At 49.3% G+C, this 69,144-nt stretch overlaps 4 protein-coding genes across 6 annotated transcripts; 1 reads left to right on the top strand and 3 right to left on the bottom strand.

The window, feature by feature from the left end:
* Window positions 1-15,404: 15,404 nt before the first annotated feature.
* On the bottom strand, window positions 15,405-19,897 carry FOXL1 (forkhead box L1). Of its 2 annotated transcripts, XM_050311528.1 has the most exons (3): window positions 18,554-19,897; window positions 17,595-17,687; window positions 15,405-17,484 (listed from the first exon to the last, which is right to left on the bottom strand). In XM_050311528.1, exons 2-3 carry the CDS (start codon window positions 17,681-17,683, stop codon window positions 16,674-16,676), a joined length of 900 nt encoding a protein of 299 aa, XP_050167485.1. In that variant the 5' UTR covers window positions 17,684-17,687; window positions 18,554-19,897; the 3' UTR covers window positions 15,405-16,673. The 2 variants fall into 2 exon arrangements, with proteins under 2 accessions (XP_050167485.1, XP_050167486.1); XM_050311529.1 differs by having other exon boundaries at window positions 15,405-17,687; window positions 18,870-19,897.
* Window positions 19,898-22,945: 3,048 nt separating this feature from the next.
* On the bottom strand, window positions 22,946-25,858 carry FOXC2 (forkhead box C2). Its single transcript, XM_050311527.1, is given in 2 exon segments — window positions 22,946-24,138; window positions 24,141-25,858. Coding segments are annotated over 2 exon segments (1,464 nt in total). The 5' UTR covers window positions 25,341-25,858; the 3' UTR covers window positions 22,946-23,874.
* Window positions 25,859-31,224: 5,366 nt separating this feature from the next.
* MTHFSD (methenyltetrahydrofolate synthetase domain containing) lies at window positions 31,225-51,063 on the top strand. Of its 2 annotated transcripts, none has more exons than XM_050311489.1 (8): window positions 31,225-31,268; window positions 31,427-31,533; window positions 32,299-32,412; window positions 33,326-33,439; window positions 35,222-35,312; window positions 36,153-36,265; window positions 36,474-36,599; window positions 44,369-51,063. In XM_050311489.1, the coding sequence occupies exons 1-8, from the start codon at window positions 31,253-31,255 to the stop codon at window positions 44,879-44,881; spliced, it is 1,194 nt and encodes a 397-aa protein (XP_050167446.1). In that variant the 5' UTR covers window positions 31,225-31,252; the 3' UTR covers window positions 44,882-51,063. The 2 variants fall into 2 exon arrangements, with proteins under 2 accessions (XP_050167446.1, XP_050167447.1); XM_050311490.1 differs by lacking the exon at window positions 32,299-32,412 and adding an exon at window positions 32,143-32,256.
* Window positions 51,064-56,054: 4,991 nt separating this feature from the next.
* FOXF1 (forkhead box F1) lies at window positions 56,055-60,137 on the bottom strand. Its single transcript, XM_050311277.1, has 2 exons — window positions 59,078-60,137; window positions 56,055-57,504 (listed from the first exon to the last, which is right to left on the bottom strand). Exons 1-2 carry the CDS (start codon window positions 60,135-60,137, stop codon window positions 57,344-57,346), a joined length of 1,221 nt encoding a protein of 406 aa, XP_050167234.1. The 3' UTR covers window positions 56,055-57,343.
* Between the last annotated feature and the right edge of the window lie 9,007 nt (window positions 60,138-69,144).

Below are 69,144 nucleotides of genomic sequence, written 5' to 3'. Positions count from 1 at the left end.
GCTCATTCTGGGTTTGTCCTGTTAAATTTTGGGTTCAAAGAAGGAATTTTCCGTGGGGTGGGGAAAGGTGAGTTGCTTGTTATCCTCATTTTTCATGGCATTCACTGCTCGTTCTCCTGCACGTGGGCTTTGCAATGGCCAGACCCTGCTCTCTCCATGCAGGTGACGCTGCCACGTGAGTGTCACCTCTGTGCCACACAATTTGCTCTTTAAGTGTGAACAGGTGAAAAGTTCACATCAAAAATAGTTCCATCCTGAGCCTTCAGCCTTCCTGCCATCCACCCAGCTGCCAGATTCCCACTGATACCAGGGAGAGCAGAATCAGCGCTCGCATAATGCCGAGCTTTGTTTTTCCTGGTTTATTATTGCTGTCGGTGACTCCTGTGTTCCTGAGGGTTTATTCACCCTGTCTCCTGGATATCTCTCTCTTTTCATATTCGTTTTTCACTTCTTTGCACTGTTCCTGGTTGGGTGGATGAGATCATAGGCCTGGCAGTGTTGTTTTTGGACAGGCTCTCACCTTATCAGATGGGAGCAGAGTATCCCCTCTATTTGACAGAGCTGTGTAGCCGGTGAATCCTGCATTTTGCAGGAGCTCTACTACCAAAAACTTGGGTTACTAAGTTTATTTGTGTGTTTATTTGTTGACCTGAGCATCTGTTTGGTGAGAAAACACAGGTGATGAGCCCCATCTCCCCAGGGCAGGTCTGGGCAGTGATTTCCTGCCCTGTGCCCCCCGGGAAGCAGCTCCCACACACTGGGTTGGGAGCCTGGGAAGGGGGGAAGGAAAGCAGCCAGTCCCAGTAGTGACTGTTGTGTGATAGCACCTGCAGGGTGATGTTTTCCTGTCACCTTCTTTGCTGTTCCCAAAGGCTGTGAATGAGAGTCAACCAGACAAACAAGCACATATTTTTTTTTTTCCCCCATTTGGTCAGAATTGGAAATGTGAAGAAATCTTTTGCTGACTCCCACAATAACAGTTAACCTGCTGCTGTTCCCATGTAAATGGGAGAAATTTGGAACATATCATATAGCCCCATGATTCCTTAAAAAAAAGATTTTCTAAAGAATGAGAACCAAATTATTTCCCTCTACTTTTGTCTTAAAGAAGATCACAACCCTCCGATTTGGGCAGGATTTCAGCTTCCAGTGCAGTTCTTTGAAGGATGAAAGGATCTATAGCAAGTGATAATCTAATTTATTAGCACCAGGGCTGAGAAAACAGGGAAAAGAGAAAGATAAATTCAGGAGAAAATAGAGGAAAAAAAAAAACAAAACCACAAAAAATATGCCTGAACTTCTCAAATCCTTTCAGTGCTGAGCACTGTGCTCAGTACATTTCTGGCAGCAGGTCCCACCTGGATGGCTAAGCTTCCCTTGGGCTTGCAAGTCCCCTTTTAAAAGCCACAAGCAAACCCTGGTCAGGGATCCACAGCTGGGAGAGACACTCCAGAGGAACAGCCTTCAATCTAACAAAAGACCCAAAATTTGCATATCTTAATGAGTCAAAATGGCAAGATCCAATGGTGACTCGATCCTATGAATTTTATTCCAGTTAGGGAGAGAAGTCTTTATCAGATGAGAAATTTTTGTGGAATTTCTGAAGAGAATATCTTTGAGTTCACCTCACACCCACAAGAAGCAAAGCTGATTTACTGGGAAAGATATCTCTAGGGATGAGCAAGGCAGTGTGCTTAATCAAGTGCCTTCACCCAGCACCTCCAACTGGCATCCCACCAAAAGGACTCAACATTCAAAACATTCCTTTGTTTTTCTTTGTTGTTCTTTTCTTCCTTTCAATTTCTGCACTTCTAAGTCCCAACCAAGATGGGGAGAGCCCAGAGCACCATCAGAGATGACAGTTCACTCTTCACCAGGAACAAGGGGGAGAAGTAAATCAGAACATATTTTCAAACTGGGCAAACCAGTTCCCAGTATTTACCTTCTGTGATGCACCAGTTTCATTTTTCTCAGGCAATGGCTCATTCTCTTTTCAAAATCTTTGCCAACAAGAAAATGAGTTAAATAAAGGAAAAGAGAACAACCCCAGAGCCAGGATCTGGTCAGCAGATGAACTCTCATCCATGGAAGGAAGGTAGAGGGTGAGTTCTGTCAGTCAGAGCCTTTCCACAGTGATGAAGAGGGAAAAAAAAAATAGGGAAAGTTCAAGGTAGGGTTGTCTTAAAGATAACATGAAGTGGTTGATTGTGCTTGGAGACAATTTGACTTGACAATCCGAATTTCTCCTGTGTGAAATCTCCCACTGCCATTTTCTGCACAACCTGCACCTTTGGAAGAAAAGCCTAAAACTTTCTCCTGAAGGTGGATGATTTATTTTCCATGTTGGAGCCTGAGAAAACATAAATCCTATGGCAGAATCAGGGATCTCAAATCTGAGTTGTGCTCCACATGAGGACCAAGGTATATTTGAAGGCAGGATTTAGGACTGTACCACAGCCCTGTGCTGAGCCAGGCAGAGGGTGAGGTTACAGCTACACCAGGAAGTAAATCTACTAAGGCAGGTATTATTGGTATTCCATGAGACAGTAGCCAAAGGAATCCAACTCCTATCTCTGATTTCTCCTCTTTTGTGTATGTTTCTCAAACCCTTAACATCCTGTTCTATTAAGGCAGAGAGGAGGGGAGGTGGGCACCAACCCTCCAGCTGCTGGAGGGACCTCCAGAATCCTCTGTCCCAAGCTTCAAGCCCTCAGAAACAGCACAATAAACAGATTACAGGGATTTACTCCCTTCAGTAATTTAGTGTGTGAGAAGAGAGGCATCACCTCCTCTGCATGTGAGGTCAGGGAGGCAGGAAACCGCCTTGAGTCCACCCCAGAATCCCTCTGTGGAGCGGCTGGAGGGGAAGGGGGATGCAGAAGACCCGAGCTCTCACCCACAGGCTCAGCCAGAGAGAGGAGATCCAGCACAGGGTGCAGAGCAGCAGCGAGAGCTGAGTGCTGCAGGCTCAAAAGCCCAAAGGGACTGAATTCAGAACGGAATTCTCTGCCCTCACTTTCACAGGCACGAGATGATCCCGGATCCAGCCAGCCCCGTCTGCGGACAAGGACGTGCGGGCTCTGTTCTACCCCGTGTCACCATAAGAGGGATCCTTTCGCCTGTCCCTGGAGGCTCGCCTGACATTTCTTTTGAAAAATTAAGAAAACAAAGCCGTGTGAGTTGAGTGAAAGTGCAATTACACAACGCTTTGAAGTGCCTTGCTAATCCTCGCGCTCCCTCGGGACATGAGGCACAGGTTTGGTGGAGTGACAGGCACGTCCCTTCACCCAAGTGTTGACGCTGGCTCACAGCAAAGGCGGTGGAGGAACTGCTGCCTCGGGACAACACCGTGCACTTGGGCAGAAAATGTCCCAAAACCCGTGTCCAGACAGACAATCCTTTGGTTCTGCCATAAGCAAGGAGGAGGTACCTCGGAGCAGCAGGAGAAGCCCCAAGCAGCGCTGAGAACCCCGATGGAGGCAGAAGCAGCCAGTGTTGGTGATATGAAACCAAACAAGACCATGGTAGGAATGTGGTCTCGACACCATTTTCGGATACCTCAGTTCAGCTCCCAGGATGCTCTGCAGAAGAATAAGACAGGTGAGGCTGTGTGGACCTTACCCTGTCTTCTTCTTTACCAGGAGTTGGATTTCAGTGATCCTTGTGGGTCCCTTCCAGCTCAGAATATTCTATGATTCTAAGCCTGACACAGCTCAAAAGGGAGCTGGGATTTTGCCTCCTGCCTTCCACCACGTCCCTCTCAGAGGTCAGGGATGTCCCAGCTGCAGAGAGCAGCAAGCCATGGGGCTCCCAGAGGGACGTGGGAGAGGCGTTCCCACCTGCCTCCAGCACCTTGGCAGAGCTCTTGGCCCCAGTCTATTTACACAGCGTTTAATGCTCTTGATGTCAGTGTGGAGACGTGTTAATAACCCAATTAAACTGTTCACCCAGCTATGTCAAATCCAATCTCTTGAGGAAGGCTTGTGTGTTTTGCTTTGCAATTCTTGTGCCGGGTTGCAGCATGCCAGAGCCATGTCCTCGTGGCTGACACGTAGCCCCAGCTCGTCACCAGCGGAGTCTCCTGCAGGATTAGGCAGTGAAGTGCTGATATAAAGTTGTATGAGCACATGAACACCACCTGCACTCACTGACTGCTTCCTCCCCATCATGGGGATGGAGACACACACAGGGGCGTGAGATCACGTGTGAGACTTGGCAGAAGGTGCTTTGGTGGTGGCTTTTTGAGGTGGAAAACATCAATGTGAGACTTTGGCGAAGTGGGCTGCAAAAGATGGGTGGGTGAATTCCTATGGTAAGGGCATTGGATTGATGGCAGGACAACCCCCTGGGTGGGCACAGTGCAGGGTGTGCGTGGCACCGGCCACACCGGCTGTGACTGGTGCAGGCAGCAGGATGAGGGCTCAGGTCTGCCTGAACTTGCCCGTGCGTGGCTGTCATGACTGTGTCTCTGCTTTCCCATCCACCAAAGGAAGGCAGGAATGTTTCCCTGCCCCTCTCAGTCCGCTTGGGAGGCTCCAGTCGCTCCTGTCTGCCAAGGGATCACCAGTCTGAAGCTCTGTTTTGCAGAGGTGTTTACTAGAAAAGACCAACTATTACTGTCCCTCTATCATTATCCATGACTGTCGCCCTGTGGATGTGAGCAGCCTGTGAAGCCCAGCACATGTGCAGGTGTGCATGTGTCCATATATCCATATACACAACAGACCTGTGTTTGTATCTCACTGTATAAATCACAAATATTTGAATGATATGGGGTTTATTTCCTTGAGATTGATCCAACTTCCTTCTCTTCTGATCAAAATCTGTAAGCTCAGAGTGTTCCCAACATTGTCCACTGAACTGCAAATTTAGTACAAACTCCTCCAGGAGCAAAGAAATTGAAAATTTTATTATTGTGGTCCCACTAGAAGAAAAGATCTCCCCTCCAGAGAGTCCTTAAGCATGTACTTAACTGAAGGCATGTTAATGCCAGCTGGGATCCTTAGAGCTGAAAAACACATCCATAAAGCTGAAGTTCACTTCACCAATTCACTGAAGGGCTGTTCCAAACAGGGACCAACTTAAGCATGTGCTTAAATATTTTCTTGAATCTAAGCCTGTATTAGTGGAAAAGTCATTGTTCCATACTAGATTTTTATATGTCTGTGACTTTAGGGTAGTTTTAGTATTCTCAATAGATTCCTTCTTTGGATGGATTCCTCCCCTCGTCATTAATATCTGGCGTCAACTGTCTTTCTTTCTCATCCATTCCCAGAGACAAGGAAAAATTTTCCCTTCTTTCCATGGATGTATTTATGCTCCCTATGGAAATTCTTCTCTATGATATATGAACTATTTTCAGAGAAGTTTAGCAAAGCCTAAATCACAAAGGGGAAGAAAACCTCCTCGGCTTGAGTTCATAAGGGGAAAAGTTGGGATTGCAGTGACCTGTAGTGTGAATTTTTTCTTGAGTTTAATTGTTATTTCCATTCAAATCCCTTATATCCTTAGCCATAAATAAGACTCCTGAATAATCCTTAATTTCTTTTCCCTATATCTGCCTGCCATAAAATTAGGAGGGAATATTTAGGATCTGTCAAGATGACAAAGTGTCCTTTCTGGTGGCCGAATGAAAGGAAGAATATAACTTTGGGAGAAAGCAACATGCTTTTCTTCAGTGTAGGATTTCCTCCACAGAGACATCATCACAGACTGTCAGAAGCTGGGCAACTCTCCAAAGGTTAGAGACGGGGCCAAAACTTACAATTTCTGCTTTACACAGGGCCATTTCTGTCCCTGAGATTTTAAAGACTGTCTCACCACAGCTGTGAAATTCGGAGCTCACAGACTGCAGCTTGCTCGAGGCAGCCTGGGAGATGTTTCACATCTAGGGCTGTACAGGCTATTTCTAGTAAACCAGTTGGAAATTAGTTGTGAACTGTGAGTGCCAGGAAGGACACAGCCTGATCCTGTAAGTCGACTTGTAATCGCTGCAGCCTCCATGGGAAAGCTCAGCTCCACAGACCCCCTGAGGGACACATGGACCTCTCCCTGCAGTGCCCACACCAAACCACCCTCAAACCCACTTCCTAAAAAAACCCCCCTCTCCTTGCAGAGCCAAGTGTGGTCCCTCAGCTGGGTGTGAACCGGGGGAGCTGAGTCACCTAATTGTTGTTGGGGTGTTTTGCACGGCCTGGGACACTGGACCCTTTGTGTGAGAGCTGTGCAGAGACACAGGAAGGTGTGTGGTCTCCAGTGTTTCACATGTGAAGTTTCCATGGTCCGTAAGGTCACCCTCTGGATCAGAGATCCACTTGGAGCTCAACTCCTCTGCCTGCCACCGTGCCTAAGCCAGGGAGAGCTGATGGAGAGCAGCGAGGCTCTGCTCAGGCCACCCAGGAGACATCCACCTCTTACAGAACTCAAAGGCTCTCCTTAGCAGAGGATGGGGTCAGGGTGCAGCTGCCCTTGACAGAAGGTGGGTGACTTCAGCCCCGCTGCCAAAACAAGCCACTTTCTTAAAAGCAGGAGGAATCACCTCAAGAGTCAACCCTCACTGTGTAGAACTCCACATCCACATCTCTGTGCCACACCCACAGGCCTGAGGAGATCCACATGGAACTGTGTGTAGCCATGACCTTGGATTTCCATCCGAGCGCTTCCCAGTGAATGCAAAGCCATCCAGTGAGATGCTGAGCCTGGGAAAGGTCTGCACAGCCCAGCCTGACCCTCCAGTGCTCACCCTTTGGGCCAAAGCAGATCTACTGGTCTTACCCTCGCTGGGACAAAGCGAGGCAGGATTTATGGGCTCCCAGGTGCTGCTCTAAGCCCTGTGCACACACAAATGAACACACAGGAACCCCCGTTCATTGGCTCACTGATCCTTCCCAACCTTAGGAAATAAGAGGAGATGGATTTTCCCTCAGACATCAGAGTTTGGGAGGCAAACGCACAGCCCTGGCACTGATCCAAGGAAGTGAGCCTGGGATAGGTTTTCTTTCAAGAGTTTCAACCCATTCATGTACTTTCTTAATGATCCAAAGTCTTCAAGGAGTTGCCTTTTAGCTTTAGCTCCCTTTCAATATTTGTCACATGTGTCAAAGTTGATTCTTCATGTTTCCTCTGTAGCTTTAATGTTCTCAAGGAGTAACTTCATTTCTTAGGCATTTCGAAGATATTTTTCCCCTATTGCTTTTTTTTTTTTTTTTTTTTTGTTCATGGAAGAAAAGAAGATCACTTTGAAAGCAAGCAGCAAGAATATACAAGGGTAAGAGCAGAGGAAAGTGTATCTCATTTGGAGACTTAGTGTTCTAACAGGAACAAATCTTAACAAATGACTGGAAAAGGCCATGGAGTCACTAATTCCTCCTTATGGTTGGATAGACAAGCAAGTACCTGCAGGCAGTGACCACTTGTCCAGGCTGCTGAGTTCTTGGAAACTCCAGAGAAATGCCCTACATGAGATGGTCCTGCCAAAGAGTAGGAATGGGAATTAAACCTTCCCATCCTCCAGCTCCTCCAGGAGCTTTTCTCTCAACATACCTACACCTTTGGAAGCTGAAGGAAGGGCCAAAAGGTCTTCAACATTTGCTGAGCCACCAGGGTGGAGTATGACTAGTCCTGTCTTGATTAAAGACTTGACAAAAGCATTTGACAAAGCAAGGTCGAGCGACCAATCCAACAAAGCCCTGTTAGATTCCTGCCCAGGCAAAGCCTGAGGATTGCAAGTTAAACACTCAGCAAAGCTCACCTGAGCCCTGAGACAGAGAGAGACGGAGTCCCCATCCAAAAACTTTCTCCTACTCCTCCTGGCTCTTGGTTCTGAGGAAGTCAGACCAGAAGGAACTTCTGCAGCCAAGAGCCCAGTTCTGTGTCTGGAGAACCAGGAGAGCACCTGGGATTTTTGTATTTTGCATGGGATTTTTTTTCACCAGCTACAGAAATCATATATGGATACAATAAGAATTAGTTCACGAGACTTCAAAGGGCTGAATCACATCTCAGTCTGGTCCTGGGCTGTCTCTGCTCAGCCACAGTCCTTATCAGACAGGTTTGGCTACATGATTGCACTTCACACTCTGAACACAATTATTTTCTTAATCTTTTATAAACTGCAGCTACAAGTTTCTGCCACTTCGTTTTGCTGACCTGCACTTTCCTATTGATGCTCAAGCCATAAGTAAAATATCTCTGAAATAAGCTAAGAAAATAAAACTGGGCAATCAAAGGTTTCAAGAGACCCATCAGGTTGCACAGGAGTGCAGAGCAGCAGGCTGGGTGCCCTGTTTTAAGCTTTAACTTAGGCTGCTACTATTTATTCTCATTAAATCCAGAGTCATCTGGCTTAATTTGGTTTGCCAGAAATTTGCTTTAGGATAATTTAAAGTAGGATCGGAGTCACCAGGCTTTTTTCCCCCACTGTTTTAGGACGGAGGATAATAATAGAGGATTTTTTTTCCATGAAAGCATATGCAATTTCCTCTACAACCATCCAAAATAAATAATCAGGAGATTTCCCCATGTTTACAATGGGGCTTTCTACTGACCTTCCCTGCAAAGCACTGTAGCAGAAATCAGTGAAAAATATTCTGTAAGAAGTGGGTCACAATTGCTGTTATTGTTACTTAGAAATTATGTAGCGTCTAATCTGAAACCAGACACAACAATTAAGGGCTTCTCTTTGCCCTTTTCATAACAAACCAATTATATTCAACAGTAAGGACAGTTAAATTGGAATAAATCTAGTTTGTACACAGAGACATTTCATGTTTATTGATAATCATTGTGTTTAGTTGTTTAGACCAATTCCAAATATAAGCTGTAACAATGTATAAAAACTTTTCTCCTTGGGATGACTGAGTCAACATGACTGACTTGGCTCTCCCTCTCTTTTTGAACAACCATAATTATATCAGTTTAAAAGTGACTACATGAGGCTCAATTTGTAGCAAAGCAAAGACGGACTAAAGTGAGAGTATTACTTTCAGATTTCAGGGGGAAAGAGATTTTTCAGCCCCTAATTTGATGAGTTTTGACGGATTTCTTTATCTTGCACCTCTGTTTGAGGAAGCAAAACTGTGCTGCTTTCAAGTCACATCACTACTGATGATTTGGGAGTCCCTGCTCTCAGTCCTGAGCACAAGGAAACCAGGGATGTCTTACTGGCACTGTAGCAAAACTCAGCCAGGAACAGCTTGTAAGGAAGAGAAAAGGAGCCCTTTGGGTGAGTTTAGAGAGGACACTGTTTAAGCAAAGGCTGCATTTGCCAAGCAAGCTGACAGGTTTCAAAGATGTAACCTGCTGCATGTGGCTTCCACCTGCCCTAATTCCCTAAACCACAGATGTTATCCAGCTCCTCCACATATAACCAAGGGGTGATTTTACCTGCCCCAAAGCTTGTGCCTCAGGTTGTTGGAAGTTTCAGTCCTCTGAAGGTCTTTTGTGTCTCAGCAGATTCTGGAGACAATTTTGATGGCCAGCCTAGACCAGGACTTGAGTTGTCATGTGGCCAGTGTCAATTGAGGTGAGTCATATGCAAAGTGCCCTGTCCAGGTTTGCATGAGTAATGGCAGAGATGGAAAGACATCCCTGAGAAATAGAATCCTCATGTCTGTACTTTAATTTTTTGGAGGTGTGATTTATGCAATGTGTGCCAGGAGCTGGAGGTCCATATTGCCTTCAGTACTCCTATCACTGGGATGGAAATGAGTCTGTCTCAAAAAAAACACTGTTCGAGGATTCTGTTACCATGACATGGCTGATCACACAGTCCCTGTTCCTCCAGGGTCCTCCATGTAGGTCTCACTCATGTGGAGCTGTTATTGGGACAGGGACAAAAAGGAGAGATCACAGAATGGTTTGGGTTGGAAAGATCATCCAGTTCCACCCTGTGCCACGGGCAGGGACACCTTCCACTATCCCAGGTCACTCCAAGCCCTGTCCAGCCTGGCCTTGGACACTTCCAGGGATGAGACAGCCACAGCTTCTGTGGGCAACCTGTGCCAGGGCCTCACCACCCTCACAGAGAAGAATTTCTGATTTGTCTTGAAACAGTCCTGCTACAAAAGTGACCTGATCCGTCCTGAGAGGACTGGTGCTTGTCCAGGGAAGGGCAGCAGTAGATCTCTCATATACTTAAGTTTCTACAGGACTATCATGACCATCAAATCCAATGCAGGACAGCTCAGTGTACAGAGGAAGGTAAAATAAGAAATAAAAGAAAGTGAAGATGATAAAATACAACTTTTTCTATTCCATATATCTGCCTTTAGGGAGGTGGGTGCTATCTGATGACTACTCAGCATTTCTCATCAGGTTCCTGCTGTGCTGATGGGGGGATGTACGAGCAGCTGAGACAAGTGGAAGGACAACACCAGTTTTGCAAGAGGTGAAGAGCTCCTTACGCACTGTGAGATCACAAATCCATCCCATGAAGCCTAATGAGGGGCCTGAGCCAGTACAAATACAACTGTTTAACAGTTTATTTTAACCATCCAATGAGAATGAAACAACTTAAAAGGATTCATGCTGCCAACAATCTTTTCCTTTTTTTTTTTTTTTTTCTTTTTCCTCTTCCCCTCCTTGCATGGCATTTGTTAGAAATCAGGATTTTCCTTAACTAAATGTCTTGTGGTCTCCTTAGCTTTGTTTCTTAACAGGGTTGTCTTTATGTTAGTTTTCTTTGGCTTCCCAATAGAAGAGTAACAGATTTCTTTTGAAGTTTTTATTGATGAATGAGCTCCTATAAATAACTCTCTGTGGCAGCAGCTTGATCTCAGAGTTTACTCTGGAATAATAGTAGCAATGGGAATGGAGGAAATTTATGGCAGCATGACATGAAATAGTTTAATGGGCTTCATACTGTTTAACTTAATCTTTACAGATGTAAAAACAGAAATACAATTATTTTAACAACTATTATTACATATTGCTCTTCTAATGAAAACAGAAACTTAGTAAGCAATTGAAGATAGGTAGGGAAGAATTAAGGAGTCCACTTCCCTGCAGATTTGGGAATTAGTGTGTTGGGCCAGTGTATCTGCAAATCTCCATGTGAGGAGCTGTGGAAGATCCAAGGTGGTTGCTAGAGGATGGGTCTGCAGGTGGGAATTGGTACTTGCATGTAAAGCTGAATCACAGTGCTTTGGATCAGGATATATAGATGTTCTGGGGAAAAAAAAATCAACCCTGTGTTTTCTTCCACACTCCCTTATTCCACCCATCTGCCTGGTGAGGAGCTGATCCCAATCCCACCAAAGTCCATCCTTGGTGATGCTGGGGGATACTTGGTCCCATCCCTTGTATCTTGTAGCCCCATGAGTGGTACAGCTGTAATCCTTCCACCTTAGGAGCAGAAACAGGTATTAAACTCACACCAACCAAAGGATGGAAAGGATGGAGGGGCATGATGAAAACTGACCTGATAAAAGAGAATTTAGCTGTTTATCATCACACATCTGCTCACTTTCCCACCATGGGTTTGCTTGTGTCTCTAAGGCAATGCCACTTGATGCAAAGGTGACCCAAATGTGCCTCTTTAACTCAGGAAGATGAAAAGGAAAATCTGTTTTCTGTGTAAATGCCCAGCCCACAGGCAGGCTGGTATTTAACCCAGCCAGGGAGCCAAACAGAGGATGTTGGGAACACAGTGTGCAAGGGGTGGGTGTAAAATCCAGTATTTTAATTACTGGGAAGAGGCACAGGACCTAATTCAACCCTGAGATTTCCTTTGCAGGGGGTTGGATGTGGCTTGTAGCCAAGGGCAGCTCCATTGCACTTCTTGGTGCTTTGCAAAGAGCTTGAGTAAATATTGAAACATGTTGGTGCTCTGCGTAATTTCTATAACAAAAGCTGACAGCTTTTGTTTCCTCCTTAAGGGAGCATTATTTGAAATGAAACTGCAGTGAAAATTATTAGCATTGTGTGCTTTCAACTGTCTGTTCAGTGGGAAATTTGTGCTATCCATAACATTTTCCAATCCGCAGAAATCGCCCGTGCAAGGAATAACTTGCAAATTCTTACTCCATTTCCAAAAATGTGGGAAAGTTTATTTATTTCTCCATGCATTCCTGATTCGCAATGTGCTCTCTAAAAATGTCGCTAAGATTTAGGCTAACCAAGCTCATGCTAAATTTAGCAACTATATTTTAAATAAACATTCTTTACGCTTTACTGAGCTGGCTTTGAAGCCGCTTAAAACAAATCGTGTTCGCATGAACATGAACAATGTTTTACTTTGGACTAAGTGAACATCTGAATAAGTAATAATGCATTATTATTCAGTATAATCCGAAAATGAGATTTTAGGGATCTAATTCAGTTAATTTAGGCAAGATTCCTGTGAGGAATACCAAACCAGGCCTGTATTTATTTCTGGAAGAGCCTGTTTTGTTCTCGTTGACCACACAAAACTTCCTTCTGGTGTCTTATTAGAACTGAAGCTCCAAGGGTTGGTGAAATCAGCTGTGACTTTGCACGCACTGCATTTGAGGAATCTGGCCCATTTTAAAGCACTTAATGATTTGTCTGGATAAAGCACTAAAAATATACTGTGGGGAGCAATTACGCAATGTCCAGACTGATGGATTGCATAACCTCATAGACCTTTTCCATCTGTAACTTCTCTAATTCTGTGATCTTGTCTTCTTGGTCTTTCACTTAAAATCAAATATGTGATCTGTTTAATATCCCTAACGTTGTCTCCTGGGAGATCTGTTTTCTGGGTGTGGGGCTAAGAATCAAGTAAAGAAGCAGATCCTTCTTCCCCTCTCGTTTGGCGAATTGGCTGCTTCTCTCACCAGGCTTAGGAGCAACCAGTGGGTTTTGGTGTGAAAAGGGATGCTCTCTCCTTTATGTGTCTTCCTTGGTGAAGGATGGAAAGAAAATTAACTATGAAATGGTGTGAGGGGAAGTAAAAGCAGGTACAAAGTCCCTCAGATTTATGTCACCTGGAAATCAGACACAGACAGCCACACACTTTGAGTGATGAGCCCTGAAAGTGGCTCCTGGTCATATGTAAATACTTGATTATATTTTATATAAGCTGTGGGACCAACTTTAGGAGAACACACACTGAGTGCATTAAAAGACTGGGAGCCCCATTTATGAGAAATCAAACTCCGGAATTATTTTAATAAGCCAAATTTTCAGTTCCCCTCCTAGGAAATGGGTGTATGGAGCGAAGGTGCCCTGTGAACCGAACGAGCCTCTTCCACTGTGGGATCTTCCCTGCTCCTGCGAGTTAAAATTGGCTGCAGAGCTCGGAGACGTGGAACCTTGCTGGGCTGGGAGAGGTCACTCCTCTCCAGAGGAACGGAAAGGCACATACATCGCCCACACAAGAAGTGTGCTGTTTATACTGCATCCTGGGCTATTTTCTCCATTTCTCCACAGTATTCCAGACTGCTGTTTACAGCCAGCCCTGAGAGGTTGGGAAAACCAGGAGGGGGAAGATTCCAGGGGTGAGTTAAATACTGGGTGGCAGTTTTGTGCTTGGCAGCTGGTTTGGGGGGGGATTGTGAAACAGGTGTGAAACCACTGGCATCAATTCTTTGCAGCTTGTCAAGTCCTTGATATTCATGTGGCACTTTGGCTGTTTTGAACTACACCACATCAAAATTCACACGATACATAGAGGATTAAAGGATGCTCAGTCACATCCAAAGGGCAGGAACTGGTGGATTGACACTCACACTCATTTCTCTGCACTGAAGCGCTGTTGTTTTTATTTTATGCTTTTATTGTATGTTTTTATTGTATGTTTTTATTTTATGTTTTTATTGTACCATTACTTGTCCTCTCTCTATAAACAGATGACGTGCAAGAGCCGTGTGTGGTTAGTCATCCTGCCTGCTGGCAATAAGACCCTTTTTCATGGTATTCATCCCCTGTTACAGCACTGGCCTGATCCCAATTAATTCCAAATTGCCCCTCATAACTACTCACTCTGTTGTGAGTTCATCTGAGTTAGTGTCACTTTTGTGCAGAGCATGTTAAGTTTACTAATTTTACTCTCTCAAGCGAAACCAAAATCAAGCTCAATGTGGCTTTTAAATAGTGCAGCTGTACTTGGTCCCACTCCACTCCACCAAAACAGAAATAAGATCGAATGTCAAAGCAAAGCTTCACAAAAAAAAAAAAAAAATTCCCATTGCATAGAAAAAGTTGAATCCCTCCCCCCAACCCCCCCCCAAAAAAGTGTTTGTGATAAAAATATACATGGTGTACATATTAAACTGAGACTTACTCCTTTGGATGATTTTTTTGACCACTAAAAACTGCTCTTGCACAGAAAGGGCTCTGAGGTGGAGAGGTTATACATGTGTAAGTAGGAAAGGAATTAAAGCCCTGTTTGCAGGTCAAAAATGTACTTTGGGAAGCTGGAATAGGAGCACAGAGGTGACAAAACGGGGCGGGGGGGTGTCACAGCTGGGATGCCAAGTTAAGAGAAAGGGAAGCAAAGGAGCTCGAAGACACAGGTTAAAACTGGTGTTTAGGAGCATAAATATCCACTTTCTGGGACCCAGGCTGCAGGGAGGCCAGGGATGCAGGATCCTGTAGGAACTGGCTCTGGAGCTTGATGGAGATCCATCAAACAAGTGTCAGACGCAGCAAAAACCTCCCATCTCACAGTCATGCCCAAAACATCACTCAGGGAGTGGAGAGACGACTGGAGGTCTCTGCCGGGCAAGAACTGAGCTGGATCATTTTCCTACCCCTGCAGCTTCCTGTGAGTGATGTCACCTCATGGACTCCAAACAGACTGGTGATGTCAGTCCCCAGCCTTGAACACAAACCTCCTGGCAAGGTGGCCACTGATTTAACCAATACCTGTCTCTAATTACACACAGAAGTGGCACTGCAGGGACAGGATTTCACACAGGGAGCATTAACCCTCTCATCACTTGCCCAGTCTTGTAAATGATGGTGGGGACACATGTGCCTTTGAGCAGTGACACCTTCATTTTACAAGTGCTTTTTTTAAATTATTTTTTTATTTCGGTGCCATAGCTTTAAAGAATTTATTCAATACATGTTCAAGTTGTCAGAGTTGTCAGAACTACTTAAATAAAGTCTATCTTGCAAGTCTGTTTTAAACAAATACCTTCTTCTATTCCCTTTTTTTCCACATTGAGAAGCAGGAGCTCGGCCTATCCATGGATCTGCTTATAAGCATCATTCTTTTGGGAACCTCAGCATCAATTCCCAGGTTTTGGAGATTTTCTGTACTTCCCCACATGAGACCTCTTTGTCTTGTGCTGAAATGAGGCCCCTGAGCTCCTGGTCCAAATGTCAAGGCTGTCTGATGCTGATCTTCTCCTGCAAAAGCTGAATCACAGCTCACCTGAGAAACCCACATTTCCAATATCCAGGTGCTAATTTAAGGACAAGCTTTTCTAGTGAGATTGGGTGGGATGGAGGCAAGAGAAGGAGAAAATCATTTTGGGAAACATTACCTCAGTTTCAAGGGACAGGTAATTTCCAAGGATTCTGTTTTAGTCTCTCCCAACCTTTTATGAGGTCCATCATGTCCTCACCAGGATATTCACTGCATCCAGCAGCAGGCCCCGCTCCTTGATCCTCCAAGGTGGTTTATATCACACCAGCCACACTCCTGAACAAAATACTTTTATTGGATATAGGTTTCGTTTCATAATGAAAATTGAGAATATAGATTTTTTTTTTCCAAAAGGGCATTTATCCACTAATATACAAAAAGCCTCTATTTATGGCAAACAAAAATAAGAAATATTCCTGATTTCTTGTAGTGTGTCTGGATTCTTCCTTCTTTAAGAAAAAATAAAATTTTAGATACATAGCTGATGTCTTTTTTTTTTTCCTGATAGTTGTCCTGGTTGTTAAAAGACGTATTTCAAAATGCCAGGAGTGGCCTCCACAACCCTGCTTCAGTCTTTTTGTGGTCAGAAGCAACTGATCCCAGCAAGATGTGGAAAGTGGATGCATCCCTGTGTTTGTTCATCCATCCCCCTCTCATCAGTGAGCAGAAACTCTATTGAGATACTCGAGAAGCACAAGTGCTGGGCAGGAAACCAGTTACACACAGTGCTGACTCTAAGCAAGCAGGAATCTGCAGGATGAGCCTGGTTTGCTTGGTCTGCCTTTATTTCAGCTCCAGTTACCTGCCTTTAAGCACAGGGAGAACTGGGCCAGCGGGGAATATCAGGAATTATTATGTGCCTGTGGGTATTAATGGCAAAACAAAGCTCAGCCCCCTCCCCCAGGGATGGACAGAGTGGGTTGGGTTTTCAAAAGGAAAATAAAAGAAGAAAACCAGAGACCTGAAGGGCTCGAAAGAAACCAGGTCTGAGGAACCTGAGGGATGCAAAGACTAAAGGTGCAGAGCAAAACCAACGGAGCTTGGGGGCAGCGTGGCCATCCCCACAGTGCCTGTCTCTACCTTCACTACCCACGGGAAAAGAAAGCTGGTTTACCTTCAAAAGTCGGTCTGGCGAGGGGGTGGGAGGCAACCACTAAAGAGAGTCCGCAGCAAGACGCGCCTTGAAAATGCCCTGAAATCCTGAGTCACCTTCTACATCACTTTGGGGTTTTTCTGGTCTGTACCCGCGCAGTGAGGTCTGAGTCCAGTCTCTCACTCCCATCGCGCCCCTCTAGCAGCGCCCGGGGCCGGGGAGGGGGGGTTAATTATGGGGCAACTACTGGAAATTAAATACCGCCTCGGATACGTGGAGAGGGAAGCAGGAGAGAAAGGGGATGCCGATGTGGTAGAGCCTCCCGTGCACCTGGGAGTCGAGCATGAGGGAGGCGTTGAGGGTCGGGCCGAAGCCGCCGCTGGCGACCAGGGAACCGCCGAGGCAGCCGGCGGGGCCCTCCCGGGCCGCCTTGGGGGCTGCCCCGGGGGGCGGCTGCCGCAGCCCCTGCGCCAGGATGCTCTCGATGCTGAAGCTGCGGCCCCTCGGGCCGTTCTTGTGCGGCGGGGCGGCGGCGGGGGCGACCGGGGGCGGACCCCCGGGGGAAGCCGCTGCCCCCCGGCCCGGCCGAGGGACCCCCGCGTCCCCCTTGGCCCGCTTGGGCTCGACGGGGCGGGCGGGCGGCCCCGGCTGCTCGCCACCCTTCGCCTCCGGCGGCCCCGGGGCTTTGGGCTTCCTCTTCCTCCGGCGGTAGTTGCCGTTCTCGAACATGTCCAGGCACCGCGGGTCCAGGGTCCAGTAGCTGCCCTTGCCGGGCCGCCCTTTCTCCCGCGGCACCTTGACGAAGCAGTCGTTGAGGGAGAGGTTGTGACGGATGCTGTTCTGCCAGCCCTGCTTGTTGTCGTGGTAGAAGGGGAAGCGGTCCATGATGAACTGGTAGATGCCGCTGAGCGTCACCTTCTGCTCCGGGGCTTCTTTAATGGCCATGGCGATGAGGGCGATGTAGCTGTAGGGGGGCTTCTGCGGGGGATCCTGCCGGGAGATCGCCCCCCCGGGGGCGAAGCCGAGGGCGGCCGGGAGATAAACCATGGAGGGGCTGCCCAGAGGAGAGAGGTGGCTGCCGTAGATGTGGCTCATCGCCGGCGGGTTCCCAGCTCCGGGTCTTCCCCTTCGGAGCCGAGCGAAGGGACGGGGCAGGGCAGGAACCTGGGACGAGTCCACCGGGGAGCTGTTTGTGCGAGCTCAGCTCTCAGCCCTGCCTGAAGGAGCTCGCTCTGCCTCTGTCCCTGCTTCATAGCTCTTAAAAAAAAAAAAAAAAAAGGGAGGGAAAAAAAAAGTTAAATAATTGTTGTAAGTTTGCTATTATATGTTGACTTAGCACTGGAAAATAAATTGTCTCTGATAAACAGTCGTTTGTGTTCTCAGCCCACCCACATTAATTAAAATTTCATTGCTACAAAACTCCAAGCTCTCTCCACGTGTCTCGCTGGTACCAGCCAATGGTCTCCGGGTTATTCCTTCATTTGTTTATAGAATTAGTCTGTTGATAAGTCTGCCCACCCAAGTCGAATCAAGCTGTGTTTATTTGGAAAAATTTCCGGGCACCCAATATATAAACGCAGTGATCTGATGTTTGAAATATCACGTCCACCCTTTGACGCTGTAAGCACACACAGCAGAGCAGGATGTACACTGCTGGAGCTGGGGAGGAGCGGCCAGGGATCCCCGCAGGAAAACTGGGGCATTAAACAACAAAAAAAAAATTACTAAAAAAAAAATAAAGAAAGGAAGAGAAGAAAACGGGATGGGTGAGAGAAGGAGGCAGCGCTGAGGCAGGGAGGAAGGCAAAAGGGCTCTCTGGAGTTCTGAGGAAAAGGGGGCTCAGGTCTGGCGGGGTCCGCTGCACGTCCCAGTGCAGGGACCCGTCTGTTCATCTTCGGAGGACACCCGGGGACGGCGGAGGGGAGATCCCGTCCAGCCCCAGTCCCAACCAGGCAGGGCTGCGCAGGGGGAAACTGAAGAAAAAGGGGAATTTGGCAGGCGCGGGGAGGAGGGTCAGTATTTGTGAATGCGGGCCTGTTGCTTTATATTATGTACTTTCCTGTTTATAACAAGGAGGGGGATTATAACAACTTTACAAGTGCACACAGCTGGCCAGTGCTTACATTAGGAATTTGTGATGCTCTTTTTCTGTATAAACGTCCAGGTTTGGATCTGTGTTTTCTGTTATTGGATTTTTTTTTTTTAATTTACTGACGTAACAGCTTTAATCCGAGACCCCGAGGGATTCCGATGCAGTTGGAGGTGTCGGCTCTTTCCCCAGTACCCCGCGGCTCGGATCTGCGTGACACCCCGGGACACTCTGCTCCTGGAGCATCATTTCTCCGGGGAAGGGAAGAGAAGGCCTGAGGGGGATCCCTTCCTCCTTCACTGAGAACTATCCCGACAGTGCAGCTCCCACGATCCTGGTGGGTCTTTTACCTGGCAGGAGAAGAGGTAAAAGCCGGGCTCCGAGCTGTCCCCCAGCATAACCCGGCCCCGGCGATGCCTCCACCTTCTCAACCCCGGATTTCCCTGCAAACTCCCCTTCGCCCGTGGGGTTTTTCGTCCACTTCTGCTCCCGTCCTCCTGGACGAAGGAGTTTCATCCTCGGGGTAAAAGCCAGTGCGATGCTGTGGAGCTGCAGATGCGTCCTAATGAGAGCCTGAGAAACACAGCCAGGGTGCGGGGGGAGGCGGCTTCTGGAGCCGGGGGGGATGAGAGGGTCTCTCCTCTCACTGGTTGGCCCCACGCGAGGGAGGGAAAATCACCTCTCTGACACCGCCCTTGGCGGTAACTCCGCATCCCTCCCCCGCGGTGCGCACACCCGCCGGCCCCCGGGAGCTGCAGGACCCGTCCGCAGTGCCATAAACGCAATAACCCCCCAAATAAATAAATTTAAAAAAAGGGAAGTAAAAGAAATGGTTGTAGGTGGGGGAGACTCCTCTCGTCTCCACACTGGGGACCAGCCCTCCCTGGCAGCCTTTCCGCCCCTGTAGCATTCTCGCTGGGGAGGATGTAACGGAGCCTGGCTGCTCTAACCCATCCGGAGCATCCTCAGGGCAGCCGGACGAGGGTCTTCCCCCCTAAAACCTCTTCCTTTCCCCACCTCAGGGAGTCCCCCGCTCGTTGGGACACTCCAAGAACGGATTAGTAAAACAACAAATACTCGCGTGTACGGCAGTAGACAGGCATACGGGCTCCCGCTCTCTCCCTGAGATCCCTCCCCCAGTAAAATTCTTCCTTGTTTTCCCCTCTTCGCGGTGGGAAATCCTTGGAGGCGGGGATGCGGCTTTTCTCTCCGTTCCTTCTTCCCAGCTCGCGTGCTGCCTGTTATCCCTGTTACCCTCTCTTGCCGGTAGCATCCTTGGAGTTCGCTGCGTTATCCACCCGGAATCAGCCCTCCTGCGGGGGGGCCGGGGAAGCGGGAGAGGGGGGTTCTTATTGATGTTGTTGTTGTGGCCGTAGCTCTTTCCCTAAACGGGGAAAAAAAAAAAAAAAAAAAAAAAAAAAAAAAGAGCCGGCGATGGAGGCGCTCCTGAATGGGTTTTCCCTCCTCTCCAGATGACAAGTCCCTTTTAAAGCAGCAGCGAGGAGAGGTGCCGCCCGGGGCCCTCGGGGGGAGCAGGGCACAAATCAGTGCTCCCCACTCCTGCTGCACCCCAGCGTAGGGGGGAGTGGGATGTAAATCAGTGCTCTCAACTCCTGCTGCGTCCCGGCCTGGGCTCCCTTAGGAATGACCTCCCGGTGGGAGCTGCCCGCCCCTCGCCGCCTCGCTGTGCATGGCCCTGTACAGTTGAGAGGTCGCTCGGTATTGCCCCGGTCTCAGGGATATAATTCCTTCTCCCCTCCAAAATGACAGAAAAGCTCGCGGCCTTCCCCAAAAACCTCTTGCCCGGTGCCTTCTCACGAACTCTAGGGAAGGGTGGAGTTGATTGGAAGGGACCAGACAGGTCGTGTCTGGGTTGTGCAGAGGCCTGGGGGGCTTTCCAAGGGGACTGTTTTTTACCTGGGTCCTGCAGCACCAGGGAAACTCTCCCTTGATCAGGGGCCTTTCCAGCGGGGACGAGATAGAAAATCACTGGCCCTTCTCCCAAAACCTGGAGCTGTCTGTGCTTTCGGACAGGTTTGCCAACTTGGAGGTGAATGGTAGCATAAGAAAAAAAAAATTTATATATATGTGTGTATATATATAAAAGTATATATTATATATATATATATATATGAAAACCCATCCATCCTCCTCTTCCCAGAGCCACCGGCCAAGCAGCAGCATCAGCTCGTCCCCCTGGGGCGAGTTTGGCCCCCCTGATCTACGAGGAGAGGACTAAGGAGGGGTTTATACCGGTCCTTCAGCTTCGAGGGACTGCAGAGCCCGACCTGGCCGCGGCTGCTACCGCAGCTACCCTGGGCCTTCCTCCTTCCTCCCCTTCTTCCTTCCTCCCCTTCTGCTCCAGCCGGGCTGAAATCACCTGTCGCGACAGGCTCCTATCGCGTTATTGACCTCCGTATCTCAGCTTTTAAACAGAGTCCCAAATACATCCCTGCATCCCGCACTTGGCTCTCGCCTCTCCTGCGACACCAGCCCACCCGAAAGCGCTCCCAGCGAGATGATAGGGACGACTGCGGGTCGAGAGAGAGGGGCAGGTGGGGTTCGACCCCCCGCCCCAGGATGGGACAGAGCAAAGGGACGATGCTCTCAGCCCCCAGACCCTGAAGAACATCTCCAGAGGGGTGGGAAGTAGAGAGACAGAGCGGGAACGTCCCACCGGGACGAGGTAAGAAAGAAAACAACAACGAGGGGCTGTGAGGCGACAGGAGACCCCCAAACCCGGCTCCAGCTGCGACCCCCCAGGAACTGTCCAGCAGCAGCACGGGGGGAGGTTGCAGAGCCCCGGGGGGTGCCCCGACCCCCAATATCGCACCCCTCGACATCCCAGCCCTGCCCCTCGGCGAGGAAAAGGGTCCCCGTGTGCCCAGCGCCCTTGGCCGGCATGGGAAGCTGTGGGAGCCTCGGAGACCCTGGGATTTCTCAACGCGTGTGGGAAAGCCCACGGCAGCCACCTGACTTCAGCCATCTCCCCCATGGCGTTCCCGTGCGGGAAAAAACCCGGGGGAAGTGGGTCTGAACCAGGGGAGAATTTTTTCCCAATTCGTCCCCCCCCCCCCCCGCCTTTTACCCTGTTTATTTTCTTGTCACTGTTTTACTCTAATAATTTCCCTTATAACTTACTTTTTTCACCCTTTACATTATGCATTTTCTCTTTCTAAAATAGCACTTTGGATTTTATTGCTTTAAAAAAAATAAAGAGAACAAAAAATAAAATAAAATAAAAACCACCCTCTGAGAGCCAGGAAAAACGGCAGGAGTTCTTTTACAAGAATGTTCCTTAAAATACAGATCAAGTGAGGCTCAGACATTTTTTTCTCATTTAAATCGAGAGTTTCAGTGCTTTTTGCCAGCTTTTAAGCGCATGCAAAATTTAACCGGTCAAAACCAATTTATTTCATCGATTTGAACAACCTGGCGCTTGTGTAATCACTCCTGAACTCAGAAAAAGGGCTACGAGGGATATTGGGGGGCTGCGGGAGGTGGGACAGGGGCACGGCTGGGGAATATCCCCTGGAAATACTGGATGGCTGAGAAGGACGTGGCTCCAGTGAGCTGGGCTTGGAAAGTCCCAAAGACTCTCCTAAACTCTCCTTCAGGCTTTGCCGGCATTCCCATCCTTTCAGCCTTGCCAAACCCTGCGCTTCTGCCCTGGGTTACAGCTGCTGGAACAGGTTAAAGGATGGTTTGGGGGAAAGGCACAACATCTGGCAGTGCCCGGCATTGCGAACTAGAACTTAAAGAGATAAAGCGAAGGTTAAAATCAGCCAATTCTTCATACAGGAGAGGATTTAAAAACTGTAAAATGATTCTCAAGGGAACGTTCCACCTTGCTTTTTTAAGTCTCCGCAGCGAGTCCGGGTTTAAATGATCGCTCTCATCACTCGCACGCACTCCCAGCCTCACAGGCTTCCTCTAAAGAAAAATAAATACAGAAATAAAATGGATTTTTTGTTTTGTTTTTTTGTTGTTGTGGAAAGATCCGGCCCCGGGCTCGGAGACACGCCGAGCACCGCGCAAGGCCCGCGCTCGCAGGGACGGGGTGAGGGGAGCAGAAATCCCCTTCCCTGCACCTCCTGTTTTCCCCGTTCTACCCATCGCGGGCCTGGAAAGACTCCCTAAATTTCAAGCTGACAGGGATTCGGGATTGAGGGTGCTCAGACCCGGCTGCCCGCGCAGTGCCTTATTCTTTTCCCCCTCCACCTCAGTTGTACGATTTCCATCTCTCCACGTGAATTAAACCTTTTACTCAAGAAATATTCATCAGAAACCTTTAGGCTCCAGGAAAACGACTTTGTTTTAAAATCAACCAGTGCCACATTTTCTGTATGAAGGAAAGGTGAAGGAAGAATAATAAAAAAAAAAACAAACCTGCAAAAAACAGTATATACACAGAGAAGCGCCAGACTTAGAGCAGAAAAAAACAGCATGGATTTATTTTAAGGTAAGTACAACAATTAGGACCACATAAGACAAACGAACTTTGAAGCAGGTTAAAGCAAATAGTCCCTAGGAATGGTCAAGGTGAAATCTATTATACAAAACATCACACGTCGGAAATAATAATAAAAAAGTATCAGATACTTTGTCTATTTTTTCCTTTAAAAAAAAAAATCCACCAGCAAAAAATAAATTATTTCCTCATCTTGCGAAAAGAACAGCTCTAAAACGAAAGAAACTCTATTGCATAATTGTACACAGAAGAAGAAGAAATCACTTGTCATTAATTTGGAAGTTAGGAATCGTTGGGCGAGACAAAAATAATCCAGTGAACTCAACTTTAAATATTATATTAATGGCTCTGAAAATCAGCCTGATTAGAAATCCACACATTTTTTACAGCACAACAGAGAACTTAAAAAATACCCAGGACATATATTTATATATATATATATTTATATACTTTTTTTCCTTTTAAAACGTATAAATGGTCGTTGTGATATTGGTCCATAACTTATTTTTCTGAGACCCCCTATACTTTAGCATATAAAATTTGCCACTTTTAGATAGACATATATATATGACTCTTTTTTTTTTCCTTTTTTTTTTTTTTTTTTTTTTTTTGGGGAGAGATCCACCGTTTTTCAAGTACAATTCACTTGCCTGGAATCTAAGGAGGCCCAAAACGGGGCTTTTTGGGATCTACAAGCTCTGTGACTCCCAGGTTCGTGGGGAAGCTGTCAGGTTGTCTTTTTTTTTTTTTTTTTTTTACTGCGTTTGGTGTGGTTTTATTTCTCCCGATATTTTTTTTAATAATTATTATTATTAATAATTTTTTTAAAACCTTTTTTTTCCCTTTTTTTTCCCGGATGGCCCTAGGCAGGGGGTCGCGGCTACTCAGTACTTAGTGCAGTCGTAGGAGTAGGGGGCGGCGTGGCGGTATAGGGAGGGCGCGGATCTGTAGGGGATCTGACAGGCGGAGTTGCTGCTCACCTGGTGGTCGCTGAGCGAGGCGCTCTCCATCCCCAGCCGGTGCGACGTGAACATTTCCCGCACGTTGGGAAAAGTCTGCTGCTGAGAGCCAAAAGTGTGCCCGGGCAGGTGGCTCAGCTCAGCCCCGTGGTTGAGGTACCAGGAGGCGGGGGGCTGCCCCCTGCCGCCCCTCCGCCGCCGCCGCCGTGCGGGTGCCCGGTGCCCAGCGCGCCGTCCTGCCCCGACGGCAGGCTCAGGGTGCCGAGGGGCGACGGGGCGCCGGTGGGATGCTCGGCCAGACCCTCCTCCAGCGGCGCGCACATGTGGCCCGGCCTCTCGCCGCTGTACAGGCTCATGGCCCGCATGCTGCAGTGGTAGCTCCCACTAGTGTCCAGGGCCTGGCTGCACGCCGCGCTGTAGCCCGACGGCTGCCCCGCGGGGTAGCCCAGCGGCATCCCGGCGCCCGTCCTGCCCGAGGCGGCACTCACCGGGCTGAGGTCCCCCGCGGGGGAAGTCCGCAGGGTCATGATGCTCTCCACGCTGAAGCCCGGCAGCCCGTTGCCCGCGGGGTGATGCTCGGGCAGCGAGGCCTCGGGCGAGGCGGCGGCGGGGGGCGAGGCGGCGCTGCGGGGGCTGTCCCGCAGGGCCCCACCGCTGGCCGGGCTCAGCGTCTCCACCTTGGTGATCACCGGCAGCTCGGGGGACGCCGTCTCGCTCTTGATCACCACCTTCTTCTCGGAGGCCGGCGCCGAGGCGGAGGAAGAGGAAGAGGAGGAGGAGGCTTCCTTGGGAAGGTCGGCGCCGGGCAGCCCGGGGGGCTTGGGCTGCTCCTTCAGCAGCCGTTCCCGGGCCTCCTCTTTCTCCTTGGAGACATCCTTCTTCTTGAAGCGTCTCCGGCGGCGCAGGAAGCTGCCGTTCTCGAACATGTTGTAGGAGTCGGGGTCCAGGGTCCAGTAGCTGCCCTTGCCCGGCTTCTTGTCGTCGCGGGGCACCTTGACGAAGCACTCGTTGAGGGAGAGGTTGTGGCGGATGCTGTTCTGCCAGCCCTGCTTATTCTCTCGGTAGAAAGGGAAGCGGTCCATGATGAACTGGTAAATCCCATTGAGCGTGATCTTCTTGTCGGGGGCGTTCTGGATGGCCATGGTGATGAGGGCGATGTAGCTGTAAGGTGGCTTCACCAGGTCCTTGGGGGCGGTGGGTTGGTGGGGGTGGTAGGGGCCGTAGGAGCGCCCCATGCCCGCCGCGTACTGCTCGGCGTGGCCCGAGTAGACGCTCATGGGGTTGCCCATGCCGCCGTACGTCCCCGCCGCCCGGTAGTAGTTCTGCTCGCTTAAATACGGCACCACTCCCAAAGCGTTGGGGTCCGAGACGGAGTAGCGAGCCTGCATCATGGAGAGGGGCTTCCCGCGGCCGGGGAGGCTAGGAGGAAGAGGAGGAGGGTGGAAGGGCCTCACCCCCGTCCGGGACCTCTCTGCGGAGAAGGGAGAGAGGGAGAGAGCGGGAGAGAGAGAGAGAGTCCCGGAGCCGAGCTAAATCCCAGCGTGTCCTCTAGCAGCGGCACCGCAGCGGCATCCTCCGGGTCGCCGGGGGCAGGGTGGTCTCTGGCGGCCTCTCCCTCCCTCTGTATGACTGTGATTCTTGTACACACGGCCTACGGCCCGCGGCGGCGGCGGGCACTGCTGCGGGGAGCTGGGCGGGGGGACGGGGGCCCTGTTCTCGCAGGAAAAGGGAATTAAAAAAAAAAAAAAAAAAAAAGGAAAAAATTTAAAAACTTTAAAAAAAAAAAGGAGGAGAAGAAAAAGAAGAAGAAGCAGCCTTTCGGAAAACCCAGTTCTTGTCACAAGAGCGGCCCGAGGCGCTCCGGAGCCCCCGGAGGGGTGCGGGGGGTGCGGGAGCGGCCGAGCTCCGTCCGGGCGCGCTGCGCAGCTTCGAAACTCGCCCCGCGCCGCCGCCGCGCTTTTACTGCCCGCTGGCCCCGCCCCCACCCGCCGCCGCCAGCCAATGGCGACGCGCGCCGCCGCCGCCGCAGCCAATGGGAGCGCGGGATGCGGCGACGCCGGCAGCATCCCCCCCGCTCAACCCCCCCGGGCGCGCTCCCGCCGCGCCGCGCCCGCGCCGACCCCCGGGATGGGCACGGGCACCGGCACGGGCACCGACACACCCCCACCGCCGAGAGCTTAACGCTCTGGCCCCCAAAGGAGAGCCCCGGCAGCGGGCTCTGCCCGCTCCCGCAAAACACCACGGGTTTTTTTTTAAGCATTTTTCGGACGCAGGTTGATGGGCGAGGGAGGCGGGATGGCGAGATGCCGGTATAACGGTGTCCCAGCGCCGGGCGGGTCGTTTGTCTCACTTTTGAAGTATATATTTAAGTGAGCAGTCCCGCGGTTCCTCGGGAAAGGCCGCTGGGTCTCTCGCCGCGGTCCTCGCCCCGCGGCGGGGGCATCGCGCCGAGGTTCGGCCCCGGTGGCCCGCGGGCTGAGAGGTTCCTCTGTCGCGTTCGGGGAGTTTGGGGTATTTAGTTATTATTAAAAAAAAAAAAAAAATCAGAGCAAAAAAATAGTGAGCGAATTTAAGCGGATTTTTTTTTCGTTCCGGGCGTTGAGGCGGATTTTCTTGTGCCTGTGAAATCCGCCCCTCTGCCTTCCTCTCTAATGAGTCCATTAGAGGCAATCAGAGTGGGACAATTAGGGACGCATGGTGACCAAGTGTAAACTCAGGTATTGGGGGAAACGGCTGCGAGTTGTTCTGTTCCACCCGGGAGAAGCGTGGATTTGCCCAGCGAAGGAATGAAGGTGGGAAACCAGCGATTTCCCTGCTCCGCGAAAAAAAAAAATCTATATATATACATATTAAAAAAAAAATAGTGCTTTAAAATCGATTCGAGCCCGAGAAGACCAAGATAAGATTGAAATTAATTAGCTGTCACTTCGGCTGGGCTCCTTCCCGCCGCCTCCCCCGAGTTCGGCTCTTCCCGCTCTGATTCCTAAGCGGTGATTTTTTGGTTTCTTACACTGTAATTCTGCCTTTCCCTCCTTACAATTTGTGTGGTTTCCTAAGGCTTTAAACAAAGATATTTTTTTCCCCTAAAGTCAGGCTGGGATTTTTGCTGGCTGCTGGGACGAAGGGTCCCTTTCCCGCTCCCAGCCGGGGCGGTGGGGACGAGACCGCAGCCGGCTCCGGCCGTGGGAACTCGGTGGTGCTGTTAATTACCGGCGATTTTCTTAATAAGAAAGGAAACGATTTTATGCGAGAACTGGGGGGAGAAAAAATATTAAAATTACGAGGGAGCTCATGTACAAGAAAGTATGGTTAAAAATGATCTGCGATGGAAAAATTGATTGCAAAGCTTCGCCGGGCTCTTCAAAATAGTTATTTAATTTTGATGGAAATAATTTTAAATGTTCTGAGAGATTTCATCCACCGAGAAAACGTCGGGGGATTTTTTTTTTTTTTTTATGAAAACAAATAGTGAATTCAGCGATGTCTGTGGATACTTTTCATGTAAAATGTACGACCATAAGAGAAAACTTTTTTTTTCCCTTTTCTGGAATAATTTGAGAACGAGTTCACACTTCTATGTTCGGTTTTCAAATAAATCTCATTTCTCGTAAAAACCAGGGCTGTGTCTCAGCGTACACAAGCACATGGGATTCCTTTAAAGATATAACTTTTTAAAATGCAGGAATTTTTAAATGCGAAGTCTGAGCAAAGCTACCCCTGCGGCGTCCCAGTGCTGTCCCTTCCTAGAAGCCTGGAACGCGCTCGAGAAACAACCTTGACTGGATCTTACCTCTCTTTGGCTGAAAACTTTACCGAGATGAATTTCTACAGAACCCCCAGAAGCAGCAAAAGGTCTTTGCTTGCTGCAGCTGGGGACTGAGCAGAGACTGAACCAACGGGCTCGGAAAAGCCCGAAATTCGAATGGCTCGAAGGAAAAAAAAAAAAAATCGGCATTATGAAAAACAAGCTGGAGAGCGCAGGGAGAGGAGCCCCTTCAAGGAAGAGAGCGGGAGGCGCTTGGAAACGCGCTGCCCCCCCCGCCCCCCGGGCACGGTGAGGTTTGCCCGGTTCGCCCCGACAGCCACGGGTGGGAGCGGCCGGTTTTGCTTCTGCAGCCTTTACTGGGCTTTGGGAGCAGCATCCGAGGCTTTCCAGGCTCGGGGCGCTCCCCGCGCCGGCCGCTCCCGGGGCCGCTCCCGGGGCCGCTCCCGGGGCCGCTCCCGGGGCCGCTCCCGGGGCCGCTCCGCGCTCACCTGCCCGGCCCGGGCTCCGCGCGGCGTGTGCTGCCCCCCAGGGGACACCGCGGGGATTGCACCGCGCCGGGACCCCCCGAGTGTGCGGGGACAGCGAGGGGACAGCGAGGGGACAGTGAGGGGACAGCGCGGGCAGCGGGAGAGGGGACAGGAGAGCGGGAGAGAGAGAGGGGAAAGCGAGAGAGGGTCATAGAAAGAGAGGGTGAGAGAGGGAGCGGGCAAAGGGGAGAGAGCACGAAGTGCCGGGAGGAAGAATGGATACGGGAATGAGAGAGAAAACGTGGGCGGCAGAAGGAGAGGGGAGAAACAGGGAGAGGAAAAGTAGGGAAGAAGGGGAAAACAGAGGAGGAAAGAGAGAGAAAGGAAAGAGAGAAAGAAGGGAAAGAGAGAGAAGGAAAAGAAAGAAAAGGAAGAAAAGAAAAAGAGAAAGAAAGGAAGAAAGGAAGAAAGAAAGGAAGAAGAAAGAGGAAGAAGAGAAGAGAGAAGAGAAAGAAGAAAGAGAGAAGAAGAAAGAGAGAAAGAGAGAAAGAGAGAGAAAGAAAGAAGAGAAAGAGAAGAGAAGAAAGAGAAGAAGAAGAGAAAGAAAGAAGAGAAGAGAAAGAGAAGAGAAAGAGAAGAGAAAAGAAAAGAAAAGAAAAGAAAAGAAAAGAAAAGAAAAGAAAAGAAAAGAAAAGAAAAAAGCTTTCTAGCTGTCTCTTGGCAGTGCAAACAGTGGCACCAGTCCAGCAAAGACCCATCAAAATACATGGATTTCTCCTAGTTTTGCATCTGTGGCTAGCCCAGGACTGGGCTCCAGCACTGATGGCTACAGGGGCTGACCCAAATCCCACACCTATTTCCCAGCAGGATACATTGCTGGGCTCAAACATGTTCACTCGGCCCAGCCCCTCCTGCCCTAATGTGCCTCCTTTGCTGGGTTATTTCATAGCACAAAAATTCAGTCATAGACTGTTTATTCACACATGGAAATCCATTTCACAGTGGTCCAAAAAACCAGTTTCTAGCACCCAGCTAATGCACTGTACGATGAAAACCTCATTAAAAGCTCTTGCCTTTCAAATTTGAAGCCTATTTTTACCTTTCAGTCTTGAAACCCCAGTAGAGCATTAGCACTGGTTTGATTCTTTGGGTGCATTTTGGTTGTTTTCTGTGGCTGCCCTTGTGTGTTCAGCCTGCGCTTCAGAGAAATGATTCCTGCAGCACAGGGAGGTTCTTTCTGCATTATTCACAGGGTTTGGGTTAATCTGTCCCTCCCTTTTTTCTAGGTGTTTTCCCAGCTTGTGGGTGTTTCAAGCGAGAGCTGCGTTTTGTCTTTTGTGCCAAAATCCAGGATTCCTTTTCAACTTCTTTCACTGGACTATTTTATTCAGTTTGATAAAATGGATATTAGAACTGATTCAGGCATGTCCAACAGAGTAATTTAATTCATAAGGATGCTGGTAGCCCTGTCTGCTTCCCAATGAAAAGAGAGATTTTCCAGTGGCATCTGTAGGAGCTGCATGAGGCTGCTGGAGCTAAAGCTAAAGGCTGCAGTGTCTGTGACAGAAGAGACCCTGCAAAAGTGATTTGGAGCAAATTTCAGACCTGTGGAAGCCAAACAGAGAATTAAACCATCGGGAAAGATACCACCCATCAGCAAACTCCTCATTTGCTTGAGGCAGAGTACCCTGATTTCTAGAAAGCCAGCTCAGGCCCTTGTATTTGGAAGCACATTCACGTAAGGAACAGCTTTACTGAGCATGGTTGGAGGGAGCTGTAGGTGGTCTGCAAGGATCTCAGCCCCTCTTGATTGTTAATGTACTAATTAATAGCACTGTTGCTACCACCCTCACTTTCCCTTCCTCAGAGGAGAGGAGGAAGAGTGTGGAGTGGGGACAAGCCCCATGGGCTGCAGCCTGGTGATTTTGTGTGGCAGTGGACAGGCAGACAGCAGTGGCTCTTCCAGCCCAGGAGCACAAATCACTCCTGAGTTAACAGGGAGGCTGTAAATTGCTCACCAAGGGCCTGATCCCGAACTCCCCGCAGAGATATCGGAGTCACGGGGAGTTTTCCGTGAGTAGGAAGTGGAGGAATGAGCTTCAAACATTCAGGCCCAGCTCCACATGGGTGGTCTGTTATGCCTGGATGGATTCCCACCAGCTCCAGCCGCACTCCGAGGTAGTGGAAAGGCTCTTCCCAAATGCACCCCGGTGCAGAACCAGCGCTCGGAGCACTCTGAGCGCTTACGAGGGACCCCAGTGAAAAGGCGAAGCCTGGGGCCCACCAAAATTATATTAATCCTACTTCAGAAAACACGGTTGGATGGGGAAAAGCTCCTGAACCACTTTATGGGGGTGGGGGAGGAATCAGTTCAGTAATCTTTGGGAGAAAAGGGTTTCCCTGTGCAGCATCCCAATTTGTTCTGGATTCTGGGTTGGCAGAGCAGCCGTGGGTGGGTTCTGAGGGGGGTGTGGAGCAGCAGCACCCGAGCCAGGCAGATCAGAAACCGAATTCTGAAGGCATTTATTTCCACCATTCCCCCACACACTTTAAAATAAACCTCCGTTCCATTGTTCCCATGACCCCTCCATCCCGCTCCGCTGAGGAATGTCAGAGATTCTCCACGTTCTACCCCTCCTTGGGGGTAATTATGGGATACGCTAATTCTACAAATAATAAATCGTGCCAACAAATCATTCATAATCCCATTAAACGCTAGCAAGAAGTGCACTGTCTGAAAGGCGGCAGGCCGGGACACCCTCGTAGGGGCTGGATATTAATTTATCCACAACCGGCCGATTTTAAATGAAAAAATAGTTAATTTTGGGGGGGTGGGGGGGTGTATTTTACAAAAAGTGGTGTGGGGAAAGCCCGTGAGATTCGTATAAATTGGGCGGCCCGTTAATGCCGCAGCACAGCCCCTTTTAATGTTTAATTCTGGAGGGAAACCGAGCCCTCAGAGACGCTCAACCCTCCCCATTTCGCCGCCGAGGCGTTTTGGCCCCTCCGAGCCGCTGTAGGAGAAAGGGGGCGTGGCCCGGGCGGAGGCTCCGCCCTCTCGGCGCCCGCCATGGAGGGGCGCGCGGGTGAGCCGGGGGCGCGCGCGGGGAGGGGCGGGGTCGAGCGGGCGTGACGTCACCACTGAGGCAGGTGACGTCAGTGCTGGGTGGGGGTGCTGGTGACGTCACTGCTGAGGGGTGAGGGAGGGGGGCCCCCCTTCACCTCCCCTCCCCTCCCCCCACAGGTGCCTCCTCCAAGTGGGACATCCGGGAGAAGGTTTGGGATCACCTGGAGAGCACCGGGCTGGCCGAGTTCCCGCGGCCCGTCCACCGCCGCATCCCCAACTTCAAGGTACCGCCCTGTCCCGGTGCCCCGAGCCCCGGCCAGCCCGGCCCGGGACACTCCCAGGGATACAGAGCCAGCCGTTCCGTTCTGTGGGGTGTGGTTCGCCCGTTCGAGGGGCCGAAGCGGGTGGGGGAAGGCTGAGGCTTCATCGCACCCTGAGTCAGGGGATATCGGAGCTGGAGCTCCTCAGCTGACTGGCGAATCTTCCGAGTTTTCGCTATCATCACTGCCAAGGGAGAGCCCTGTCCAGGAATTCTTCATTTTAAAGAAGTCTTTATGGCTTGTGTTTAAAGGAGTCTATTTCATTAAAGAAGGAAGTTGATCTCTGCCTTTCTTTGCTGAAAGAATCATCGTGATGTTGATGCTTGTCTTTCTTCAGGTGTGAATGAAGGGGAATTTACAAGGCTGTACTTGGATCCCCTCTTTTTCTGTGAGATAGCCAAGCACTCAGCAATCTGCTTGTGTGAGAGTTTCCCATGGAAGCATCACAAAATGAACAGTGTGCCCCCCATATTTAAAATCTGGGGAAATCAGCCTCTCCAGGGGATGCAGGGTTGTAAATTGGCATCTGTGCTGTGAGCTCCTGGGTGATGCACTGGTATCCTCTGCAAACAGGGTGCCTCCCACGCTGCCACGAGGCTTCTGGCTTTGCAGGAGTTCAGAGCTGCCAGGACTGTAAAGATAAACCCCGATGCCCCCCAGAGGAATGCCCGCTTCCTCACGCTAGAAGTAAGTGAAGGTGTTCTCCTCTTCCTTCCTTTCCTGCCCCAGGGCTGTCTCCAGGCCTGCTCCTCTATCCAAGAGCTGGATGTGTTCATCAGAGCACGGGAGGTTAAGGTGGATCCTGACAAACCTTTGGAAGGGGTTCGGCTGGCGGCCCTGCAGGTAATGGCACCTCTGCACCCCTGAGGAGGGGACTGCAGAGCTTGGCAGCATCCCACCATTAATACCTGCCATTTCTCTGGCAGGTTGATCATGTAAGAAAGAATGTTTCTGCCTTTCTGGCAAATATCCGAGGTGCAGGTAGGGTTTGGGGAAAGTAATGTTTCTGCAGAGCAGTAGGTGTTTCACTATCATTGTGTTCTTACTCCCCAAAACACAATTTGAGGAAACCTTGCCTCTATCACAAGGTAAATGTGGGACAAGCTTATCTCACACCTGTGCCTGTTTAGGAGCTGATCTGTGTCACTTATTTGTGGACATGCACTTTAGATCAATGAGGATTCACAGAATCACAGCATGGATTGGGTTGGAAGGGACTTTAAAGCTCATGCAGTTCCACCTCCTGCCATGGGCAGGGACACCTTCCACTATCCCTGGTTGCTCCAAGCCCTGTCCAGCCTGGCCTTGGACACTTCCAGGGATGGGGCAGCCACAGCTTCTCTGGGCAACCTGTGCCAGGGCCTCACCACAATCACAGGGAACAATTCCTTCTCAATATCCCATCTAACCCTGCCCTCTGGTAGTGGGAAGCCATTCCTCCTCATAAAGACATTATAAGATAACCTTATAAAAATATTTAAAGATACACTTTTAAAGGGGGAATCTCTAAAGGTGTGTTCTTAAATATCTTTAAAGGTTGAAGGTATGTCTTACCTTTTATTTCTTAAATAAACCCTTGTCTGGAATTTTCCTGTACTGGAGGGGATGAATCTGCAAGCACTATACAATCAACAACACTAATCACTCTCTAGCAAATTAGATTACTGGCCACATAATTTTTACTGTGTGTACAGTAAAATTATTTCTTTAGAGTAAAACAAGCCTTTTAATGTGGCAACTTCTGTCTGTTCCACAGGCAAGGAAGACTTTGTTGGTTCCCACACCACGCCTGAGAACTGGGCTGTTCAATAGGATTGTTCCACCTCCAGGTGCAACTAAGGAAATCCTGAGAATATGTGCCACGTCTCAGGTAGGAAGGAAAGATGAGGGAGGCCTCAATTAACTCATGGATGACTGTGCTGTTATGACAGACCAGCTAGAATTTGAAAATGCTGCTTCAAGTATAATTCTGCCAGGATGTTATTTCTGGGTCTGTGTACACAACTGCCATTAATAATTTTTAAATCATGAGGAAATTTAGTCTTCTTGCTATGTTTGTTAGCAGAGTGGTATTGGTATTTTCTCAGTGCTTTTTGGAACATTATGAGCAACTTTTATAGCTGAGATACATCTTTATATTTCTAACATGTTATACTCCTAAGAAATCCTTTATTTCTAATAAATCATGCCCCTGTATTCTACAGTTTTGAGCTAATGAAACCTGTTTAGTGGTTACACTTTTTGCATAATCTTGATAGAATATTAGATGTTATTAAGTAGGAAAGATAAGTTCTTTAAGAATATTAGGTCTAAAGAAGCAGTAATTCTGGCATTTGCCTCAGTGGAGGCACAAAAACTCGGTAAGGTTTTTGTCCTGCAGTGTGGTCTGTTGCTGCCCTCTCGTGTTACAATCCCATATTGTACAGCTGAAGGCTTTTGGCAGAGAAACCTTGTTATTTTATATTCCTCTTGAGTTGCTATGAAAACCTAACTTGTACAAAAAGAACAGGCCAGTTTATCGATTTATTTCCTCCTTTATCTCCCGCTCAAGGCACTAAAATTCTACAGTAATCCCGTATACAACGAGGTTGTAAATGGGTAGTAATTAGTAGTGACTTTCTTTGTTGCAAGTTCTGTTGGGGTCATTAACTAATTAAGCTTTTCAGGGTTGAAGAGCACTTTTGAAAGAGACCTTTCTCTTGGCCTGTTTCTGTGATCTGTGATTTTACCACCATGTGTCTGGTTTTTCCCCCACCCAGGCCCACTAATGAATAAATACTGCTGGCAGTTTGTATTTACAAAGCACTGTGCAAACAGTCCTTACCACACTGCTGTGAAGTGGATAATGAACATTAATACTGATAGTCAGCCACAAATTACGGATTTTTTGGTTTTGTGCCCTACACAGAAAATGTCTTTTTATTGTGAGGATTGATTTAGCACAAACTTACATTGATGTGAGGAGGACTTAAGCTGTACACATATCTTGAGTGAAGTGAATCACTTTAAAAGTTCTAAACCTGTGATATTTGAAAGCCCAAGTAAAGATAATTTTTAATTTCTGCAGCTCTGGACACAATTTTGTTAGGTTGTGTTTTTTTGGAGAGTAGATTGAAGAAGGGTGGGTTGGGATGAGTGGGGAAAGAAGGAAAGAAAAAAAAATCATTGTGTGAGTTTGTGTGACTTCAGACTTCTTTATGCTGTACCTGCCTGTGTCTAAATTAACTTTGTGATTTGTGTGTGAGACTTAATTCAAGAATTTGTAGTACTCTGGTATGAGTTTACATAATTATGATTCTAAGTTAGTAGTGCTAAGGTAGGAAGTGTCAGTTACCCTAATTTTTAGGAATAGATTTCCAATAAAGGGTTTCAAAATATGAGGCTTTGATCCTAAATAAGTAACCTTGCTTTAAAAAAGTGCCCACCTCCCTCAGCTCTCCTTGTAGTGTGCCAAAATTCTTGTTACTGTAGTAGGGAATCTATTCTAGGATTCCCTAGAGGATAACGTTCCAGACATGTACCGCTTGGCTATACATGGAAGAGACACTTTGAAATAGGGAGTTAGTTGGATTTATCAAAATATCCTGGATTTCTGCCTCAGTGGCTGGAAGACTCTGCACTGAGTGAACCTAAAATGTGTTTTTTCTTGCAGGGTGTAAAAGACTACAGTGTGCCCGTGGGGCTGGATGGGAGAGCACGAGTGGACTTGGTTGTTGTAGGATCAGTGGCTGTCTCCGAAAAAGGTAAGGAAAAGCCTCGTCAGCTCTTCAGGAGGAGGGTCCTAAGTCACAATTCACAGTGTCAGTAGGATACACCACGTGTTCCTTTTGGCAGAGATGAATATATCCCTGGAACTGAGTTATGGTCTTGAGTTCTGTCTGTTCTGTGTGACAAATCCCTGATCCCAATCCAACCAGGAAGCAGCAGTGCCTCCAGCACTTAGTGGGCAGGCAGCAGTGTGGTTTAGGGCATGTGGGCCTGTGCTTTGGCCTTCAGGAGAACTATTAAGGCAAGCAATTATTTTTGTTTTGAAAGAATCAAAGCAGGCTCCCTGTACAGAAGATCTGCTCTGCTCACACAGGGTGTGACAGGACAGACCTGCTGAGTCAGTACCTCTTTGGGGATCAGATTTTGCATTTTCTACTATTTTGAAGACCTGCTGATGGTGGAAATTTTTCCACTGACTTTATGCATTGCTTAAAACAACATGTTTTTCTGTGTGTGACCCATCCTCCTCTTTACCCACCTTCACCTATGTTGGACAGGAATAGAAGGTTCTGAGTACAATGGGTAAATAACCTGCTGGGTTAAGTGGACTAAGTTTGATTTACTCTGAATGGAGGGCTCCTGGGATCCTTTAGGAGTTCATTGAAACTGATGTTTTATTTCATTTCAGTGCTGATTTCAAGGAAAGTTGCATTCTGTGAAAGATGCTGATCTGAGTTTTTCCTGACTTACAACTCTGTGCTTGGTTTATCTGTTGCAGACTGCATAGTTTAATTACATGATTTTAACAGTTAATCAAATTTCCATTCTGCTGGGTTTGATTTTTTTTCCCCACTGTTTACTTTTATGTATTATAGGCTGGAGAATTGGAAAAGGGGAAGGTTATGCAGATATGGAATATGCAATGATGGTGTCAATGGGTGCAGTGCAGGAGGATACACCTGTAGTTACCATTGTCCATGATTGTCAGGTAAGTTAAAATATCCCCTCTCAAATAATGAACCAGAATTATGTGATACTGACTGGTCTGTCTGAAGAAGAGACATGGAATGATGTTGGTTTGGCATCTTTATTTCCACTGTCTGACGTATTTTCATGTGTTGCAAGACATCAGGAATGGTGCACAATTTTAGTGAATTTGGTTTTAACCACTCAGCAGATTTCTTGTTCCTTTGTAGGTGGTTGACATAGAAGAAGAGCTTCTCGGTGATCATGATTTAACTGTGGATTATATCCTCACCCCAACAAGAATTATCAAGACTAATTGCAAGCGATCCAAACCTCAAGGAATAATATGGCATAAGGCAAGTTCCCTCTGCTAACAGTGGTGCCAGCATTCTGTTGGTAAACCCCACATTTCTGAATATAAACACATTTGTTGTGTTAGAAATACTTGGGAAAGGAGCAGGTGTGTTTTTCAGGTGAAACAAAACAGCAGCATCCACGTTCAGGGGGTTTTAAGTGGGAATGGAGAGGAGGAGAATGTATCACTGCAGCTGGGGTTGCTGTACCAAATGAATTGCCCAAAAAAGTGGTGGATGCCCCATCCCTGGAAGTGTTCAAGGCCAGTTTGGATGGGATTCTGAGCCACCTGGTCTAGTGGAAGGTGTCCCTGCCCATGGCAGGGGGATTGGAACTAGTGGGTAGAGTATGTGCTGCTCTGCTTATGAAAGCAAAACATGACCTGGTGGTTGTACATTCCTGTTTATGTAGTGGATTAACTTTCCAAGGATAAATTTGTGGCTGGAGCTTGTTTTCAGGTAGAGGAACAGTGACTTTATACTGTTTAAAACCAGGAATCTTTATATTTATTGATCATTATTGTATTATGGGTTTGCCCTTTCTCTTCCCACCCAGATCGTCAGAAACTTCCTCAGCCTCACAAATAGTTTCAGAACAGCATTTACTGAATTGTTTTACTGGAAGTTAATGCTGGGAAAACTTTTCCTTTGTCACTGGATTTTCATTTTTAAAAACATCCAGTTAGGAAGCAGACACAGACCTGCATGATTGAGTAACAGTAGGAATACTGAAATGAGAAATATTGTACCCATGTCTTGCAGAAACTGCTTAGGAATTACTAAGGGAATACTTGTAGGGAAAGCAGGAGTTGTTTGTTAAACGGTTGCCAACCAGCAAAAGGAGTTAAATTTCTTTAGGTAATGTATCTACAACAAACAATTCAAGCCAGCACTATTTTTATGCCCATGGTGGGAGAGCATTTTACCCTGCCTGTGGTTGAGGATTTGAGGTTATAAATAAATAAATAACAGCTCTGTCTGTACTAGTGCATTTTTTCCATTGAATTATTTTTGAATTGTAATTTTTTTTTAGGATATTATTGAATATAATTGTGTTGAAGGCCTACCCTTTGTGCTCCATCCATCTTGCCAACATACTTTTGATCACATTTTGTCTGTCTTAGTGTCAGACTTCTCAGTAAGTGGCCTTGCTGACACTTTTTCCTTTTTTTCTGATTCCCCTTAGCTTCAACTGAATTTTCTCCAGTTTCACTGAGAATGGACCACTATTGATGCTTTATTTGAATACTTGAATGTTGATTTAACATCTAAAGCTGGTTTTGGTTGTTCTTTGGAGTGTTGTGTTGCTTAGATAGGAATATTGGAAAATACCAGGCAGTTTTGGGAGAAGAAAACAGTGTAGTGCCTATATGAAGATGAAAGAAGTGGCCATTATTCTTTCACAGGGAGATGAATGACATTTATTTTGCTTGTGCTTGTGGTGGTAACTCTGTGTTCAGCTCTTGCAGGGAGTGTTGTGGAGGTGGGAGGTCTGGTTAATCAGCAGGGTGTTAAAAAGGCAGGATTTGATATGGGCTATTTAAATGTTTGTCCTTTGCCTTGTCCTGGCTACTTCTACATCCTTTTCTCTCCATCCTTTTCTCCTTCAAATCCCAGCTTTGCTGGTGCATTCCTGTTCCTCAGAGCAAAACTAAATGAACCAAGAGGTAGTGAGTAAATAAAAGCCCCACTTCTCAGTAGGGTGTTTTGTCAACAGAAAGTAGCTTAACTTTATTGTTGAGATGTGTGATGTGTAAAATACACTGTAAAAAGGTTTATCCTTGGGGAACACGGCTGGATCAGGCCAAGACAATGATTAAGAGCTTAAATTACAGGTGTTTGCAAACATGGCATTAGAGCTAAGTGTTGTTGTGAAGGATGTGCTGTCCTGAAGCTGGCAGGATAAACAGCCACTAACACACACACTGTGTTTTCAGCTCCAGAGGGGTGAGGAGGTACCTACTCAGCAAACAAATCCATGTCTCCAGGCTGGATTTCTGTGCTTAAGGAGGTACTGGAGCGTTCTCGTTTGTTACGTGCTGTTTAAAGATTTCCAATAAAGCATGAGACCCACCATATAATTAATACCAAATAATCATTATCAGTATCAGTGCTAAACACTCTGGAAACACTTGTAAATGCAAGTACTGGGAGGTTTCTGTGGGTAAGTTTTCTGCCTCTGAGTTGTGAGAAATCAATATGAGTTATTGGAGGGCAGCAAGAGCTGCTGAGAGCTGAGCACTCTGGAAAACTTTATTTGGATCCAGTGGAGAATTATTTGGCTTCATCTGTCTTGAAAATCTAACCCATTGTTTCTGGGAACTCTAAATTCATGAAATGACTTACTTTCTCATTTAATATTTTCTATGGGTAGCTGTGATCTTTATCTGGGACACTGTGTATTATATTTTGTCACAATTACCAAGTTATTTGTGCTGTGCTTATTTTAAATTGCAACTATACAGACCAATTAAAATATTTGGGGTCATGAAGAGGGAAATGAGAGTAGTTGGTGGAAAAATCACTATATTCTAGCAAGCATTTCCTTCTGGTTTTTAAATCATTCTTTTGCTGAGAATTTTAGAGCAGTAGGAAAAGATTTTTTTCCTGAAACGAAATGAACTGGGGGGAATCCCTGGGTCCAGTGCTGTGGCAGAGATGGAAACTATCTGACAACAAACAGCTTTTGAGTTGGGTCTGTGATAGAACGTTTGGAAAGTAAAGCTCAAAAAGTTCCCCCATCCAAGCTGGCAAACCTTTAGCAGGAACACAGTGTTGCCATCAGAGCAGAATTGCTGTTAGTTTAGCCAAGGCTTTGTTTTGCTGTGTGTTTTGGAGGGGTAGTGTGAGCAGGGCACACTTCCACGCGTGGTTAAACATCTCAACACCTTTGCAGATCTGACCCTTGCTGCAGAGTCCGTGGAATCCACTTTTCGCTGATGGATTCCAAATGTGGGTTGCATAAGTCTCTCCTGAGGGACATTAGCAGACTTCATGGGCTGCCAGCTCCCAGAAATATGCCCTGGGATTGTGTGCACATATTTGGACATTTTGTGCAAATGAATGATAAAATGTTCAACTGTGCTGGCCTGTCCTGGCTGTCCTGGCATTGTCTGTGCTTTAAATCCCTGTGAGCTCAGTGCTCCTTGAAACAGGCAGCGGGCTAAGGACACAGCGTGAGAACTGGGGTCTGTCAGTCTCCATCTTAGAATAATGGAATGGTTTGTCTTGGAAGGGACCTTATAGTTCATCTCACAGGCAGGGACACCTTCCACTGTCCCCGGTTGCTCCAAGCCCCGTCCAACCTGGCCTTGGACACTTCCAGGGGTGGGGCAGCCACAGCTTCTCTTGGCAACCTGTGCCAGGGCCTCACCACCCCCACAGGGAACAATTTCTTCAGTATATCTAAACTAAATTTCCCTTCTTTCAGTGTGAAGCCATGTTCCTTGTCCTGTCACCACAGCTACTGGTAAAGAGTCCCTCTCCAGCTTCCCCTTCAGATACTGGAAGGGACTATGAGGTCTCCACACAACTTTCTCTTCTCCAGGCTAAACAGCCCCAACTTTCTCAGCCTGTGTTCATACAGGAGGTGCTGCAGTCCCCTTGTCAACTTTGTGGCCTCCTCTGGACTTGCTCCAACAGCTCCATGTCCTCCTTATGTTGGGGACTCCAGAACTGTTCCCAGGATTCCAGGGTGGGTCTCACGAGAGCCACATGTTCCTGTATCAGTGGTATGTGCACATGGGGAGCTGTGGGGAGCAGAATTAAATACCAGGCCCAGCACACTCTCCAATCCAGAGCTGTCCTTCCCTCATCTGCAGTGCACCAGGACTGCACCTCTGCTCCTGCCAGGGAAATCAAAGTGGTGTTTGGCTTGGCCTGCGCTGTATCAGGGGTCAGCATTACTCACTCTGACAGAGGACAAACACATCCTTCATTTTCCCCAGCAAAATATTGAAAGTGGCTCCATTCACTGTTCTGGGAGAACACAGGGTGAAGGGAGCCCTGATGTTCCAACAGGGATGTTGCAGAAGTCCAGCTGCCACTCCATTGCTTTGGGATCAGACCAGGTGTCGTAAGAGTGAAGAGTCTGGGTTAAGTGCTGGGAGATTTGTGTTGGCACTCAGCATCCAAGACTCTTTTCCTCAGGTTTCTGTCACAAAGGGGCCACATTTCCCTCCTCTTCTCCTTTCCCATAGCCCAGTAATTGTGTGCCAGAAGAATTCATCCACCCTGCTGTCCTCTCTCCCCGAGGCTCTCCCAGCTATGGCAGGGAATAGGCAGTGGTGTTAAATGATTAATTGCTTTTGGTGGAGTTATTTTTAATCTGAATCACTTCAGTTAGTGAGTTTACAGCACAGACCCACAGGCACTTCTGTTGGCCAACCCCAGAGGGCTGAAGTGTGGAACTGGCCTGGGAATCGGTGGTCAAGGCATAATAGGAAACTTCTTCGGCTGGTGTTGCTGCCAAAGCCAATCACTGAGCTAAATCCCAACACTCAATACAAAGTTTACAAACATCAATAAATGGTTTGGCCTTGACTTTATAGGGATGGGAGGAGCAAGGGAAGAAGTTTTAACTGCTGGCTTTGCCCAGGTCCATGTAGTTGGGGTGGAACCTTTATCCCTTCCATCCTGGTTTAGCCTAAAGCAGTAAGCAAGGATAAGGATAGACAAGGATAGGGAGGACTGACCCGCCGGCACAGGACCAAGAAACGTGCAGCTTGTTTGAAAGAGAGGAGGAATATCTTTGGCCTCTCTCCTCATGGAAATAAATCATTGCAATCCTCCACAGCTTACAGGACAAAAGGAACTTTTTGCATGATCATAATTAGCAACACATTGTACTACCACAGAGTTCTTTTGTTTGCTCTTTTGCAACAGAGCAGAGCAAGCTTTTTCCTCTCCTCTGCCACCCGCTGCTCCCTTTGCCCTTTTGCTTCTCACCCCCATCACCCCAAAAAAAGTAGTGAATTTGTTTGCTGAATTGAAACTCGGAATTCCCAAACTGGCATAAGAGTAGGGGAAAATAGGGAAGCTGAAATATTCTCCTAGACCCCAGGGACAACAACATTAATCCTCTGTATCTCTTGTGGCAGAAAGATGTCAATTGACAGTATCAAAACTTGTCTAATGTAGGGGTTTTTATGAATTTTTCCTAATACAAGAAAATCCAAGTGCCAAATCAACTGCCTTTGTTGCTTTGGCACTGTAAAGGCTTTTTAGTGTTATGTTTGCACAGGTCTGAATTGAAGGGAGTGAAAGAATCACTTCAGGGTGGTGTTTGATCAAAACGTTGGCTTTTAAAGAGAACAGTTCGTAGTCCTTATAAAAATCACAGAATCACTGAGGTTGGAAAAGACCTCTGAGATCACTGAGGTCCAACCTGTGACTGATCCCCACCTTGTCACCCACCCCAGAGCGCTGAGTGCCATGTCCAGTCATTCCTTGGGCACCTCCAGGGATGGGGACTCCACCACCTCCCTGAGCAGCCCCTTCTGATGTCTAATCACCCGTTTTGTTAAGAAATTCCTCCTAAAACATATCTGCTGTTGTAACTGCATCTTCCTGAATTTCCCAGAAGCCTGAACAGTAGCTCCAAGAGCTCCAGTCAGATGCCAAAAGCTCCTTGTCTCTTTAGTGAGGGGAGATGCCACACTGAAGTCTCTTAGAGAGTGTGCTGGCCCCTGATTATCTAAATCCACTCCTTGAAAGACTGGGAATTCCAGAGATCATCCTCTCAGTGCCCGTCTCTGATTGCCTTAATCTACAAAGTGCTGAGGGTTTGCCCATTGACCTTTCTAACCAAACACTCAGTCCCTGCCTTGGCAACCAAGTTTAATTTCAGGATGAAAGGAACTCGGTACACTCGGTGAGAGGCTGTGCTTTGGGCCCCGGAGTTGCATGAGATTAGAAAAATGTTTTTCCTGTTTGGTTTAATTAGCATAGAGCTTACATTTCACATAGAGATTTGACAGAGGACAACAAATGTTCCTAATTGGTGGCCAGTAAAAGCAAAGTAAGATGGCTTCAGCCCTTGGTTTGATGTTGTGTTGCCCAGGGAAGGGGAGTTTGCTCTCAAACAGCAGTCAGAATTCTTGGCTGAGAAAAACACATCAGTCCAAGAATCCACAGAGCAATAACTCTGCAAAATCTGAGAATGGCAGGTACATTTTAGAGTGTGGAGGCGCCCCGAGCCCCAGAGGAAGCCCTGACCTCCACTGCCTGCCAGGTCAGGCCAGATTTGTTGTTCTCAGTCACAAAACTTGCTCGTTGATCCCAAAGACCTTGACCCCAGGTCTGCAGTGTGGCAGAAGGGAGGTGGCTCTGTCCACAGTGGTTAGGCCTAATCTGCTGTGTGATATTATATCAACAGAACTAGGACAGGCTTTTTGTAAGTTATATTTTTATTTGGTTTCAGCCTGAAATGAAACCTGCTTGTTTGCTTCTCAGAAGAGGAGCCCTGGGAACACTGAGGATACTTCTGTTGACTGACTTTCCTGTTACCTAATCCTGATGTTGCCCCCACCCTGTCTTGGGTTTTCCTCCAGTCACTTCAGGGCTGGGCTGCTCCCCCCAGAGAGCTGTGCATTTTAGACTTGATGTTGTGCAGATCCAAACCCACTGGGACTGTAACTGTAGAACCAGGAATTCAGGGGCTCTGGGATGAGTGAGATCTGAGCTGGGATATGGTGGTGCTGGTCCAATCCAGCCTGCTGAGAGGTGGTTCATCAGCTTGAGTGCAATATCCTGCTTGCTCACACATTGTGGGCTACTGGCTTGGGTCTCTGCTAGCTCAGGCATCACCTCCCCAGGCTCTGTTTTGCTCCCTGAATTTCAGAATTGGATCTTGTGTTGATGGATGTTCAACTTGTCCAGCAGCCAAGTAGGAATTATTCCTCCTTCCAACTGCACTCCGCAAGCCAAGAGCTCGACCACATTAGCTGGGGAACCACTGTGTTTCCTGCCAGTCTCTGAGAGCAGCCTGGGGCATCTCATGCCTCAGATGGATGGGGTTCAGCTGTTGAGGGGAAGAGCCCTTCCAGAAAAGCTGCCTGTGAGCTGGGGCTGGCTGGATGGAGGGCTCACAGTTGGAAGTGCAGTGTCCGGGCACTTCCATTCCATGCTCCAGCCCAGCGGGGGGATGTGGGGTCTGCTGAGGAGCTGCGGGGGGTGCGTGGGGTTGGATGACAAGGGGGAGGCTGTGGGGATGTGCCACATCCAGAGAACGTGCCTCCAGCTGGGCCCACATCCACGGGAGCCCCGCTCCAAGGCACGCTCCCGCTGCAGGCTTCCACCATTGTGTGACCCAGCCCACGGGATATCCTGTTTGGGGGGAAAGAGCACGAGGAGGTCTGTGGAATGGAAGTGTCTGATGGATTGTGAGCCTGGAGGATCCTGCCAGAGCAGGAGCACAGGCCCTCAGTCAAAGCAAATACAGAGGGATAACAAGGAGAATGCAAATCTGAAAGCTCTGATAAATAAATGTCAAATTGGAGTAGTTCTCAGTTTGGGTCTGATTTGCCTGCTGGATGTACATTGTGCTGCTTGCTTAAAGAGAAACTAATGTTTATTTTTGTCCTGCAGTGTGTATTTAGGGAGCAACTCCACAATCAGGCCAGCAATTAGGAGCATTTGGAATGCTCTGGCACTCTGCATGGTAGCTGTATAATAAGGTTCCTCTCTTTTTATGGCACAAATGGGTCCTGATGGTCATCTTCTTTTTCTGGAAGGCGATAAATCCTATAATTATATGTCTTCCTCCTTTTTAGGTCAGCTATGAGATGCTGGGGAAAATCCCCATCCTAAAGACTCTTCGATACAGGGAGAAGCAGATGGGCAAGGATGTTGCTCTCCAAGATGAACATCCACACTTGGCAAACACCACCAGAGCAGCAGCATTAAACAAGGAGATGGCTGAAAATACACAACCACAGGCTGCTACAGGCTCAGCTCAAATGGGACAACACCATGTTGAAAGTGATCCTTTAAATCCCAGATTAGAGGGATCTGGCACCATTACTACTGTGTATGTGGGGAACATACCTCCCAGCCTGAGAGTGAGCGAGCTGAAATGTGCTCTGAGGGAATTCCATGTGACTCCTTTCAGATTGAATTGGCAGGGAGCACAGCACAGGGCTTTTCTTGATTACAAGGATCAAGTAACTGCAGAGAGAGCTGTATCCTCCTTGAAAGGCCTGAGCCTCGGGGGGAACGCTCTGCGAGTGGAGCTGGCCAAGAACCAGAAGAACAAAGGACAAGGAGAAGTCAATAGTCAGAAATGAGAATTAATAGAGGAGGAGGAAAAAAAAAAAAAAAGGCATGTTTTCATTGTTTTCTGAGAGAAACCAACCTAAGTTTTCAAGGTTATCCTCTGGCCTCTGCAGGCCAGACAACACAGTGCAGAGCCAGCTTTGTGAACAAATGAGGCCTCACTCCTGCACTTGGACGTGCAAAGGGGGGTTTGTCCAGACAGGTGACACAGGAGCCACTTCTCCAAACAGCTCCCCACAAAGTACCCCCACACTTTCTGTGTCTTTGTTTTTCACAGGCTGGTTTGTTCTGTGGTGTGTGCATTTGTTAGGCCTGGATGACAGACCTGCCCTGTGGTGGCTCTGTACAAGCCACATGCAGCAAGGCAGTTGCATTTGTCTCCAGTCATCTAAAGGTTGGACCTGGAAATTTATACTTTAAAAGCCAGCAGCAGGAAATCTGTCCTGAGGGTTACAGTTATGTTCATTAAAAAAAAGGGGGTTGCCTTGTGGGAGTTTTAAGTTTGTTTTTTATAAAAATTGCCAGGGGAGAGATTGTCCTTTTTGTGCTTTTGAAGAATGGCTGTGGAAACACTGGCTCAGCCATGGAGTTCTGATTAGAGCTGTTGAACATCAGGTAGGAGAGGTTGTAGCTCTTTCCTCAGCTTTTTTGTCAACTTGGTGAACCTTACATTTCTTATTTCCATGTGACAGAGCAAAGCAAAGACCAGTTTTCTGTGCTTTTCCTCAGAACTCTTCAGGTGTGTTTTTGATGGATCAGATAATTATAAAACAGCTGCTTTTCCTGATTGCTCTCTCTTCTAACGTGATGTGATTCTCTTGCCTCTGTGAAATTACATTAGTTATTGCAGTGGCAGTGAAAAGCAGACAGACCATGGTCAAAAGTTGTCAGTGTGGAATTGTTTGGAAAACTGCTGGAGATAAAAGCAAAGCCTGTTCCTCTGTGCCTTGGTCACCAGCAGCATGGTCTTCCTGCCCCCACAACATCAGTGACAAGGGTTACTGGCAACTCCTCCTGGTCAAAGTGCTCCCAGGACAGTAAGATTTGCAAACACGTGGACACTGCCTTCCAGTGTAAGAGAAAATGATGATTTATTTAGTGTGGTTTTTATTACTTTTTTTTTTCCTTTGGTTTCCTATTCCTGAAAAACAAGTTGAATTTTGGCCGAACCATCCTCTCTAAACAGAAGCACTTTTGCCAGTGATGCTGGGCACATAGTCAAAGTAAGCATCCAAATGGATATTTTTTTTAAAGTATGAGTTGGAAACTTTTTTTTTTTTTTTAAGCCAGACAGCACTGTTAAGTGTATTTTAAGCACATTATTATGCCTCAAGGGTCAGACATTTCATACAGTATCAAATAAAAAGTTCTCATCATTATCATGTGCCTGTGTATGGAGGGGCTCAAGGAGAGCACTGGAGCTGCAGAGCTGGTCCAGCTCTGGGATCCCAGCACAATAAGGACATGGAGCTGTTGGAGCAAGTCCAGAGGAGGCACCAAGATGATCAGAGGGATGGAGCATCTCTGCTGTGAGGAAAGGCTGAGGTAACTGGGATAGTTCAACCTGGAAAAGAGAAGCTTTGGGATGACCTAATTGTGACCTTCTACATGGAGGATAACTCCTGCTCCAGAGGGACAGGGACTATTTACACAGGCCTGGAGTGACAGGGCAAGGGGGGATGGCTTCAAACTGACAGAGAGTAGGTTCACATTAGATATTAGAGAGAAATTCTTCCCTGTGAGGGTGGTGAGGCCCTGGCACAGGTTGCCCAGAGAAGCTGTGGCTCCCCCATCCCTGGAAGTGTCCAAGGCCAGGTTGAATGGAGCTCTGAGCAACCTGGTCTACTGGAAGGTGTTCCTGCCCATGGCAGGGGATTGGAACTGGACGATCTTTAAGGTCCCTTCCAACCCAAACCATTCTATGAACTTCTTTTAAGGTCAACAAAAGAAAGGTTTCCAGAAAAAAATAAATCATTCAGTGCTCTAAAATGCTCCTTCTCCAGCTCAAAATGATTTCCAGTATCAGTCTGAATTGAAACATCAGCCCTGTAGAGCCCTCTGTGTCTCATTTCATGTGCACGTCAAGGGTGAGAGTCAGGTTGTGTTACTACTAAAACACACCCACCCCATCATGAGCTTTGAAAGCAGAGGAAGGAAAAGCAAAAAGCTAATTACACATCACTGCCTGCCCCTTTCAAATTATGGCAAATTAAGTAATGGGATCATTTGATCTTCCTTTTCACTCTGTGAGGCTTCTTGCTTTGGTGAAGATGTGCAGGTGACCTTAGCAGTTAAAAGCCAGTTACTCTGCCAATGCAAACTTAAAACATCTCAAACTTCCCCTGTTGCATTACAGATAGAACCAGCCTGTTCTGGTCAAATTTGTGGGAATTACATCCTCTCCCTTATTTCTCTTCTTAACATCTGTAGTTTCAGTGCAGATATGTTTATGTGCTTTGTAAATGTGTTAGGTTTGCTTGCTTTTCTGTCAGCACTGGGTACAATCAGGGCAGGTTTTGTTTGGACAAACAAGTCTGGATGTTTTTCTGTTTGCAGTTGTGGTTCTGGGTGAGCCCCACAGGTGAGCAGTGCTGGGTCGGTATCCAGAGGAACAGACCTGGTTCTTTTCCAGCCTGTCACTTTTGTCTGTCCTGTATTTCGAGGCCACATCTCACAGGACTTACCTAATACCCTGTTACTTTCCCAATTGACAGTTAAACCCCAAACCACACTATAGAGGAGATAGTAACTAGACAGGTATGCAACAGTTTGGACATCAGGAAGAATTTCTTCCTGGAAAGGGCTATCAGGTATTGGAAGGGGCTGCCCAGGGTGGAGTCCCCATCCCTGGAGGTGTCCAAGGAAGGCCTGGACGTGGCACTCAGTGCTCTGGGCTGGGTGACAAGCTGGGGAATCGGGTCACAGGTTGGACTCGAGGGCATGGGAGGTCTTTTCCAACCTTTATGATTCTATGAACTCTATTTAGGCTCAGAGAAGAAAAATAATTACTATAAGCTTAAGCTCATGCTCCATCATTAGCATTTTGAATGGAGTGGAATAATGATGCTGTTTTCCTTTTAGTTTTGATCCAAGTTATTGGTAAATGTCAAGATCTTTCAGGCTTTACCATCCTAAAGTCATTAAGTCACACTCTGAAGTCAGTGCAGTTTCTGCCTGGGACAGCCAGGGAAGCAGGGGCAAGGATGAGGCTCTTCCTGCTGTTTGGGAAGTTGCTCATCTTCAGCTAAAAGACATTTCAGTGCAGGACACCAAATTGCTATTTAATTAAATAGCATAAGAATGCCCAAGGCACAGGCCTACACAGCCTTCTGGTGTCTTCAGCTGTGTGATGTGGATTTCTTCTTGTGGGCTGACCCAAGTTCCTCCTTGAGAAAACAGCAGATCCTGTAGAAAAAGTGAATGGGGCAGTCTGCATCTCTTAGATCTATTGTTCCAAGCTCTCTGCATGCTCAGGAAGGCATCAGTTAGGGGAAAGTCAGAAGGGACTCATGTTTAAGTCCACAAAACTCTGAAATGCAATAGATTTTATTGAGTCCTTTGGACTCTGATCTCATAATAAAACTCGAACTGAAGCCTGCTTGTGTTTTACTTTGGCCCAGGCCAAGACTGTGCAAGATACCAACAATCAAACCATAAAGTCCATGCCCTGAGGAATTTACTGTCTGAATTAACAGACTTTTAAGATGAGAATATTAAGTCATAATTCTTCATTCTGTGCCTGCTCTAGCTGTGGCCCTGCTGTAGGTTGAGGTTGGCTGTGCCTACACAGATATAAAATGTGCTTCATTCAGGTGGACACTGGTCCAGTTTTACTGCTTAAGACTCACGATAAAAACATCAACAGTGGCAAAGTAATGCCTGGATGCTGCAGAAAAGCCTGAAATGCTGGTGATAGATGTCTAGTCTGCTTCTAATAGGGAGTGAAGTGATCCCTAACACAGCCTTGATTGAGCAGCAGCACAGCCTGTGTCTCACTGCTGTGTGATGAGAAGAAAAGTTCAGCAGTACAATGGGAAATACTTTCCTGAGCCAACTTTGTTCAGAAGCAATTAAAAATGAGTTCTCTCTATTCTCTGATGTCCTCGCCTGTCATGTGGTTCAGCACATTCTTTCCAGCTCCTTTCATGACACAAACAAGTTGGGACGTTGCTGCTGCTGCTGCAGCCCCTCGTTTGGAGGGTTCAGTGGGGGAAGATGCTGAGCAGTTCCAGGGGCTGGTCCTGGTGTGAGTGAGCCCAGCTCAGCTCTCCTGGAGCTGGGAGGGCGTCGTGGGATCCAGCAGCGACCACCCGAGGTGTCACATCACGGACGTGACCTTCCCAGGGCGATTCCGCCCTTCTTCTCGGAGAGGATGAGGAAGGAAAACAGTATGGGATGAATGGAGCCTCTACCAGCTCCACCAGGCTGGAGGACACGGTCACTTTGGAGGGGATTTTCTTTTGTTGGATGATGCTAGTCACAGCGTGGTGTGTGGCACAGAGCAGTGAGGCAACATTGTGATCTGCTAACAATAAAAGCGAGGTGGCTCGTTGCCACTCAGCGCTGCAAACTGTACAGGCAGGAGGGTTTTCCTTCACGCAGCTCTGTCCATGCATTTCCTGGAAGAGGGACAAGGCCACACAGCTTCAATCCACAAAGACAACAGCGAGTAAACAAGCTGTGTTGCTGTGTAGTCTTTTCTGAGCGACAAGAGTCAGAGACTGTTTGTGTCCATGAAGAAAAAAGGGGAAAAAAAAATTCACTATCAGGGTGAGAAGGGAGCAGAGCCTTTCCTGAGTCACATCCAGATCCCCATCAGCCCTCCAGCATCTCCGCATCAGTCCCTGATCCTCTCCAGGGCTTTAAGAACAGAGGCTTTATCCCATTATCTGAGAAGACCAATAAAACATGTCAGAAAAGGGATGGTTAAACACTGTCTTCAAGTCATGCCTTTTTTTAATGTGTTTTTTTATTTCATCATCTTCTACTGCTCCAAAGGGAGAAACAAATGGGTTTTAGGGGAATGTCTCCATTAAAAAAATCTAGCACTGGGGCTGTGTTTTTCTCCACAGGGGTGAGGAGAGGGAGGAAAAGCATGTGCAGGGATTTCTCTCATTCCGGTTCCTCAAGAGGAACAGCCCCTCGCAGCACTTCTGGCTCTGGAGGAAACATCTGTGGCTGTGGCCAAGTTCCTCGGGCAAACACCCCTCAGTCAGGGGCAGGCTGTTGTGTACCAAATGCTTTTATTTCCTAGTTGCCATCTATTAAAGATTATCTCCCTGCAAGAAAAGTGCCCCATTTCCCATGTTTCCATGTGTAATGTCCGTGATGTCTGCTGTAAACATCGTGAAGCGTTTCCCTGCCCCTCCACTGACATAGGTAGAAAAGGCACTGCTTTTCATCTTTCAAAGCACTGCAGAAATGTTTAGGGTCGTGTATCCTGCCATTGTTCTGGGCTGGGCATCCCACTGAAGTCCCTGGGAGAAATGAGTTCAGGATATGGATCTATCTAGTCAATCTTTGCTGTGGCCCCAGTAACATCCACGTTTTACAGATGGGAAGGCGAGGACGGCGGAGATGGCTCCTGATAGACTGGATGCGACTGGTGATTCCCACCACTTTGGAAAACAATAAGAAAACAGACCAGAAACTCATCAGGAGCTCTCAAAAGAAAAAAAAAAAAAAAAAAAAAAAAAGAAATATACAACGAACCAAATCCCATAGCGTGGTAGTTCTTTGGATAGGATGTCCCAGTGGAGACCTTTGGTGTCGTGGTTACTCTGCCTTCACACACCAGTCAGAGCCTCTGGGGAGCTTTTAATCCTGCAGGTCCCCTTGTTCCAGAGCTTTCCAGTCAAGGAGCCCAGCACCTAACACCCAACAAGGCCTCTCTCCAGGTCAGGGACAAGCCACAGCTCTTGCTCTGTGAGACAAGGCACAAAACAGAAATGGAGATACTTTTCCCAAAACGTGCCACCTTCAGAGGTCTCACAAGTTCCACAAGTGTGTTACGGTCCACCCATCCCACTCAGGAACACGTGGAGCTAAACCAGGGGGGATTTTCTTTGAGGAATAAAGCAAACATACAGGACTGTTAGATGGGATCAAAAAAAGGGCAGGGAAAGAAGGTAAACATTCATGAACTGAGGCAAAAACTGCCACATTTTTAAGCATTAGCGTATCCATTGCTGCCACTCCTTAGTATTTTTGAGGGCATAATTGTTCAGACAAGAGCAATACTTATATTTTTCCAGAGGGATATGGTGTTTTCAGAGTGTTTCCAGGCACCTGCACTGCTCAGACTCCAAAGTGTGGTGTTTCCATCTCTGGAGGAGGTGATTGCTGGTCCACAGTGGCTTTTCTTTACCGCCACGGAGGAACACAATTGCTGCAGCAAGTTCTGCTCCAAGTGAACTCCTGGTACTCTTAAGTCCCTGCAAAACTTTCCAGGCCATGTCATCCTGCTTTCCCAGGTGTGTTTGCTTATTTTTTCAGTAATTAGCCTGAAGCTGAGCCGAGCCACAGAACTGCACTTTCTGTGCCATTCCAGGGTTTTTAACTCCTGCTGCTTTAAATAAAGAAACATCTGTGCTCAGGCTCATGTTCACACCAGCATAAGAACTACTGAAGTCAAGTGGCACTGCCACTGTCCCCACACCTCTTTCCATTATTAAACTGAGGTGGTTTGACCTCCGGAATTGTCATTTGCTCTCTGATGCTTGTGCCAGTGGCCTGCAGGACTCTTGGGGTGTCTCAGAGGACCTGTGAGAAGGTTCTGAGAAAAGGAAATCCACTTTGACAGAGTGATTCACCTCAGTGAAATTTTCCAAAGCATCTGTGCATCTCCCTTGCAAAAATTTAGCTCACTTTAAGATTGGAGTTGAAATAATTATCAGAAGTTTGACAGATCAGAGCAACCTGTGATTATAGAATCATGGAATGGGTGGGGTTGGAAGGGATGTTATAGCTCATCTCATTTTGCCCCTTGCTATGGGCAGGGACACCTTCCACTATCCCAGGTTGCTCCAAGCCCCATCCAAGCTGGTCTTGAACAATTCCAGGGATGGGGCATCCACAGCTTCTCTGGGCAGTCTGTGATAATGGGAATTGGTCTCAAAGAGCTTTTTGTAAGCCTGTGCAAACAGATCTCCAACCAAGAAGCTCAGTAACAATAAGGTTTATTCCTTCTGTTGCCTTCCTTTGTTAACAAAATCATAGGATCATTTAGATTGGAAGAGACCTCTAAGGTCATCGAGTCCAACCACTAATATTAATATTCTGATTTTAATGTCTTACTGGGCAAGATGAATTCTGACAGGGAAAGTTGCTTAAGAAAACAACAGAGCCACATGCCTTTCCTCACTTCTTGAGCCAATCTGATAATTGTTTCTATGAATAGCATCAGCTCACAACCACAGAGCTGCTGGCACTTGGGGGCATCTCCTGCTCCTCATGGGGGGTTCTTCAGCCAGCCCTATGCCCACCTGCATCAGGTGTTTTGTCCCTGAGGATGACTCTCCATGGCAAAGATTTTTTGGCAGAGATGTGAAATGCAAAGCCCACAGGAACGTCCTAGCGATGCCTTTTCCTGCACAGCATCAGGCAGCAGTTTACACTTGTAAATATGCTTAGAAAGGGAACAAATGTTCAGGTGTGCTCACCCAAAGGCATTTCAGGGACACAGAAATCAAATTCCCCTTGGCAAAAGTGACAGGAACTGTTGTTCAGGTCCCCTGAGCACATAGGTCCCAAACTTTTTGGTTTTGAGAGAGAAATCAGGCTTATTATTATTATTATTATTATTATTACTTATTATGGATCTGAGCCTTTAACCTGTTAAGAACTTGGTACCAAACTCATCACCTGGTATTCCAAATATTCATTTAAGATTCCAGGTGTTTGTTCCCACCAGTTAAGTCTCCAAGGTACCCAGTTTTCTGCAGATCTGGATAACAAACCCCATCCAAGAGTATCATGTGCCAGGTGTCTGTATCCATGGGATACTCCATTCTATCCCATGCCAGGTATCCCAACCTGTCCCACCTGAGTGTGGAACAGATCTGATCGACAAATAGACCATAAAGGAGTTCCACCCAGTGTGTTCAACAGCCAGCACATCTGAAGATGGGGTAAAGGGATGTTCCCCTTCAGAGCTCCAGATGCCAGAAGGGAAAATTAAAACCGAATTAAATAAACTTTAAAAAGAGATTAAAAAAAAATAAAAATACAAAGAAAACCACTTTAAAATACATTAATTAAAGAAAGAAAACAAACTTTTAACACCCACCCCATGGAGAAAAGGTCCAAAACCGCCCTAACTGGTCGGGTTTTAATCCCAGATTTTGGGGAAACCCGCGGCCGGGCGGGAGCGGGGACGAGGTGCGGGCGGTGCCGGTTTGTTGCCGCCAGATGGTGCTGCCACCAAGGGAACTGCGCCGCCCCCCCCCGGCCCGGGTACCCCGGGATCCCTCCAAAACCCACCCCGGGATCCCTCCAAAACCCACCCCGGGACCCCTCCAATCCCCCCTCCCCGGATCTCTCCAATCCCCCCTCCCAGGATCCCTCCACCCTCCTCGGGATCCCTCCAAAACCCCCTAAATCCCTCCAACCTCTGGGATCCCTCCAATACCCAGGGATATCTTCGAATTCCCCATTCCTCGGAAGACCCCTCGATGTCATTCCTGCCCCCATGCTGCCTCCCAAAAAGGGCCTCAGATCGTGCCCATGGGCCCTCCCAAAATTGTGCGCCCCTCCAACAGCAGACCCAGCCTCACATCTCCTCTTCAAGGGGCTCTGCAGGGCATGTCCCTGCCTTGGCATCCCTGCAGCATCTCACAGTTCCTCAAGTTCTGCCCTCACAAGGTCCCGAGTGCTTTAGGGACATAAACACCCCTGGGGGCACATGGGCAGGTGACAGAGGTAAACGTGGAGTTCCAGCTCCATGGTGGCCTTGCAAGGATGGGGAGAAGCATCCTGGAAGGAGCAGAGGGAAGTGCCTCACCACCAGGATCCCTGCCATGGCAGGGCACGGCCCAGGGCACAGCACGCCTGGGAACCCCCGTGTACTCTGATCCAGGGGGACATTTGGGATCAAACCCAGCTAGAGACACCAGGCCCTGCTTCTTGTCATGCTCCGAAATGTCATCGCTGTAGAAAACTCTCAGGCCTGCACAGGGCACCCATGGTGAGAAACTTCCTACAGTAGAAATGCCAAAACCCCAAAACCTTGTTGTGTCACCTGCAGACTGGGACGTGGGTGACAAGGAGCAGATCGCTGAGCTGAGCCACAGCAGCGGAGCACAGCCAGATCTGGGCTGTTACGTGAGCAAAAACCACATTTCTGAGCAAGCCAGTGGCTCATCTCCTCTTACAGGGCTCCCCCAGCCTCTCTGAGCAAGTTTATCCCTCCTCACCTCCTCCCAAAGCCCAACTGCTCCTGGGGCTTGTACAAAGGCACCCCTTGTGATAGTGGCTCGGGGTTTGCCACCCTGTGGGACAATATACGCTGGGAAAAATCAAGCTGGTCTTGTGCAGATGAAGGGCTGGGGGCAGGAGCCTGTGGGGTTTCAGGCTCTGCTCCCTGATGTGGGTGTCTGAGATGGAGAGCTGTCTGTTTAGACTGCGCTCACTGGCTTGAGGAATATGTGGCGTCCACGGTATGTGGTGGTTCTGTTTTTCCAGGTTTGGAAAACGACGGGAGGGAGAAAAATGAATCATGTCAACCTTTGTTGGGGACCAGATATCAAACCCCTTTGAGCTGGGCCTGAGGCTTGCAAGGTGCCTCTCTGCCCCCTCCAGCCTGGCATCAGCTCAATGTGCCAAAGAGTGAGTCCAATATTAATCCGAAGGATGAAAATTAAGCTTAGGAGTGACAGTGAGATTTCAGGGAAAGAAGAACCACTTGGCAGAGACTGAACTCCTTACCCTGGACTTTTATCTCAGCCACACCTAGTGCAGATATTTGCTTCAGGGGCAAAAAACCCTCTGTTTTTGGCTTGTATGTAAAAAGGATGGTAACATCGTGCTCACCTCCAACAGGGATGGGCAGCGATGGAGGGAAGGATCAACTCAGAAAGGTAGAAAAACAGAGAAAACCAAGGAATACTGCACGTAGATTGCCAGTATCTTAAAGAGATCTAAAAATAGATTAAAAACAAAACAAAAAAACCAAACAAACAACAACAACAACAAACCCCCAACACCTCGAAACCCCACAACCCTCCTCAAAAAAACCCACAAAACAACAACAAAAAATCCCACTGTGAGAAAGGCCTCCACTGACTCTAATAAAGCTATTCCCGCCTGCCTTAATTAAAATAATATTTCAAATTTGTTGGTTGTTCTTTCCAGCAAAAAAATCTTTGCCTTTAATTAAGCTGATTACACGGAGATGGTCTAATTAGTGTGCAGTTACTAAATGTCCCTGTATAAAGACAGAAATATGGAACCAAGTAATCAGATTAATTCGCCTGCATCTATTTTTTATATGCATTGCTATCCGTAGTATGAGCGTTGATAGAGACATATTGGCCCACAAATTAAAGCACTAAAATTCCTGGATATGGTAGTATCCACAATTAGACCAAATACTCCCAAATTTCACAGGAAAATACCTATTTTTCAGATGCGGATTTTATTGCTGTCCAGAGGAGGACAGAGATGGTGCAGGAGTTAATCTGCCTTGATTTTTATTCTTTTTATTCCTGTTCATTAATTTTTCATCATTTTTAATAGTTTTCTTAAACTTTATTAACTTTTATTTCTTTTTCACTCGGGGAAAACCCCGCAGGAACTTTTAGTGCTCTCCCAGCCGCGGACGCAATCGTAGCCCTCGGAGATTCCGCAGGGATGCGCGGCTTGGAAAATGCCCGTGTCCCTCCCGGGATGGAGGAGGAGAGACAAGGAGCCGCGGGCTCCAGCCCTGCAGCCACACGCCTTGTCTCCGAGTGAGAGGCAAAGAGCTGTCAAACACCGCCTTTCGCTTTCTTCTTGGGTGGGTGGGTGGGGGGTTATGAAGTAATAATAAGAAGAATTATAAGATAAAAATAAAAATCACCTCCGGTTTTCCTCCTTCCTCGTTTCAATATCCTCATTTGAAATATTTCCGCGCAGGGAAATGAGTAACCGGGACTCCGCGGAAGCCGCAAAATGCCACAAAAAAAAGGTCCTTTTTGAGTCTGCACCGAGATGGGGAATTATCGCCCGAAGGTTTGCGGGGCCGGGTCGGGCGCTGCGCGGCCCTTCCGCGCTCCGCGGAGGCCACGGACTCCTCAGATATAATTACGCCTGTTACAACGCATGCTGGTTTATTTGCTGCTCATACAATCGTGAAGCCCATGTACAAATAACATACATGTTTTATTTCGGTTTTGTTTTTTTTTTTTTTCCTTTGGGAACAAAACGTACACAAAAGGGCAGGGCGAAAAAAAAAAACAACACAAAAAACAAACCCACATAATTACAATTTTATACAGTGCAGAAAGAATTAAAATAGGTGTCACCGAACTGTACAACGTCAGGGCAAAAAAAAAAAAATAGAGAGGGAGAGGCAGGGGAATAATCCTTCATTATATATATATTTCTATAAAAACATATGGAGGATTGTCTTTACACAGAGACCACGATCAGTTTAAAATTTACAAAGGCTAACTAAAAAACAAAAATCTATATGGCAAATATTGCCAACAGAGATTCCCCGATTTAATACTGATCAACTGAGACTATTCGTGTCTCGATTATTAGCAACAACAACAAAAAAAATGTCGAATAAATAACAGGATGAGCATGGCTGTCTCTTTCCAAAGTGCCTTATTCTCTCTGCATAGGGTCTGATCCTGCAGTCTTTATGCAGGCAAAAAACCACAAAATTAACAGCTTAAAAAAAAAAAAAAAATCCCTCTGAGAGATTTTTGCCCGCTGGGTGTTTGCCGGGAAGAAAAAAAAAAAAAAAAAAAAAGTATTTTTCCGGGCTCGAAGCGAGACGGGACCAAGGGGGTTTGGGGTCGGGGTCCTTTCCAGCGCCCCCAGCCAGATCCGGTTCTGTTCCTCCCAATCGAGCCGGTGGCATCTCTCAACACCAATTCCAAAACTGAATTCGTAATTTAATTTTTTTTTTTTTTAAAGAAGCATCAAACCTCATTTGTCAAACCCTTCACCCAAACTCGCAGTCTGGGGTTTCGGGGGTGATGGGGGGGCTGCTTTTGCTTTCTTCTCAACCCATCCCCAAGCAGAAGAAGGCAGAGACGGTCTGTGATCGCAGACCCGGCTGGGCCGGGTCCCGCCGATGCTCAGCTGCGGGTCAGGCTCAGCCCCAGGGCCGCACTCCCCGCTGCTTCCCGGGGCTCCAGTCTATTCCTCCTGCCCAAAGCCAGTCTGCAAAGACCCCCCCTACTTCCACCGAGAGGGTCCTGGGGGGGTGCTCAGCGCCCGGGTCAGGCCTTGCCGGCCCCAGGAGGTGTTTTTTCCGCCCCATATCACATAACGCACGGCTTGATGTCCTGGTATGTCACTTGTTGGTGGTAATAGGAGCCGCTGCCCGCCGAATGCATGGAAGAGGAGGCCATGGCGTTGAAAGAGAAGACGAATTCCTTTCTGTCGCACATGCTCGGAGACTGGGAGTGATACCGCGGGATGCCTGCGGGACGGGGGGAAAGATGGTCAGCAGCCGCCGTTTGGGGTTCAAAGAAAAAAACAACCAACAACCCAACCCCACCGCACCCCCGGTCTGAGAGCGGCCTGGGGTTATTTTCGCATGCACGGGCACTGCTGGGGCTCCGCGGGCGCGGGCAGGTGCGCAGGGAGGACCCCCGAGGCCCCGCGACGGTGCTTCCCTGCCCGGCCCAAGGGCGCTGGGAGGAGAAGGGATTTCGGCTGAGTTTAGGGGTTTTTTCGACATTTATTTTTTTCTTTTCGCCCCAGCTGCTTTTCCCATCGCCTCCGCCCTCGCGGAATATCCGCCAGGTGCGGAGCGGGGAAGCCCGTCCGTTCCCGGGGCCGGCGGCGCTGACCGGCAGGGAGGCCGGGGGTGAGAGGCCACCGGGAGCGGGGCTGTTCCTGCCGCTCCTTCCGCCACCTCGGCACGGAAAAGCGCCCCTGGAATTCGGGGTGCGCTGGGGATGGGGTGCTCTGCCCGGACCGCTCGCCATGGCCTGTTTGGGTGTTAATCGGAGTGTTTCGGTTAAGGCCGCGGATGGGCCCTGTGGCTCCTCGGGGCGGATTCCAGCTCCGTTTTCCAACGGCCTTGGGCGCACTGAGCACCGGGAACACACACGGGAGCGGAGGCTGCCCTTGGCGGGCGCTGCCCCGGCACGGCCCGGCCTGGCCCGGCTGATGCTTTTCCTGCGCTTCTCTTGGTGTTTTTGACCCACTAATGCTCCGCTTCACTCCCATTTCTGTCAACTACATCCTACTCCCCCAAAAGACCCGGGGTGATATGCAGAGACCCCCAAACCTGCCCTATCACCCGGCCATGGCTCCTGGGGCTCCCCCGTGTCCGAGAGTCTGTCCCCCTCTTCCCCAATGCCGAGGTGAATTTGGGCCGCAGAGCGAAACCCAGCGCTGGCCTTGCCCTTCCCAAGGCCTCTTCCAGGCCAAAACACCATCTCACTTCCAAGATCCAGTGAAAATTCACCCCCGACAGCTCCATCCCGGGGTCGGGGATAGGGCTACAGGGCGCGGGGGACTCAGGGGGTCCGTGCCGCCGGCTTTGGTGTGTGTGGAGGGAGGCGATGGACCCGGAAAACACGGCCCTGAGATGTGTGGAAAACACAGTTCATGGCGGGGGACGGGAAGGGATAGGACGGGGCGGCAGGGCGTGGGTGGCGGACCGCCCGACAGGGAAATCCCTCCTTTTCTCTCTCCGGAGTCCTTTAAGTCCTGATGGAGGTGTAAGACCCCTCGGGCGCATACCTGGCCTCGCCTTCCCAGAGCTCCCGCCTGCCAGAGGCCACCGGCCTTAGGCCCGGAGGCAAAGCAGCCGTCCGGGGGAGCGGAGCCCCGGCTCAGCGGTTCCCGGCCCCGCAGCGGCGGAGAGATCCGACGGCTCCCCAGGAAGGGAGGCGAGGAGCGAGGGCACAGCGGCTCTCCCTCGGGAAGAGCATTAAAACTGCCCACGAAGCAGTATCCCCGCTCGGAGCAGCCCGGCCGGGATCCACGCGTGGCCGGCAGCCCCCGGTCCCGGGTCTGTCGCACGCGTGTCCGCGCCTTACCTTGGAGGTCGGCGGTGTTGTGGCTGTTCTGGTGCAGGTAGGGCTGGTCGAGGGAGTGCGTGGAGAGGCTGGAGGAGAGCGGGTTGGCCGTGGGGTTGCAGGGCGAGAGAGGCTGCTGCTTGATGTAGGACGCGCCGGTGTTGAGGGCCGCCGAGGCGGTGGGTGCCCATGCCGAAGCCGAGCTGGAGTAAACCGAGTGGGGCTCCATCACGCCGCCGGCGGGGAGCAGCGGGGAGGCGGGCACGGAGCTGTCGTGGTGCGGGTATTCCCCTGCCGAGGAGCCGGTGCAGCCGCCCATGTAGGTGTGCCCACCGTTGGCGGGCAGGTGGGGCACGGAGTGTCCCGCCAGGCCCATTCCCTCCACGTTGCTGGACAAATGCCCGTTCATCATTCCCAAGCCCCCTTCGAGGGAGAGGCTGTTGGGGGGGCAGGAGAGCCCGCTGGCCGGGCTCTGGAAGCCGTAGCTGTCGGGGAGGTGGTTGAAGCTGAGCCCGTTCATCATGCTGTACATGGGCTTCAGCGCCTGGCATTTCCTCCGGAACCCGCGGGGCCGGCGGCGGAACGAGCCCTCCTCGAACATGAACTCGCTGGCCGGGTCGATGGTCCAGTAGTGGCCCTTGCCGGGGCGTCCCAACCCCTTGGGCAGCTTGATGAAGCACTCGTTGAGCGAGAGGTTGTGGCGCACCGAGTTTTTCCAGCCCTGGTAGGAGCCTCGGAAGAAAGGGAAGCGGCTCTGCAAGAACTGGTAGATCTCGCTGAGGGTCAGGCGCTTGGAGGGAGAGCTCTGGATAGCCATGACGATGAGGGCAATGTAGGAATAAGGCGGTTTCTCCGGCCGCCGGATCCCCGCGTTGGTCTTCTTCGCCTTAGGGCCGGCGCTGCCCGGGGCCCCGCCGCTGCCCGGGGCGCTGCCGGCGCCCCCGCCGGTCCCCGCCGAGGCGGTGTCCATGGCCGAGCTCTGCGGCTGCTTCTCAGCCACCGAGGACATGGGGCCGTAGCTGCTCTGCACCGGAGGAGGAGGGGGCTGAGAGGACAGAGCCTGCTGCGCTTCTGCAGTCATCTACGGCCAGGTCCGCGGCGGCCAGCCCCAGTCCCGGCCCTCCTTCGCCGCCCCCCCAGCGCCCCCCCAAAAGGCCACGCTGCTGGGGGCTCGCCGCCACTCACCCACCACCCTCCCTCCGGCCTCCTCCCGGCCCCCCGGCGGGGTTTTCTTTCCACCGGGAGACTTCACCCCTCCGCGGATAAACAAATGGAAGCGACGACACCCCCCACCCCCCCTTTTCCCTCCTCCTCCCACTTTATCCCTAAATCCGAGCGCGGCTGCAGAAGGCGAGCGAGAGGCGGAGGGTCGGGGGGTGGCCGCAGGGAGGCGGGATGGGTGGAAGTGATCTGAGCTCGGCTGCTGCGAGCGAGGAGCCGGCGGTCGCCGCCTCCGCCTGCCCCGCTCCCCTCGGCGGGCCGGGCTCCCGGGGCCGCCGCCGTCCCCCCTCCGGCTCTAGCTGGGCTGGCGCTGCCGGTGCTGCGGGGAGCTGCTTCCCATCGCCGTGGCTGTCGAGTCTGCCTCCGGCCCCGCTGCTCGCCTTCTACTTTATCTCTTTGCAGCGGCGTCTGCCGCTCCTTGACAGACGTAAGCGCGGAGCGGAGATCCCCGCCCCGGCCCGCTCCCCCCCGCCCTCCCGGGCGGCCCCTCCGCCGACTCGTCCCGGCCCCCTCCGCTCCCGCTCCCCGCTGGTGGGCAGCTTTTAAAGAGCCCTTTCCACGCCGCCCTACCCCACGCGGGGGGGCCTGCGCGACGGCCCCCTGCCCGGCGCGGGGGCACTGCGTGTATGTGTGTGTGTGTTTTATGCCACGAGTGACCGCGACTCTGCGTGGGGCTCCCCCACCCCCTCCCTACCCGCCTTCCCACTGCTGAAAATCACGGGAATGGCCCCAGGCGGGCCGTGGAAGGGGCCGGGACCCGTGGAGGTTCCGCGCGTGGCGTGGGGCAGCGGAGGCGCTGCCCGGCCGCCGGCTCCGCGCTGCGCGGAGCTTCACCCACTTCAAACCCCCTCTTCGTGCGCTCTTTTAAGCTCGGCGGGCCCGGGCAGGATGTTTATACTGCGCAATGTAAACACGGGCTCTGGGGTGCTTTAATAAAAAGAAATCGGCGAAAACTCCCGCTGCCTCGAGAAATGCCCTTTTTTGCCTCCTCCGCCGCTTCGGGGCCGGGAACGGGCTTCGGACCCCTCGCCTGCTCCGAGGCTGCTTTAGGGACGAGGGTGGGTTGTTTCGTTTTGAGTTTCTTTGGGTTTTTTTCGGGGGGTATATATAAATCTGTGCTGGAGTTCCACAGTTGAGTGCCCGGAGCCTGATGCTCAGCTCCGGCGATGCCACGGGCGCACACAGCGGGCGGGGGGAGGGAGAATAGAAAGGCAGAGGGGTAGAGATCCCCTTTTCTCCCTCCCCTCCCCCCCAAAAAAGCCACCTTTCTGAGCATCGTGCCATCGGGAGAGCTGTCACTCGAGGTAAGTCGCTTCAAATCTTTGTCACCTTCTTGCGGACCGCGCGTGGAAACCTGCGCTGCGGGGGTGTGGGATTGTGGGTGGGCACGGGGGAAGGAGCCTGAGCTTTCAGGGCTGCTGGTGTGCTGGCTGCTGCGGAGAGCTCCTTTCCGAGACTGGGGGAAGGAAGAGAGAAAGGAAAGGGAAAAAAAAAAATGCACCCCACCCCAACCCCCTTACAGGCCTCGCCGCAGTGCTGTGGGTGCATCCTGCTGCACCCACAGCAGAGGGAGAGGGGACATTCCCCTCCCCAAGCCCCCCTTCTACCAGATTCGCTTTTCAAGTTTTTAATGATAATTTAATGCCTTTTAAAGGAAAGATAGATACCGATCGGGTTTCCAAACTCCCTCCGCGTTATTGGCGAGCAGTTGTGAGCAGTCTCCGGGGCGCCTGTCACATCTGTCGTACAACCAAGAGGGATTTCACATCAGGGTTGGGGTTTTTTGTTGGCTTTTTTTCCTTCCTCTTTCCCTCCTTTGCCCCCTCTCCGGAAAAAAAAAAAAAAAAAAAAAGAAAAAAAAAAAAAGCGCCCTTCTGCAGAAAGCACCGTCCCTCCCGTTCCCCGTGCAATGGGATTGGAACAGGCACGAGAGAGACCTGGGCAAAGCCCAGGCCCGGGGCAGGTAGCCAGGGAGGGGGTGGGAGAAGGTTGGGACAGTTATTTCTGGAGCTTTTCCCTTGAGGAGGAGGAGGAGAAGGACAAGCAGCTCCGACTGTCCGGGAAGGTGGCGGCCGCTGCTCCTCCCGCCCGGGGCCGCGGGCGCGGAGCGGAACGCGGAGCACAGCGGCTGCTCGGGAAAGGGGACAACAACCATAAAAACCCGCTTTTTTGGGAAGCCATCACCTTCCCCGGTGCTTTCAGCCCTGAGGCGGCTAGTGTAGAATAGCCCCGCTGCTTCTCGCTGCATTTCTTTTTATTTTTGCCGTGGGAGAGCATCGCTGACCCTGAGCTTCGCTCCGCATCGAATGTCTTCCCCCGAGTCGCGATAGGGGTTTTTTTCTTTGTTTCATACGATCCTGAGACTGAATCTCCCCGATTTGCCCCCAAAACACCCGGGGATGGAGCTCGAAACACAACACAAAGAGCTCGTGGAAATCCCACGTTCAAACCCGTCCCCAGCGGCAGCGTTTCCACTAAGAAATAAAATATTTCGGAGTTAAAAAAAGCCCCAAAACTCTCGGTGTAAATCAAACTATTTGAGTTCAAAGAAAATCAGTTCCTTCTCGAGTGCTTTTTCCCTCTCTCGCAGTATCTTTCAGGAATGTGAAGATTTTGTTTCCGATGTATTTATTAGAGGGAACCAACGTTAAAAACGGGAATATATAGCTCCGGGTTCTATAGGCCTCGTCGTGGGAATAGCAGAAAGGTTAGAGGGTTTTAACCCGATCCCACGAGTTGGGGAAAGGAGAATTTTAGGGGAGAAAAGCCGGGTCAAGGCTAGTGTGCGAGGAGGAGGACGCTGTGCGGACGACCGAGATTCGCTTTTGGTGTCGTTTGCTGGTGGTTTGGGTGGGTGAAACGTGTCCTCCTCCAGCCCTCGATTGGGAGAGATGACAGGAAAGGAGAAAAAGAAGAAATTACAAAAATTAACCATCATCTGGCGCAATTAGCCTTGCTAATCCCGTTCAGAGCCCGTTTTACCGGCCCCGCGAACACCCACGGCCCCGCTTGCGCTTCCCAACCGTCTCCTTCCCAAACCCGCTCCCCTTCCTTCCCCCTCCCCGAAACTCGGGCCGTGTTTTGTGTAAAAATAGACAAATCCGAGCTTTCTTCCTTTTCCTGCGCCGAAGGTATTTTTACTAGCTAATTGCTTAAGTGAAGTCAACTTTGCAAGCAGGCCGGGTGTAATCCGAGTATGGAAATGTATATAGGTGGTATTGTTAGAGGCGGGCTGGGTGCTGCTCCGAGAGGGGCCGGGGTGTTCCTGCGAGCGCGGACCACCCAGGGCGAGGGGAGTGACCGCCTCATGTCCCCCTCCCCGCTGCCCTGCTTTGCATTAACACCACCCGCAAGACCCCCCCCTCCCCTCCTTCTTCCCCAGCACCAGCCTGTTTCCCTCGGCTGGTTGGGGATTTTTTTCGGTCTCGTCCATGCCCGTGGCCGCCAGCCCCAAATCCGCGGCGAATCGATCCCTAAATGTTTATTTAAAGGGGAGGGGGTGCGTTCAAGCGAGGGGCTCGAGGCTGGGGAGAGGGGCGCTCGAGGGAAGGTGGAAGCACCTTGGGAGAGGTGGTTTTTAGGGAGGCACACGCACCCCCAACCATTTTTTTGCAGGTCCATCACACACGCTTTGCCCCACGCGTGTGCGTGTGCCCGGTCGTGGATAGCCCCTTTCGCAGTGGCACCCACAGCCCAGCCTCTGTCTCTCGCATCCCTGGAGGCAGAGCCCGGCCTTCAGGATCGAGCGGGACCTGGAGGAGATTTTGGGAAAGCAGAAGCCGAATTTGGGAGCGGGTGCGTAGCTGAGCTGCCGAAGCGCCTCAGGCGGCTGCGGGGAGGTGCGGGCTGACACAACCGCGCCTCAGGCAGGAGTTCAGGCTTTGGTCAGAAAGAGAGAGAAAAAAAAAAAGGAAAATCTTAATCCCCCATTTTTGAGTCCCATTCCCCCCCTCTGCCCGTCCCGAGATTCCCCCCTTTAAGCCCAGATTTTCCATGACGTCCTTCGATGAAATATTGCAGCACAGGAATTTACAGCCTTCTTCAGCGCAGGATTTTTTTTTTTCTTTGGAGTTTTCTGGCAGGACCCAGTCCCCGCAATACAAATCGGTTCCAGCGATAATAAGCTCAGAGCGCTACCACTTAGACACAATCGCTTCCCACAGAGATCTTCCAAATATCTCCGGGTATTTATATCCCTGCTCAGGGACGGATAGCTAGAATACTTTCCCGGGGGGGATGCTTTGGACTGGCTGGGATTCAGACCCGAGGACCTGGGTACCGAGAGAAACAGCGGGGCTGAGCCTGAGAAGAGCTGGGACCCGGCGAGTGATGCTCCCGGCCATCCTTCAGCGAACAAGTTCTCCCGAATTGTAAATCCAGGTGTAAATCCAGGTGTAAATCCAATCTGGCATTGCTGAGACATCCATACTTTCTTGGACAAGTTTTCTTCCCTGGGGACCCACTGCCGGTGATGCTTCCAAAGCAAACAGACCCTTAGGAAAGGATAACCCCTCTCTCAGCAACTTGGCACAGGAGTGGCACCCAAACAAAACGAGTAGCCAATTCCAGCTTTTCTAACCCCAAATTCCGTCGGGTTAGACACAACGGGGTCGGAGAACCATTTCGATCCGACTGAGCTTTTTGGGGTCGGGAACCACCTCCAACCCCCGGCGGCCGCCGGTGTGAAAAGCCGGGCCGAGGCGGGTCAGGAGGTTCCCACCAAACGGGGAGAACGAGAGGCTTCCCCGGGGCTCAGTTGTTTTCTTCCCAACTTTAAACCAAAACCCCGTCGAAATCGCATCAATGCACCGGTGATAGTGGAGGGGAATTTTTAGCGTCGAGCAGACGAGGGCCATCAGCCCCCGGTTTCAGGGTATCACACAAAATCCATCTACACGGAGAGGTGGGAGAAGTTAAAACCGAATATCCCACATACAGGAGGAATAGGTTATTCTCTTCCGAATCTACTAAAAACCTGGAGGACCGCATATACGGGATAAATAATAGGCAAGGTGGCGGCAACGTCTGCTCCTAAATATCGAGGGGAGATGCAGAAGACAAACCTGCAGGGTTTTGGGAAGGATCCTGCCTCCCTGTTCCAGGGGACAGCACCCCGGAGTGCGATGGGTACCCTGGGGCTGGGGGTGCGGGCAACGGGCGCCCTGAGAGGAAAACCCCCGGGGGAGATTTGGGGGACCCACGCGGTCTCCGTGACCGTGTAGAGCCCCGGGGTGCGGACTCGGGGGGTGCTCCTTGGAGGAAGAAAGGACCTTGCGCGGCATCATCCCACCCGGGAACACCGAGGCAGGAGCATCAGCCGACTCCGGGGGAAGAGGGTGGTGTCAGCACCCGGGAGCTCCCCAGGGAAACTATCCCTGGGATCCTCAACATCCACATCAGCCACTACCCCTTCTGCCTTGTCACCTGCCGAGCAGGGACAGGGGGCTGAGGAGGCAGAGCCTTCCACTCAGGACACTGCGGTCCGTCCTGGGGAGGGATGGGGCAAGAAAAGCGGCTGCCAGGGAAGGATGCTGAGGGCGGAGGTGCTCAGAGACCGTGACCTGCCGGGAGGTACCGCCCTGCCCGGTGGAGCAAAGTCCTCAGCGGGTCTCGGTGAGAATGTCCCTGGTGCAGAAGAAGGGCTTTGACCCTCTTATCTCTGCCCACGGAGCTCCCACGCTGCCCCGGGACCGAGCAGGTTCCTCTGCTTGCAAAAACTCTTCCGGGAAGGAACCTCGGAGTATCCCTCTGGGGGAAGAAAAATCCCACCACCCGTGGGCCGTTTCCCCACGGAGAGGGTTGGGCTGCAGAACGGCCTTGAATCCTCCATTGTTTTAACCTTTCCATATTAAATCCTGCATATAAACTCCATGTCCCCCTTTCTCAACCCAAAGAGAGGGTTCGGGACACATGTTCACAAACAACAAGAGAAATCCCCGCTCTAAACAACTGCAGTTGATCTCTCCTTGATCCCCGCTTAGCAAAGACCTGGGGATGGTTTTCCTTGGAAGTTTTCCCGACAAAAACTGTTTTCCATCGCTAAAACTCCCAGCTAATGATGGAGTGCACCAGCGGGCTCTGGAGCCACACTGCGAAGTGCTGCAGATTCGTGACCCCCTTTACTTTGCAGTTGCCAGAGCAGAGAGTTAAAATACACCCAAAATTGGTTAAACAATTTTCCCTCCTCCTTATAACAGGTCCTCAGTTTTCACAACCGCTCCCCAGTTAAACATTAAAAGTGATTTGGGGCGGGGGGTGGGGGAGGCTTTAAAGAATATTTTGCAGAGAACAAAATTCTTGTTTGGCATTCCCGGGAAACATACACAGTGGATACTTGAAATGCCCGACCCAAGGTGGGAAGACTTTCCACAGCATGGGTTGTTCTGACTCGAAGTTAAACAATTTCTGCCGCAAAGAGTGTTTGTTTGTTTGTTTTGGTTTTGTTGTTTGTTTGTTTTTGTCTTCTTTTTGTGATAATCAGCCTGATAGCTGTAATCGAACGGGTATATCCATCTTCCCATTGCGTATCTGGGGTTCTTGGAGAAAGGGACGTGCGTGTGCGAAAATCAGAGAGGATTAGGGAAGAATTCTGTAGAAAAAAAAAACCAAACAAACCAAAACAAAGAAAATTCCCAAACAAACTCCCAAACAAAGAAAAAACTGCACCAAGACAAAACATCAAAGCTGACCTAGAAACTCACGAAAAATTCGAATAATGAACCTAGAAATGGTTTTGCTTTTCCTGTTCTCAGAATCCCTCGCAAAATTACAAAACGCCCCAGCGTGTTTTGCGCTGACCCCTCAGCTCAACGCTCTTAATCTCCCTCAAATTCAAGCTTTTACAATATACCAAGTGATTTTGCATTGTAATTCCTGAAAATCGGTGAATGAGGGAATTTCTGCCGGGCTGCCGACGCGCTGGGAGCAAATCCCTTTCTCCCGCAGATTTTGCTGGTACCTGTGCAGAAAGATGCTGCCCGAGGGCTTAGGTTGCAGTATAAGACTTTTTTCCCTCCAGGTTTATTCGTTTGTCATTTGGAAACGATCGAATTTGAACACTTGGCTCAAAGCACCGCGGGATGAAGGACTTTCCCCCCACTCGCAGCCGGGGGATTTCTGCGGAGCTGCCGGTGCGGGGGGCAGAGGCAGCCCCGCGACACCCCCACGACGCGTGGGGACATCGGACCACGGTGCTGAGCCTTTAAACAGTATCGAAATCTGCCTGCGCAGCCCTGCGTGGGAGCGGGTCCGACCCACGGGGGTCTCCGAACCCTCCCGACTGAGGTGAAACGGCTGCGGTGGAGCCAAATACAGCCGGGCTGGGGAATTTGCGCTGGCACAGCAGGAAAGGGCTTTTTCTTTACATCGGGAAGAGGTTTTGGAGCAGAGCTGGAGCAGAGCCCTGGTTCGGGTTTGCCCCGCAGTCCCAGAAAAGGAAAACAGAAATGCCTCCAAATACTGCAATAAATAAATGGGTAAGGAGAGAGATTGTTCTGGAGGCGAGAGAGAAGAGAAAATAAGAAAGTAAGGAAGAAGAGAGAACAGACAGAATGGACAGAGGGACACACGTTAAGATGGAAAGACGAAGAAAAAAAGACAAAGAAAGAGAGAAAGAGAGAGAAAGAAAGAGAAAGAAAATAACTTATTTTAAAAGAAGGAAAAATATTTTTAAAAATAGAAAATTAAATAAAGAACAAGAACTGGAAAAAGAATACGAACAAGAGAGAAACAAAGAGAAGGGAAAGAGAAAAAGAGAAGACATAAAAATGAAGAGCAGAGAGAAAGGCTGAAAGAAAATGGAGAAGTAGGGAAACGGAGAGGCAAGAAAAAGGAAAACAAAGTACAAGAGACAAAGAGAGAGAGAAATAAACAGAGAAAGAGAAAGAGAGACAGAAAGAAAGAAAGAAAGAGAGACAGAAAGAAAGAAAGAGAAAGAAAAAGAAAGACAAGAAGAAGAAAAAAAATGAGAAAGAAAGACAAGACGAAGAAGAAAAAAGAGAAAGAAATTAATAGAGAAAGACAGAAAAAGAAGAAAGAAAGAAAGAAAATGAAAGGAAGGAGTCAAAGAGAGAGAAAAGAAGGCAGGGGGAAAAAAAGAAAAAAAAAAAGAAAAAAGAAAGATTAAAAGATCAAGACAAGAAAGCAAAGAAAGAAGTGAAAGACAGAAGAGAGGAGAACAGAGAGAAAGCACGAAAACCAATAACCCAAAGCAAGCAAGACAGCAAATACAGAAAAGGAAATATTTTCCTGTGAAAGCAATAATAAGACATAGAAATATTTCCCCACTCCCCCCCCACCCAACACCCCGGAAAACAGGGGTGAGCTGGAGGGAAAGACTCTCGCAGGTAGAACACTCCGGCGGGGCCCGGGCCCGGCCCCGCTGCCGTTATCCGTGTCCGGATGGATGGAGGGAAAACACCCCGGGATTGGGTCTGTGTGCTGGGGGATTGTGTTCGGTAATTCCTTCTTTCCCTGATATTATCCCGGGGCAGGGACACGAGTGAGAATACAGGTTTAACACCGGTTTCCCCGTGGGTTTTCCACGCGCCCCGCGCCCGGTAAACCCGGTTTAATCCCCGCGAGGAGGGCGGCGCGCTCGGTCCGCGCTCCCTCCGCCGGCTCCGTAGGTGGCCGTGTATATTTTGGTTGAAGTAGTGTTTATGTTAATGAAAAAGGCTGAGATTACAAACAGACCACTGAATGCCCGGGGTGTTGCTGCCGGATTGGTCTAAGCTGTGTACTTTAAACCTAATCAGTTTTGGGGAGCAAATACGATTAAAAAAAAAAAATTATTATTTTTAGCAGAAAGACGTTTGGAGTTTCTGGGGAGCCCCGGGCCGCCCCTTCCCACCGGTTTACCGGTGTAG

The sequence above is a fragment of the Myiozetetes cayanensis genome, unplaced genomic scaffold (genome assembly GCF_022539395.1).
Source record: "Myiozetetes cayanensis isolate MyiCay16 unplaced genomic scaffold, myiCay2020 scf16, whole genome shotgun sequence".
Taxonomy (NCBI): domain Eukaryota; kingdom Metazoa; phylum Chordata; class Aves; order Passeriformes; family Tyrannidae; genus Myiozetetes; species Myiozetetes cayanensis.
Note: the sequence above shows the minus strand (reverse complement) of the source record. Positions and strands in the feature narration are given on the sequence as shown.

What these genes read in the sequence shown, in the direction of transcription:
- FOXL1 (XM_050311528.1), bottom strand. Translation starts at nt 17,683, where the DNA reads ATGAAGCAGGGACAGAGGCAGAGCGAGCTCCTTCAGGCAGGGCTGAGA. An exon ending in CCCCGGTGGACTCGTCCCAG is followed by an intron (nt 17,485 to 17,594) that starts GTTCCTGCCCTG and finishes TCCTCTGGGCAG; the next exon opens with CCCCTCCATGGTTTATCTCC.
- MTHFSD (XM_050311489.1), top strand. An exon ending in GCCGCATCCCCAACTTCAAG is followed by an intron (nt 31,534 to 32,298) that starts GTACCGCCCTGT and finishes TTCCTGCCCCAG; the next exon opens with GGCTGTCTCCAGGCCTGCTC. An exon ending in TTCGGCTGGCGGCCCTGCAG is followed by an intron (nt 32,413 to 33,325) that starts GTAATGGCACCT and finishes TCTGTTCCACAG; the next exon opens with GCAAGGAAGACTTTGTTGGT.
- FOXF1 (XM_050311277.1), bottom strand. Translation starts at nt 60,137, where the DNA reads ATGACTGCAGAAGCGCAGCAGGCTCTGTCCTCTCAGCCCCCTCCTCCT. An exon ending in CAACACCGCCGACCTCCAAG is followed by an intron (nt 57,505 to 59,077) that starts GTAAGGCGCGGA and finishes CCCGTCCCGCAG; the next exon opens with GCATCCCGCGGTATCACTCC.